At 54.1% G+C, this 60,948-nt stretch overlaps 3 protein-coding genes across 4 annotated transcripts; all 3 read left to right on the plus strand.

Annotated features, from left to right (window-relative positions):
- Positions 1-9,518: 9,518 nt before the first annotated feature.
- Positions 9,519-32,305, plus strand: LOC138813921 (small glutamine-rich tetratricopeptide repeat-containing protein alpha). Of its 2 annotated transcripts, none has more exons than XM_070002515.1 (12): positions 9,519-9,590; positions 21,249-21,384; positions 22,127-22,233; positions 22,466-22,550; positions 23,390-23,489; positions 25,831-25,935; positions 26,658-26,796; positions 27,257-27,319; positions 28,623-28,660; positions 29,291-29,380; positions 29,471-29,591; positions 31,279-32,305. In XM_070002515.1, exons 2-11 carry the CDS (start codon positions 21,285-21,287, stop codon positions 29,583-29,585), a joined length of 942 nt encoding a protein of 313 aa, XP_069858616.1. In that variant the 5' UTR covers positions 9,519-9,590; positions 21,249-21,284; the 3' UTR covers positions 29,586-29,591; positions 31,279-32,305. The 2 variants fall into 2 exon arrangements, with proteins under 2 accessions (XP_069858616.1, XP_069858617.1); XM_070002516.1 differs by lacking the exon at positions 9,519-9,590 and adding an exon at positions 9,680-9,717.
- Positions 32,306-38,563: 6,258 nt separating this feature from the next.
- On the plus strand, positions 38,564-47,510 carry LOC138813920 (zinc transporter ZIP3-like). The gene is made up of 3 exons (XM_070002514.1): positions 38,564-38,664; positions 40,219-40,554; positions 45,452-47,510. Exons 2-3 carry the CDS (start codon positions 40,345-40,347, stop codon positions 46,190-46,192), a joined length of 951 nt encoding a protein of 316 aa, XP_069858615.1. The 5' UTR covers positions 38,564-38,664; positions 40,219-40,344; the 3' UTR covers positions 46,193-47,510.
- Positions 47,511-53,809: 6,299 nt separating this feature from the next.
- On the plus strand, positions 53,810-59,931 carry LOC138813923 (GTP-binding protein Di-Ras1). Its single transcript, XM_070002518.1, has 2 exons — positions 53,810-53,899; positions 56,406-59,931. The coding sequence occupies exon 2, from the start codon at positions 56,474-56,476 to the stop codon at positions 57,068-57,070; it is 597 nt and encodes a 198-aa protein (XP_069858619.1). The 5' UTR covers positions 53,810-53,899; positions 56,406-56,473; the 3' UTR covers positions 57,071-59,931.
- The last annotated feature ends 1,017 nt before the right edge of the window (positions 59,932-60,948 follow it).

Raw genomic sequence — 60,948 nt, forward strand, 5'->3', positions numbered from 1 at the left:
TTCTGGAGATATACTCTGAATACACCATACATGAGGAAAAGTAGACAGAATCATCAAAAAATAAAGATTATAAATAAAAATTTAAAAGAAAAGAGATTTATTTCCATTTCTTGGAGTTCATTTACATATGTGCATTATTTTATATAAACATGATAAGGCACTTAGGCCTTGTGCCTTTCTGTTTCTCTCCTGAGTATCTTCTTTTGGTCTCATGACTTTTTAAAAAAAAAATCATATCCCAGTGTATTTTAGGTCTAATTTTTGCAAATCAGAAAAAAAAATGTGCCATTTATCTCTCTCAGCTTGGCTTACCTCACTTAATATGATTTGTTTTACTTCCATTCATTTCCCTGCAAATGACATTGTTTTTTTTTTTTTTCTAATGGCTGTGTAAAATTCCATTACGTAGGGCTGGGAAGGTGGCTCACTGGTAGAGCACTTGCCTTGCATGCATGAGGCCCTGGATTTGATTCCTCAACACCACATAAGCAAAAAGAAGAATCCAGAAGTGGTGCTGTGGCTCAAGTGGTAGAGCACTAGCCTTGAGCTAAAGACCTGAGGGACAGTGTCCAGGCCCAGAGTTCAGGCCCCACAACCCAACCCAAAAAACAAAACAAAACAAAAATCCATTATCTATAGTTACCACATTTTTTTTATCCACTCATCTATTGTAAGGCAACTTGACTTTCTATATCTTGCCTTCCTCCTTTCTTTTTTTTCTTTTTCTTTTGGTCCGGTTGTGGGGCCTGAACTCTGGGCCTGGGCACTGTCCCTCAGCTCTCCAGCTCAAGACTAGTGCTCTACCACTTGAGCCACAGCGCCACTTCCGGCCTTTTTGTTTTTCTGCTTATGTGGTGCTGAGGAATCAAACCCAGGGCCTCATGCATGCAAGGCAAGCGCTCTACCACTGAGCCACGTTCCCAGCCCTCCTCCTTTCTTATGAATATGCTTTGGGCTAATTTTTACAAGCCTTCAAGAGCTTCTGGGTTTTTCAGGGTTTTTTTTGTCAGTCTTAAGTCTTGAACTCAAAGTCTGGGCTCTGTCCCTTCTCTCTCTCTCTCTCTCTCTCTCTCTCTCTCTCTCTCTCTCTCTCTCTCTCTCTCTCTCTCTCTCTCTCTCTCTCTCTTTATCCATCATGGGACTAGAACTCTGGGCCTGGACACTGTCTGTCCCTCAGCTTTTCAGCTCAAGGTGAGTGCTCTACCACTTGAGCCACAGCACCACTTGAGGTTTTCTGGTGGTTAATTGGAGATAAGAATCTCAGAGACTTTCCTGCCTGGTCTGGTTTTGAACTGAGATTTTCAGATCTCAGCCTCCTGTGTAGCCAGGATTACTGGTGTGAACCACCAGTGCCTGGCCTTTGACTTTTTTTTTTTGTCAGTCATGGGGCTTGAACTATAGGCCTGGGCACTGTCCCTCAGCTTTTCAGCTCAAGGTTACCACTCTACCACTTGAACCTCAATGGCACTTCCGGATTTTTCTGTTTACATGGTGCTAAGGAATCAAACCCAGGGCCTCATGCATGCAAGACAAGCACTCTACCACTGAGCCACCTTCCCAGACTGGCCCTTGACCTCTTTTGTTTAATGCTAGCACTCTACTACTTGAGCATCAGAGCCACTTCCAGCTTTTTTTTTTTTTTTTTGGTGGGTGGGGGTTGGTTGTGGTAAACTCTGGACCCAGCACTGTCACTGAGCTCTTCAGCTTAAGGCAAGTACTCTAACACTAGAGCCACAGCACCACTTGGGTTTTCTGGTGGTTAGTTGCAGATTAGAATCTCACAGGGAGTTTCTTGCCTGACTTGGTTTTAAACCTCCATCCTCAGTTCTCAGCCTCCTGTATAGCTAGGATTAAAGGTGTGAGACACCAGCACCCAGTACTTCCAGCTTTTTCTGAGTAGTTGATTAGAAATAAAAGTCTTATAGACTTTTCTGCCTGGGCTGGATTTGAGCTGGGATCCTCAGAGCTCAGCCTCCTGAATATATAGGATTACAGGCATGAGCCACCGGCCCCCACCTGGCTTCAGGTTTTTGAACTTCTATTATATTCTAAAGCTTTTTTTTTTGGTAGGTTCCCCCCCCCCACCCCAACATCCAGCATCTTTTTTTAAAAAATTTTTTTTGATTGGTCGTGGGGCTTGAACTCTGGGCTTGGGCGCTGTCCTTGAGCTCTTCAGTTCAAGGCGAGTGCTCTACTGCTTGAGCCACAATGCCACTTCTGATTTTTTTTTCTAGTGGTTTATTGAAAATAAGAGTCTCATGGACTTTTCTGCTTAGGCTGGCTTTGAACTGCGATCCTCAGATCTCAGCTAGGATTACAGGCGTGAGCCACCAGCACCTAGCTAACATCCAGCATCTTAAGGAATAGAATGCCCAAGTATGTCAATCAAGTAAAAAATAACAAAACAAAACAGTTTTTAATTTAAAAAAAAGTCTGGGTGCCAGTGATTCACACTTGTAATCCTAGCTACTCAGAAGGCTATTCAGAGTTGGAAGCCAGCCCTGGCAGAAAGTGCTTAAGACTCTTCCATCTACAAAATAACCTGCCCCCCAAAAAGCAGTCTGGAGATGTGGCTCACATAATGGAACTTCATCAGAATGAAAGAGAGGCCAAGCTGCAGTACAACCAAAAAAGAAAACCAAAAGCTGGAGAAAAGCAAAGGAAGGAGTGATATTGTCCAAGAATATTTGTACACATTATCTCACTTATGAAATTGTAACCCCACTGTACAACTTCTTCATACTGATAAAATCATATTAAAAACACAGAAGAAGCCAGGAGCTAGTGGCCTCACATCTGTAATCCTAGCTACTGAGGAGGCAGAGATCTGTGGCTCAAGATTCAAAGCCAGCCCGGGCAGTAAAGTCGATGAAACTCATCTCCAATTAACCACCAGAAAACCAGAAGTGGTGCTGTGGCTCAAGTGGTAGAGTTCTAGCCTTGAGCTGAAGAGCTCAGGGTCAGCCAGGCCCAGAGTTCAAGCCCTACAACCAAGAACAACAACAGAAGAAGAACATAAGCAAGTAAGTATAATAAAAAAACAAAAGTTGGGTATATACATTTTTCTAATTTGGGGAGGGAAAGGGAAATAACAAAATGTTGAAACAAGGATACAGGTTGACCCATTGTAACAATGAGAGATGTACAAGACACTGTTGAAAATGAACTTTACATGTTTGGGCGGGGAGGGAGGAGTTGGGAAGGTTGGGAGGAAAGGGATGGTAGGGGAAAAACAAAGGAGGGGGTAACAATGCTCAATAGGAAATGTATTCATTACCTTACTCATGTAACCCTCTGTACAGTATCTTTACAATAAAAATATATATTAAGGGGGCTGGGAAGGTGGCTCAGTGGTAGAGCGCTTGCTTTGCATGCATGAGGCCCTGGGTTTGATTCCTCAGCGCCACATAAGCAAAAAGAAAAAAGCCAGAAGTGGCGCTGTGGCTCCAGTGGTAGAGCGCTGGCCTTGAGCTGAAGAGCTGAGGGACAGCGCCCAGGCCCTATGACTGGACCCTCCCCCCCCCCAAAAAAATATATATATATATAATAAATAATTGGTCTTATTATACACACACACACACACACACACAGGTAGGGGCTGGGAATGTGGCTTAGTGGCTCACCTAGATTGCATGAAGCCCTGGATTCAATTTCTTAGTACCACATCAACAGAAAAGGCCAGAAGTGGCACTGTTTCTCTAGTGGTAGAATGTTAACCTTGAGCAAAAGAAGCTCAGGGAACACTGGGCGCTGGTGGCTCACGCCTGTAATCCTAGCTACTCAGGAGGCTGAGATCTGAGGATTGTCGTTCAAAGCCAGCCCAGGCAGGAAAGTCTGTGAAACTCTATTTTCTTTTTTGTCAGTAGTGGGGCTTGAACTCTGGGCCTGGGTGCTGTGCCTCAGCTCTTCAGTTCAAGGCTAGCACTCTACCACTTGAGCCACAGTGCCACTCCCAGTTTTCTAGTGGTTTAATTGGAGATGAGAGTTTCACGGACTTTCTGCCTGGGCTGACTTTGAACTGTGATCTTCAGATCTCAGCCTCCTGAGTAGCTAGGATTACAGGAATGAGCCACTGGCGCTCGGCCAATGAAACTCTTATCTACAATAAACCACCAGAAAACCCGAAGTGGTGCTATAGCTCAAGTGGTAGCGTGATAGCCTTGAGCTAAAGAGCTGAGGGACAGCACCCAGACCCTGAGTTCAAGCCCCATGACCAGAAAAGAAAAAAGAAAAAGTAAATGATTCCTGACCTAATCACAGATGTTTTGGAACATTATATCTAGTGTTGTTAACAAAGAGAAAATTTGGAAGGTCAGAAGAAAGCCAACAACCTCAGGAAGGAATACTGAAAGAAGCTTAAGAAAAAATGCTTGGTACCTGCGTCTCATGCCTATAGTCCTAGCTGTTCAGGAGGCTGAGATCTGAAGGTTGTGTTTTGAAGCCACCTAGGCAGGAAAATTTGTGACTCATCTCCAATAAACTACCCAAAAAAGCCAGAAGTAGAGCTGTGACTCAATTGGTAGAGTGTTAACCAGAAGCAGACAGGGACAAAACAACGGGACCAGCACTAAGAAAAGAAAATAGTTTACATTAAGAAAAGAAACAAGCCGGGCGCTGGTGGCTCACGCCTGTAATCCTAGCTACTCAGGAGGCTGAGATCTGAGGATCGCGGTTCAAAGCCAGCCCGGGCAGGAGAGACCGTGAGACTCCTATCTCCAATAAACCACCAGAAAACCGGAAGTGGCGCTGTAGCTCAAGTAGTAGAGCGCTCGCCTTGAGCTGAAGAGCTGAGGGACAGCGCCCAGGCCCAGAGTTCAAGCCCCACGGCCGACAAAAAAAAAAAAAAAAAAAAAAAAAAAAAAGAAAAGAAACAAATCTTGCAAGGTGCTGATGGCTCACGCCTGTAATCCTAGCTACTAAGAAGGCTGAGATCTAAGGATCGTGCCAGCCTGGGCACGAAAGTCCGTGCGACTCTTTTTTTTTTTTTTTTAATTTTTTATTGTAAAGATACTATACAGAGGGTTACAGTTACATGAGTGAGGTAATGAGTACACTTCCTCTTGAACATTGTTACCCCCTCCATTGTTTTCCCCCTACCATCCCCTCCCTCCCTCCCTTCCCCAAGGTTCTTTTTTTTTTTTTTTTTGATTGTGATTAAGTGATTACTTAATTTCCGGTAATTCACAGTATTGTGGAATAATGATGCTCGTTTAAAGTCACAAGTTCATTCTAGCTTTCCTGGAGCAAATTGTCTATCACAGTCTGTAATATATAACGGTGCTCACATGTTATATACCATATATGTGATCAGCAGCATGGGGATATTTGGTAGTGGTTCAACCAGATGAGTGGGAGTTCTTTGTTTCTTAAGTCCTGTTAGTTTTGTCATATCACCTAACATTTTGGATTTATCATCCACTTATCAGGGAGACCATGTACTGTTTGTCTCTTCGTTCTTGGCTTACCTCACTCAACATGATTCCTTCTAGCTCCATCCATTTCCCTGCAAATGCCATTATTTTGTCATTTCTAATGGCTGCATAATATTCCATTGTGTATAGATACCACAATTTTTGGATCCATTCATCTGTGGTGGGGCATCTAGGTTGTTTCCATATCCTAGCTATTGCAAACAGTGCTGCAATAAACATGGAGGTGCACGTGTCCTTGTATATTGGTTCCTGTTGTTCAGGGTAGATGCCTAGGAGTGGTATGACTGGGTCGTAAGGGAGGTCAATCTTTAGCTTTCTAAGGACCCTCCAGACTGTGTTCCAAAGTGGTTGTATGAATGTACATTCCCACCAGCAGTGTAATAGCGTTCCTCGTTCTCCACATCCCCTCCAGCATTTGTCGTTGGCTGATTTGTGGATGTGGGACATTCTGACTGGGGTAAGGTGGTATCTCAGGGTTGTCTTTATTTGCATTTCCTTCACCACCAGGGATGATGAACATTTCCTCATGTGTTTCTTTGCCATTTTTATTTCTTCATTTGAGAAGTCCCTCTTTAGTTCCCTTGCCCATTTAGTAATTGGTTTGTTAGGTTTGGGAGGGATTAGTTTCTTGAGTTCCCTGTATATACAGGATGTTAACCCCTTGTCTGATATATTGCTGGTAAATATTTTTTCCCAATTAGTTGGTTGTCTTTCTAGCTTGGTTGCGATAGCTTTATCTGTGCAGAAGCTTTTTATTTTAAGGTAGTCCCATTTGTCCAGTCTCTCTCCAATTTGTTGTGACCCTGGGACTCTGTTCAGGAAATTCCTTCCTGTGCCTATTAGTTCAAGTGTCTCTCCTACTCTGTCCTGCAGTAGTTTCAGAGATTCAGGTTTAATGTTAAGGTCTTTAATCCATTTTGAGTTGATGTTGGTGCATGGTGATAGGCTGGGGTCCACTTTTAGTTTTCTGCATGTGGCTGCCCAGTTTTCCCAGCACCAGCGGTTGAAGAGGCTGTGTTTCTTCCATTGTATGTCTTTGGCTCCTTTGTCGAATATCAGCTGGCTGTAGGCCTGTGGATTTATTTCTGGATCTTCTATTCTGTTCCATTGGTCTTCGGGTCTGTTTTTGTGCCAGTACCATGCTGTCTTTGTTATTATAGCTCTGTAGTAGAGTTTGAAGTTCGGCATGGATAGCCCTCCCATATTGTCTTTATCCCCTAGAATTGTTTTGGCTATTCTAGGTCTTTTGTTGTTCCATATGAATTTTTGGACTGTTTTCTGTATTTCAGTGATGTATGTCATTGGGATTTTAATAGGAATTGCGTTGAATTTGTATATTAGTTTTGGAAGTATTACCATCTTTACTATATTAAGTCGGCCTATCCAAGAGCATGGGAGATCTTTCCATTTCCTAGTGTCTTCTGCAATTTCTTTCTTTAACTTTTTATAGTTCTCATTAAATAGTTCTTTTACATCTTTGGTTAGGTTAATTCCTAAATATTTTATTTTTCGGGAGGTTATTGTGAATGGGGTTGCTCCTTTTATTTCCCTCTCTTCCTGTATATTATCAGTGTATAGGAAGGCAACTGATTTTTGTGGGTTTATTTTGTATCCTGCTATTTTGCCGAAGTGATTTATGATCGTGAGACTCTTTTTTAATAAGCCACTCGAAAACTGGAAGTGGCACTGTGGCTCAAGTGGTAGAGCGCTCGCCTTGAGCTGAAGAGTGCAAGGACAGCGCCCAAGCCCAGTATTCAAGCCCCACGACTAACAAAAAATAAAAATAAAAATAAAAAAAGGAACAAAATCTTAGCTGGGTGCTGGTGGCTCCCACCTGTATTCTAGCTACTCAGGATAGCTGTTTGAAGCCAGCCTAGGAAAGAACCCCTCTGTGAGACTCTTCTTTCCAACTAACCACTACAAAGCTGAAAGTGGTGTCTAAAGTAGTAGAGCACTACCCTTGAGTGAAAAAGCTCAGGGATAGCATCCATACTCAATCCCTAGTTCAATCCCTAGTACACACACACACACACACACACACACACACACACACACACACACCTTGAACTGCTAGTGAAATGAGCTCCCTTTCCATAGCTTAGTATACTCTTTTCCATCTCCACAACTTAGCAAGCTCCCTTCCTAGGCAACACATTTAGTAAAGGCAATAAATAATCAGCCTCCAAACCCCTTTATCTTGTGATGGCACTTCTCTGGGGCAGCTACCACCATATAATGCAACAGGAGCCCCTTAGAGTGATATTCAGTTCTGGGCAGTTGCAGGACCCTTATCTACTATTTGGGTAGCAGCCATAAATCCTAGTCCGCCATGATGAAGCCCCTGGTCCTCACATTCACGCTAGGGTCTCTGCCTCCTAGCCCCTTTTAGCCCCTCCTGAACCTCCTAGATTATATAGGTCACCCCAGACATTAACTGGCACATCTCACTTCTCCCTTGTGAGAAGGGGTCTTGCTGGCCCCTTTCCTGGCAATAAACCTTTCTTTGTTCTCTGTATCTGGATGTCTGTGTGGTTTTCTGGCAAAATCCAAATAATCTAACAAAGACTCGCAGTGGATTTTCCTGCCTTGGCAGCTTTTTTTTTTTTTTTTTTGCCGGGCATGGGCATGGGGCTTGAACTCTGGGCCTGAGCACTGTCCCTCAGCTCTTTGGCTCAAGGCTAGCGCTCTAGTTGAGCTACAGCACCACTTCCAGTTTTCTGGTGGTTTATTGGAGATAAGAGTCTCATGGATTTTCGTACCCAGGCTTAGATCGCAGCCTCTTGAGTAGCTAGGATTACAGGTGTGCCACCGGCCCCTGGCTCTTGGGCTGGCCCTGAACCACAAATCTCCAGTCTCAGCCTCCTGAGTAGCCAGGATTATAGGTGTGAACCACTGGTACCCAAAGTCCTTTGTGTTTTTTCTTTCTTTTATTCCTCTTTCCAGGCTATTTAACCTCTCCTTTTCTTCTCCATATTGTATAACATTGAAATTTCTTTTACATTCTAATATTAAATCTTACTGTTTATCCCAGTATTAGGTAGAGTACTTTGTTGCTCTTTTTTTGTTGTTGTTGGTCGTGGGGCTGTCCATCAGCTCTTCAGCTCAAGGCTAGCGCTCTATCACTTGAGCCACAGCACCACTTTCGGTTTTCTGAGTGGTTTGTTGGAGATAAGAGTCTCACGGCCTTTCCTTCCTGGGCTGGCTTTGAACCACGGTCCTCAGATCTCAGCCTCCTGAGTAGCTAGGATGACAGGCATGAGCCACCGGTGCCCAGCGAATACAATGTGTCTTGACCAATGTCACCCCTTTGAATATTCTCACTCATCTGTCCCAACCCCATCCCTCACTCTTTCAATTTTGTAGTTATACATTGAATTCCTGACTGCCTTTTCCCACTTTGCTGCTGTTCACAGGTTGGCTTGCAATGAACGTTTATTTAATTTATTTTTTTGGTTGGTCGTGGGGCCTGAACTCTGGGCCTGGGCGCTGTCCCTCAGCTCTTCAGCTCAAGGCTAGCGCTCTACCACTTGAGCCACAGCGCCACTTCCGGCTTTTTTCTTTTTGTTTATGGGGTGCTGAGGAATCGAACCCAGGGCCTCAGGCATGCAAGGCGAGCGCTCTACCACTAACCACATTCCCAGCCCCAACAATAAACGTTTATTGAGTAAATGCCAGCCACCTGCTGTATACAACCATCCCTGACTTTAGATGCCACGATTGAAGGCACAAAATGATGCATTTGTGCAAGCGAGCGGAAAGCGTGGACAAAGAGAGCGGGAAACGCGCCCTCCATTCATCCAGCATCCGGGAAGGTGCCGGCGCCCGGCGCCCAAGCGCAGCTGCAGTCACGTGTCCAGCCGCGCACCACGTGGTCCGCTCCTCCGACCCTTCGGAGTCGACTACTCTCCCACCATGCACCGCTTCACACCCTAATTTCCGGCCTCATACGTCAGTTGCCCTAACGACCAGCTTGTTCCCGCCTCCAAATCGCGCCACTTCCGCCCAGACCCTCTTCGCACGAGAGTGCGCTTGCGCAGTCCCAAAACAAACTGGCACGGGGCTCCTACTGCGCAGGCGCCCCGGCAAGGGGGCGGGGCCGGACGGCGCCACGGTGCGCAGGCGCAGCCGTCGGTGGGTCGGGGTTCGGTCGCTTGTGAGGTGAGTTAGGGGCGCTCCGTGGTGAGTCGGGTGGGCCGGGTTATCTGCAGCTGGGGTCTTTCCGGGGTTCAGGAGCCCGTCAGGGGAGGAAGGTGTGAGGCCGACGTCTTTGCGTCGGGTCAATCCTGTGAGTGGGCGGCGCGGAATAGAAACTGAGGCAGGGCGGCGTCGAGGGCGGCCCCGAACGTGCCGCTGCGCGGGCTTGTGGAGAGGACCGCGCGGGGAGCGGCGGGGAGGGAGGCGCCCGCTGCTCGGGCCCTCAAGCTCGGGGGACCCCCGTTTGTTCCCGCCTGGAAACACGGGCCCTCAAGCTCGGGGGACCCGCGTTAGTCTCCGCGCTTCAACTTTCCACTGGGTTGACTTTTCAGAACCAGCCTGCTCAAAGCCTCCGTCTCTCCGTCTCTAAATTGGACCGAATCACAATCTCTGCCTGAGTGGATTTAACCCATTTAGCCCAGCACAAAAATGGGACTTCCACCCCCCCCCCCCAAAAAAAAAAGAAAAACAAAAAGAAAAGCCGTTTTTAGGCTTGGTTCACAGGTAGGGTCTTTTTGTGTATGTGGAAGTAAAGTGGAGACGTGTGGGATTGAGGACCATCCTGCCACTGCCTCTCACTGGCTGGCTGTTTGGCTTCGGGCAGATGGCTTTCCCTCTCTGAGCGGCGGTGGCCTCTGTAGGTTGATTACCTGTGAAAGTGTAAGCCTCTCAGAGTCATGTCGAGGTTGCATGGCCGTCGGGTGCCTGGCTGCGGGATGGGCGCTTACTAGAGGCTGGCAATATTTTTTTGTTAAGACCTGGGATGTCTGCCTCAGTGAGGTAGAATGCTTTTAACTGTTTTTGGTTGTTTGCTTCTCTTGATCTTATTTTGTCTATCTTCTCAACAGTGATTTTCTTTCTTTCCTTCTTTCTTTCTTTGTCATGGGGGCTGAACTCTGGGCCTGGGCACTGTCCCTCAGCTCTTCAGCTCAAGGCTAGCGCTCTACCACTTGAGCCACAGCGCCACTTCCAGCTTTTTTTCTGCTTATGTGGTGCCGAGGAATCGAACCCAGGGCCTCATGCATGCGAGGCAAGCACTCTACCGCTGAGCCACCTTCCCAGCCCTCTCACAGTGATTTTCAACAGGAGGAAGTTCTGTCCCCTAGGTACCTTAGGCTGTGTTTTGGGACATGTGGTTGTCATGGAATGACAGAGGCCAGGGACACTGCTCAGCAACATAGGAACACCCTGTAGAGAATGATTAGCCCTAAAAATGCTGCTGTAAATCCTACCTTTGGGCTGGGAATGTGGGAATGCTTGCCTAGCATGCATGAACCTCTGGGTTCGATTCCTCACACATAGAAAAAGCTAGAAGTGGTGCTGTGGCTCAAGTGGTAGTGTGCTAGCCTTGAGCACAGAGAAGCTCTGGGATAGTGCCCAGGACCTGAGTTCAAGCCCCAGAGCTGCCCCCCCTCCAAAAAATAAAAAAGTCCTACTCTTTCTAGGCTCCAATGCCTGTAATCCTAGGAACTTGGGAGGCTGAGATCTGAGGATCAAGGTTGGAAGCCTACCTGGACAGAAAAGTCTGTGTATGTGTGTGACCCTATGTGTGTGGTACTTGGGCTTAAACTTAGACCATGGGCATGTTCACTCAAGGCTGGCTCTGTATCACTTGAGCCATAGCTCCACTTGTGGCTTTTAGTTGATTAATAAATGAGAGTCTCTGCCAGGGCTGACTTAAAACTTTGATCCTCAGATCTCAGCCTCCTGAGTATCTAGAATTATTAGCATCAGCACCTCCCTCAGTGAGACTCTGATCTCCCACTAACTAGCAAAAAAGCCAGACTGGAGGTGTGGTTCAAGTGGTAGGGTGTCAGCCTTGAGTGGAAAAAAAGCCAAAAGGACTGTACTCAGGCCTTAAGTTCAAACCCTATTACTGGCACACACACAAAAAGCATCGTACCTTTGACTAGATAACTCATCATCACTGAGACGCCACAGAGATGTGTGGTCCCTGGAAATTGTGTGCAGTTTGGGGTGTGTCTATACCCAATTTGGTAGGGCATGTTGGAGTTCAGGCACAGGAGCCAGATGGCCTGGGTTCAGAGCTCCCGGTTTGTTATTCATTGCTGTGGCCTTTGGTTGCCCCAAGGATCTTTCTGGTTCTCAGTTTACCCTCCTGCAGAATGGGGAGTAGAATAGTAGCCATTTCAAGGTGTGAGCATGAAATGATCCTAGCTTGCAGATTGATCATAGAAGCATATGTGAGTGGGTTTAGGTCTGTCCCAGATTAGGGACAGCCTCAGATTGTGTGTGTGTTTGCGTGCGTGCGTGCATGCGCCAGTCCTGGGCATTGTCCCTGAGCTTCTTTGCTTAAGGCTAGCACCAGTTGAGTCATAGTGCCATTTCCTGCCTTTTCTGTGTATGTGTTACTGAGGAATTGAACCTGGGGCTTTGTGTATGCTAGGTAAGCACTTTACCACGAAGCCACATTCCCAGCCCAAGGACAGCCTCAGTGTAGTTGGCATGACTTAGTTGTACATGTTTGTGACAAGATCCTGCCTGGGTTGAAAGCTGAAGGAATGAAAAGAACTACAGGTAGACAATATTTATTACTTTTTTTTCTTTTTGCTAATACCAGGATTTGAACTCAGGGCCTTGTGTTTGCTAGGCAAGTGCTCTACCACTTGAACTATTTTTTTTGTTGTTGGTCGTAGAGCTTGAACTCTGGGCCTGAGTGCTGACCCTCAGCTCTTCAGCTCAAGGCGAGCGCTCTACTGCTTGAGCCACAGTGCCACTTCCAGTTTTCTAGTGATTTATTGGAGATAAGAGTCTCACAACTTTCCTGCCCAGGCTGACTTTGAACTGTGATCCTCAGATCTCAGCCTCTTGAGTAGCTAGGAATACAGGCGTGAGCCACCATTGCCCAGCTTGCACTACTTTCTTCAACCAAGTTTGCTTTCATTATTTTTCCAATAGGGTTTTACATTTGTGTCTGGGCTGCCTTGAAGTTCTCTCTTCCTAAGCTCTCCTAACCTCTGCCTTCCAAATAGTTGGGATTGCAGGCATGTAGCACCACCTTGACTTGATAGTTGAGATGGTGAGATGCCGGGGGGGGGGGGGTGAGGGGGTGATATCTCACTAACTTTTTGCCTGGGCTACCCTTGAACCATCGTTTCTTGATCTCTTCCTATCAAGTAGCTTGAAATACAGTTGTGAGCCACAACTAGCCATTTTATTATCTTGTATCGAGGAGGAAACGGGCCAAAGAGAAATGATCTCCCATTAGAACTTGATCACGTGGCTCTGAATTTGTCAGTGATCTGATGATGTCTGTGCAGGCCACTTGTTGCCAGGTACTTGTGCCCAGGGTCGGGGAACACAACTTAAGAAGAGTCAGGCCTTGCTGGAGATGCCAGTGAGCAGAGAAGCAGCCCTGGGGTGTGTGGGGGAGGGGGTGGCAGAAATCACAGTGTCTTCCCCCCAGTACAAGGGCCAGGTGATCCCCTACTTGTATGAAAAGCTAAAGCTGGGTGCGCAAGCCACTTTTGGGCACTGTCTGGGCCTCCCCACTGAGGGAGGGGCTGTGTTCCCACAGCTTCCCAGGCTGGAGTGCCACGGACAGCACTTACTCTGGGATCATGGGCATCTGCTACAGTGCTCTTCTAAGGCCCAGCATACTGAATGGCCATCTTCTGGAAACTTCCTTTTTTCTTTTTCTTTTTGTCCTCTGGGCCTGGGCACTGTCCCTGAGCTCTTCAGCTCAAGGAGAGCCCCCTACCACTTGAGCCACAGCACCACTTCTGGTTTTCTGGTGGTTCATTTGAGGTAAGAGTCTCCTGGACTAAAGTCCTGTCTGGGCTGGCTTTGAATCACAATCCTCAGATCTCAGCCTTCTGAGTATCTAGGATAACAGGTGTGAGCCACTGGTGCCTGGCTTCTTCTGGAAACTTCTATTCAGAAATTCCTGGGCCACAAGTTTGCCCCAGCCTCACCTGGAGCCCGTCTTTCCCCCACTCTTGAATTTGGACACTTGGATGATGTTTGGGGACACCTGGGGTTGTCACAGCTTAGGGAAGTCCTGTTGTGGAGTGCATAAAGCCCAGGGATGCTACTCAGCCCCTTACAGGGGCCAGGAGGGAGACTGAGGCAGTCCAAGATGCCTTTGGGCAAGGTGGAGACCTTGAGTTCATTATTTGTGACAAAACATTCAGCCTGTACCTCGCCTCTACCAGATACCAGGACACCTGGGCAAGGGGGTAGCCATGTGAGTTTGGGATCCCCAGCTTTGGGAACTCTTCTTTCTGCTCTGGGTGGTTTTCAGTGTGGGCAGTGTCCTGAGGCCCCAGCAGGACTGGGACCATGGATACAGTGTTGGGGGGGGTGTCTGTCGAGTCCCCTGGGGACCCTGGGTTGAGGCCAGGATAGCCATGTTCATCCAGAAGAAACTGCTCTCCAGATCTCACCATAGTTGTTGGCCAGGCTAGAGCCAGGTGCACAGTTTGCAAGGCAGGGAGTGCCAGCTGCAGAATGCAAGGCGTTACGATTGCAGGTTCCTGACCTCCCCTGTCCATCCTCCAGAATTGGGCCTGCTCCAGGTGGCCCTTCCCAGGTACCGTGCCCACCTGCCCCGGATGTTACAACCTCTGTGGCAGGGGCCCAGTAGCTCTGCTAATGGAGTTGCTCCTAGACAGGTGCTCCCCAGAGCACCCTCCTGGGCCTCAGGTCTTTATTTTTTTGGTTGGTCATGGGGCCTGAACTCTGGGTGCTGTCCCTGAGCTCTTCAGCTCAAGGCTAGCACTCTACCACTTGAGCCACAGCACCACTTCTGGCTTTTTCTGTTTATGTGGTGCTAAGGAATCGAACCCAGGGTCTCATGCATGCAAAGCAAGCACTCTACTGCTGAGCCACCTTCCCTGGGCCTGGGCCCTGGTCTTGACCTTCACCCCCACCCAGCTCTGCCACACATATGCAACAGCCAGAGGCAGCTTGTGTGTGCTCACAAAGCTTTCTTCACAAAAGCAAGCTGCCTTGGGGGAACAAGGCTGGGCCTGCGTGCCATGTGTGCAAGGGCGCCCAGGCGCTGGGGCAGGGAACTGAGGCCTGCCAACATTGTGTAGGACGCTCAGCCATCCGTGTCGCCCCGTTCCGTGCTCACAGCTCAAGCTCAGAGCCAGGCTAACATTCAGGATTCCTCCTTAGAGTTCTGTTAGTGCTTGGAGGGAATTCATGGCCCCTACTCTACACACTCAGGTTTTCACACTCCAGATTTTCCACAGAGGAAGGCCCTCCAAGTGGCCTGCATCTGGGACGGTCCCAGTGGATCGCCGCTGGGGGCAGAGCCTGTGACCCCTCTCCCCCAGCCTTCCAGGTCTTTACCTTTGCTCCAGATCTGAGGTAGGTAAGGCAGGTGCAGCCATCCTCCCAGCCAGTCTTTGTGAAATTTCTAGAAATGTGGAAACTACTTCCTCAAAACCTGTCCAGAGCTGGCCTTTGACCTAGATTTATTTGTGCATGTATTCATGTATTTGCTGTTGCTGAGGCTTGAACTCAGGGCCTGGACACTGTCTCTGAGCTTTTTCACTCAAGGCTGGTGCTCTGCCACTTTAGCCACAGCTCCAGCTCTGGCTTTCTGGTGGTTCATTAAGGTAAGAGTTTCACAGACTCTTTCTTGGACTGACTTCAATCTGTGATACTCAGATTTTAGCTTCCAGAATGACTAGGATTACAGGCATGAGCCACCGGTGCTTGGCCTTTGTCTTAGACAAAAGAAACCAGGTCTAGAGTCACAGGTTCCCAACCAAAGGAAGGGTTATAGACTTGGACACATATCTGGTGGTTGTACTTACTCTACAGGTGAGTCACCATTTTAACCATGTGAAGTGCATGTCATCAAGTACAGCCACACAGCCGGGTGGCTGTCCTCACCATCCATCTCCAGAATCTTCCATTCTCCCAAACTGAAACTCTGTCCCCATTCAAAACCAACTTCCCTCCCTCTAGTCCCTAGGAACCCTATCCTATTTTCTGTCTCTCTGGAGCTCCTGTGAATGGAGTCCTGCAGCAGGTATCCTGTATCTGCTGTGTGTGTCGCTGAGCACCGTGTCCTCACAGTCCTTCCATGTTGTAGACATGTGTCAGAGCCCCATTCCTTTTCATTGCTGCGTAATATTCCAGCATGCATGTAGACCACACTGTATGTTTCCATGCAGCCATTTGTCCATAGACACTAAATTTGTACCTCTTCACTATTGAGAATAATGCTGTCATTTGAAACAGTCCTTTTAAAAGAAAAAGCTCATGTAAGTCGAAACTATTTTGGCATTTTACATAGGCCTTTGGATTTGGAGGTGAGCAGGCTTTCTATTTTTTTTTTTTTCTGGTACTAGACTTGAACTCAGGTCCTGGGTGCTGAGTCTCTTTGTGCTCAAAGCTCGATCTCTACCACTTAAGCCACAGCTTTACTTCCAGCTTTTTCTGAGTAGTTTATTGGAGATAAGAGTCATGGCCTTACCTGTGCCCCTGTAGCTCACGCCTGTAATCCTAGCTGCTCAGGAGGCTAAGATCTGAGGATCATGGTTCAAAGCCAGCTGGGTCCGTGAGACTTTATCTCCAATTAACCACCAGAAAACAGGAAGTGGCGCTGTAGCTCAAGTGGTAGAGTGCTCACCTTGAGCTGAGGGACAGCGCTCAGGCCCAGAATTCAAGCCCCACAACTGACCCAAAAAAAAAAAAAAAAGAGTCATGGCCTTTTTTGCCTGGGCTGGCTTTGAACCATGATCCTTAGATCTCAGCCTCCTAAGTAGCTAGAATTACAGGTGTGAGTCACCAGTGCTTGGCTTCTAGGTTTCTTTTGTGGTATTTTTTTTTGGGGGGGGTCCGGTCATGGAGCCTGAACTCTGGGCCTGGGCGCTGTCCCTCAGCTCTTCAGCTCAAGACTAATGCTCTACCACTTGAGCCACAGCGCCACTTCCGGCTTTTTTCTTTTTGCTTATGTGGTGCTGAGGAATCGAACCCAGGGCCTCATGCATGTAAGGCAAGCGCTCTACCACTGAGCCACCTTCCCAGCCCTCTTTTGTGTTTTTTTAAAAAAAAAATTATTTAAATTTCATTTCACTTATTTATTTATGTAGCTAGTCCTGGGGCTTGAACTCCAGGGCCGAGCACTGTCCCTGAGCTTCTTTTTTTCTTTTTTTCTTTTTTGTTGGTCGTGGGGCTTGAACTCTGGGCCTGAGGGCTGTCCCTCAGCTCTTCAGCTCAAGGCGAGCGCTCTACTGTTTGGGCCACAGTGCCACTTCCAGTTTTCTCGTGGTTTATTGGAGATAAGAGTCTCATGGATGCCGGGCACCAGTGGCTCACGCCTGTAATCCTAGCTACTCTGGAGGCTGAGATCTGAGGATCGTGGTTCAAAGCCAGCCCGGGCAGGAGAGACCGTGAGACTCCTATCTCCAATAAACCACCAGAAAACCGGAAGTGGTGCTGTAGCTCAAGTGGTAGAGCACTCGCCTTGAGCTGAAGAGCTGAGGGAGAGCGCCCAGGCCCAGAGTTCAAGAGTCCCATGGAGTTTCCAGTCTGGGCTGGCTTTAAACTGTGATCCTCAGGTCTCAGCCTCCTGAGTAGGTAGGATGACAGGCGTGAGCCACCGGCACCCAGCTTGAATTTTCATTTTTAACATAGTGTCCAGTAAGCACCACTCTTGCATTTAGACTTGTCTAGTTTTCACGCAGCCCTGTTTGCTGAGGCAGATTGCTTTACCTCTGAGGGTTCGCTTAGCTCCTTGTGGATGAGCCTCATGAGCCTGGCTGTGTCCAAGTGGACCCTGGGTTCTGAGGCTGGTGGTTTGCACTCTGAGCCCTGGCCCTTCCTCATCCCTGGCCTCTAGAATTCTCTCCTCAGCTGCACAGTGAATAATTCTTTGGGGCTTTCCCCAAACTTTTTTAAAAATTGAGAGTTAATTAATGTATGCAATGCAAGGTTATGCAGAATCACTTCTTAATTCTAAAGCATTCCATTACCCTCAAGGAAATACCATCTCCACCTCCTTCTCAGGCCCTGGTTCACTTGTTGTAGATATTTCTTACCAGTGGGGTCATAAACAGGGTGATTTTGTGTGTATGTATGGGGCGTGTCTTGTCAGTTTCAGTATGGACCCCCACCTAGCCTGGAATTCACAATCCTGTCTCTGCTTTCTGGGTGCTGGTTCTGCAGGTGGCTACCACCTAGTGGCCTTTTTCTGGCTTCTCTCACCCCCATTTTTGTGGTGGTAATACTGCGATTTGAACCCTGTACTTGTTCAGCTTTATTCAAAGCTGGTGTTTAACCACTTAAGTCATGCCACCAGCCTGGCTTTTGTCTGGTAAGTTGAACTTTTCTACCTGAACTGGCTTCAAACCGGAGTCCTCTAGATCTCAACCTCCTAAGTGGCTAAGATTACAGATGTGAACCACAGTGTCCTGATCCCTTGTGCATTCTGAGATCCACAAAGTGTCTGCGTCCTTGACCTTGCTGTGTACCATCCATGTACTTTATTGCTGGCAACTTCCTGGATAGGCTGAGCGGTCCATTGGGCACTGCAGGCAGGAGGACTGATTGTTGCTTTCTGAGGGGACATAGGTCATTTGTCTTGCTGGGGACATTTTAAGGGCAAGACATAGACATAGCATGGGTGTCAGGGGAAGTGCAGCCAGGTCAGGCTGCTGTGGGTTTGATCCTGTCCTGCCTTTTGTGTCTCCCATCTGTGAAGTGCCAATGGCCAGTGCTGGGGGAGGGGCGGGGGGGAGGTGAGGGCAGGGTGGAGGGAGATGATGTAAGGTGTGGAGTGCCTTCTAGTGATTGGTCCCTGGAGTGGGTGTCCAGGGCAGCACCCTGGCCGCTGCCTCCTCCACGCCAGGAGCTCCCAGGTGTGACAACCACAGTATCTCCCAGTGTCCCTAGAACACTCACCACTATGCAAAAACATGGCACAAGGAGTAAAATGGTCTGAAAAGGGGTGCTGCACCCAGTTTGCTGAGCACAATGGGTGAGGTGGGTGAAGTGGGTGAGGAGAGCCACAAGGTGCCTATAGAAGTTGGCTCCTGTTAACTTGTCTGACAAGCTAGGCACTGTACCGTGCTGGTCATCCCAGTGCTCAAGAGGCCTAAGCCAGGCCCTGCCTCAAAACAAATGAACAAAATGGCTGGGCACTAGTAGCTCACATCTTGTTATCCCGGCTACTCAGGAGGCTGAGATCTGAGGATCATGGTTCAAAGCCAGCCTGGGCAGGAAATGCTGTGAGACTCTTATCTCGAGTTAACCACCAGTAAACCGGAAGTGGCGCTGTGGCTCAAGTGGTAGAGCGCTGGGTCCCTCATCCTGTGTGTGTGCCCTTCCTCACACGGAGCCTGCATGCATCAGTGTGCAGGTGTGCTTGCCTGGCCATTGGTGATTAAAGTGGACATTTAGTTTGTGGTATGCGCTTCCTTCTGTTAGGGAGGCCGAGTGGCTGGCTCCTGGTCCCTGGGGGTGCACAGCCAGTCATCCCACCTGTCCGTGGGCCACATCCTTCATGAGTGGACACGTGGTTGTATCTGTGTTCGTAGTCCATGCGTCCTTTCAGCCGACCCTGGGCACAGTCCCCAGGCCCTCTTCTAAAAATAGGGCCACCCTGCTGCTGAAAGCTGTCTGGGGACTGGGCCTTGCAGTGCCCATCCCAACGCTGCCAGCCTCGCTGGCCACCCCGGCACAGCGGCACACGCCCTGGAGCCTGAGGAGCAGAGCTGAGACCCGGGATCCAGGATGGCTCCCTCCAGGGCCTGTCCCGCATCCGGGTGGCGGATGAGCTTGTCCAAGTATTGCCCCATCTCTGCCTCTGTCCTAATGTGGTGTCTCCTCCTCTTCCTCCCCATGTTCTCTTGGGGCTTGAACTCAGGGCCTGGGTGCAGTCCCTGAGCTTTTTCCCTCAAGGCTGGTGTTCTACCACTTTGAGACACAGCTCCACTTCTGGTTTTCTGGTGGCTAATTGGAGCTGAGAGTCTCCTGGTCAGGTGCTGGTGGCTCAGGCCTGTCATCCTAGCTACTCAGGAGGCTGAGATTTGAGTGTTGCAGTTCGAAGTCAGCCCACTTCTCATGGAAGCCCCTCATTTATTCCCGAATCTCAGATCTGCCTGCTACTCCGCCTGCCTGGGCCACGCCAGTGCCCTGCGAGTGGACTGGAAGGGCCAGCCCTGTCCCTGCCTGCTGGGTCCAGCAAGGGAGATGAGACGCACAGGTGCAGATGGCCCAGGCTTCTGTCTTTTGCCAGGCCTCACAACACTCCAGGTGCCCCGTGCCTCCATCCCTAAGGAGCCCTTCTCGTTGCTGCTGTGATGTGCAGCATGGCCTGGACCTGTCCGGAGCCAGCTCCCACCCTGGGACCTGGATGCTTCAGCTGAACACTTGGGAGCCAGTGCTTGGGAGGAGCTGATCGCCACCAGGGACAGAGGCTCACACAACCTACACAGCTGTACCCCGAGCCCCGTTTGTGTTGGCGATGGGCTGCAAGATGCTGAGAACTTAGGGCCTGGGGACTTTGGTTAGTGTCCCCTGACATCACAGCAGCCATGATGGGGTTTCTCCATCCCATTACATATGTGGACTTAGGCTCCTCAGGCCCCAGGGTGCCAGCTCCTGAGCTCCTGGGCTCCTGGGCTCCATACCCAGCCCTGATTAGTGACCAGAGCTGGCCCAGCCCATTCTCTATGTCTAGGCTGGGATGGCCATCAGATGACCACGTACCATGGGGTCAATTCTCTGAGAATAAGGCCACAAGCCTGGAATCTGTTATGGGCAGGCCTCGCTCCCATGGAGCCCCCAGGAAGGCCTCAGCCTCTGCTGGCTGCTGGGACCCTCATGCACCGTGTCTGTCTCCACCACCCTCCTCCCGCTCTCTCTCTGCATGTCTATATATCCTTCTATGGTGTCACCAGGGCCACTTGTGCCACCGGCATAGTCCTTGTTTCCAAATGAGGTCCCTGTTTCGGGTTTGGGGCTGAGGCTTGGGATACCCCATCCAGGACAAGGCCACCCCAGCTGTTGTTGCTGCCCTTAGATGTTGGTTAGTCAGAATGCCCGTGTTGCCTACTGGCTTGGAAGCCGAGCCAGCCTGTGGTGGCACTGCCAGGCAGTGGGCAGTGAGTCCCAGGCCTGTGTGGCATTTCCTGCCTACACGGGGAGCACAGGCACCCATGGTCATTGTGTAAGGAAAGAGCCGTCCATGGGCTGCGTCTCTGCATTCCAGAACTCTCTTGATGTCACTCTAGCTTTGCTGGGAGAACTAGGAGGCTGTGGACCTGAGCAGGGAGTAAAGAAGCAGGGTGCATCTCAACCCTGGGGCCTGAAGGTCCCAGAGAGCAGCCACACACTTCTGGCTGTGCAAGGTGCTGGTTTATCATTTAGTGACATTTCACAGTGAGCTAAACTGAGGAAAGGGCTGTCTTGAGGCAGCAGGTTTGGCCATCGCAGCCACTGGAACCAGGTCATTCTGGGTATGTGGGCAGAACACCTCCCCCCCCCCCCCCCCCGCTGCCCCCTCTGTAACGTGGGCATGCGCCTACCTTGGTGGAGTGTGGTGTGGAATTGGCTGGCGATTTAGGGTGGCTCTCATGGTGGCAGGTTGGGCAGGGGCCCTGCAGGGAGGAGAGTTCATCATGCCTGCTTGTCCCGTAGATCCTGAACACCTGTGTTGCCTCTGCCTGTCTCAAGATGGACAACCGGAAGCGCCTGGCCTATGCCATCATCCGGTTCCTGCAGGACCAGCTCCGGCACGGAGGGCTCTCGTCCGATGCCCAGGAGAGCTTGGAAGGTAGGCACCCCAGATCATGGGACCCTCCACACAGTGCCATGCACTCGCTTCAGGCTGAGCTCTGGGGTTGGTAATCTTCACAGTGCTTCCAGAACAGTCTTCGAGTGGTGCTTCCTCAATGTTCTGCTTACCTCTCAGCCCATCGTGCCCATCATCCTGTCTGTCCGCTCGGTCCTCCCTGCAGTACTGGGTCTCAGTGCTGGGGACAGCCTTGGGCAGTAGGTTCTAGTTCAAGCCCTTCTTTCCTTTCTGGTCGGGTGGCGGTGGACATGGTTGCCCCCCAGTTTTACCTGGGGTTAGGGTGTGGCCTGCTCACTGAGGCCTTTCCTGACTTGTGTGGCTGAGGGGACAGGGCTCCTCGGATGTTTCCTGTCCTGCACGTGACAGTCCAGTGCAGGTGTTGAGGGACATCCAAGTGACCTCAGACTCCTGTCTCAGCCCAGGCTGCACCCCTACTGCCCTTCAGCAGGTGACATGTGACCGCTACAGGAGAATATGAGGTGCTCCCTGAGTCCCTGTGCATTGCTGCCTGCCCTGGTGTCAGCTTGTGCAGGCTCATCCAGCGGCCCTGGGTGATAGGAGGTTGGCAGGAGGAAGATGTCCAGGGCCAGGAGCTTGAGGGGCACCTGCTGCAGGTGTACTGGGGACCCTGGGGCACAGTGTTACCCCTGCATCGGGACTAGGAAGACTGTCATGCCCAGCCCACATGGGCACTGTGGAAGTACCCCATCTTCTCTTGCAGTCGCCATCCAGTGCCTGGAGACGGCCTTCGGGGTGACTGTGGAGGACACTGACCTGGCACTCCCCCAAACTCTTCCTGAACTATTTGAAGCAGCTGCCAGTGGCAAGGTGAGCCCCATCCCAAAGAGAAAAGCAGCGGTGGCTGTGTGTCACCTGCATCTCCCTGGAGATCGGGACCCGCGGGCTGAGAGGGATGCTGCCCTTCTCATCCTCGGGTAGGACTAGAAGTGCCCTAGTCCTGAGTCTCGGAGCCTGGCAGCTCCTGGTGGCACTTGGTGAGGGGTGAGGCTGAGGGGTGGGTTGGGCCAGGGGCACAGTGGGTCATCTCGCCTCTGTGCAGGAGAAGCCGCAGGATCAAAGGCCTTCTGAGCACACCCCGCCTTCTGATGAGGACTCAGCGGAGGCAGAGCGCCTCAAAACGGAAGGTATGGGAAAGTAGTTCCGTCCCGGCGCTGGACGGTGGTCAGTGGGCCCTCAGGGACGGGGATGGTGTTTAAGGTCCAGGGTGTGCAGAGGGGGCCCCGGTGTGACCGCCTGGGATTGGCCTTGGGCTTTTGTACACTTGTCTAAAGAAGAGGAAAGCAGCAGCCAGACTGCAGCGCCATAGCTCACTGCGGCCAGAGGCCACAGGAGGGGACACAGTTGATACCTCTGGGTACCCTAGGGCAGCACACAGCCAGGAACAGGGCGAGGCTGACCCACGCTACAGTGTGGGTCACCACACAGCAGCACATAGAGGTGGCAGCCATACAACAATGTATTGAAAGCTCCTGAAATCTACCTTAAAGTCTGATGGCATGTGAGGTCCAGATTATAGTAAAAATACGGAGATGCCCAGCCACAGCACAGAGGGAAGAGAGTGTGTGTGTTCTAGACGTAGGCACACTCGCTTCTGGTCACTGGGGGCCTTGGAAGATGCCCAGCCATAACATAGAGTGGGAAGAGTTTGTGTGTGTGTTTGCGGGCACATGCATGCATCCGCGCATGTACGCTTGCATACTAGACATATGCACACTCCCAGTCATCAGGGGCCCTGGACCATTGCTGAGGATCTGAGGGAGCACTGCATGGTGGAGGCTGGATGTCTGCTTGGGCTATTTCCAGAGAACAACACAAAAGAGGCTCTGGGCCAATCCTGTCTTGGGGATCACCTGTTGCTTGTGGGATCACATCCTACCCTAGAACAGTAATGACCAGGTCTTCAGTATGCTGTGGGTGAACTATGAAGGTTTCTCTTTCTGTACACCCATCTGTATGCTTGCAGGAAACGAGCAGATGAAGGTGGAGAACTTCGAAGCTGCTATCCACTTGTATGGAAAGGCCATTGAGCTCAATCCTGCCAACGCCGTGTACTTCTGCAACAGGTACAGGCCTTGGAGGCCAGGATGGAGGGGAGGAGCAATTGAGGAATGGGGGGCAGGGCATCAGGACAGTCACAGGACTTCAAGCTGTTTCCAGGGCATTCTGCATATTCATACAAAATAGGTTTGCTGCTATGGGTGAAAGTAGTGTGTTTGTCTTTCCTTTGGTGTTGAGCGTGGAACCCAGGCCCTCATGGCCGTGAGGAGCTCCCCAGCCTCACCCCAGCTCCTGACAAGCTCCCCTGTCCCAGACCTCTAATTTCATGGAGAAGTCCAGCAACCCAGAGCCCTGTCGCAGTCTGCCGAGTCTTTCTTGACCATGGGAATGAAGTGGGAAACAGATACAGAGTTGTCTGTCTGGTGCCAGGGCTGTGACCAAGAGCCTGTGGAAGAGGCCTCAGGATATTTGCAAAATTAACTGATCGCACCCTGGGACAGCCGCTTTTCGCTTTTTCTTTTTTTCCCGTGGTACTGTGATTTAAACTCAGAACTTTATGCCTGCTGGCCAGGTTCTCTACCACTTGTGCCACATTCCCAGCCCTTTCTTTGCTTTAGTTATTTTTCAGACAGGGTATTACATTTTTATCAGGAGATAGTCTTAGATTATGCCTGTGCCTCTGGGATTACAGGTACAAACTACAACGCTTGGCTTATTGGTTGAGATACTGGTCTTGCTAACTTTCTGGTCTTGAACCTGGCTCCTCCCAGTATCTGCCTCCTGAGTAGGTGGGATTATAGGCCAGAGGTACGGTGTTTGGCCTGCCCTTAGTGTTCTGCTGACACAAAGTGGCAGCTGTGCAGTTCCCTTTGTTCTGAGGCCTCTATTGTCACCAGTCACTTCTCTCCTTCTCTTGAGACCTTGTCCATCCTTGGCTTCTGGTGACAGGGGCAAAGGTTCCCAGGGTCTGAAATCACAGGAAGCCAGGTCTGGCAGCCACATGTGTGAGTAATCTAAGGCAGGAAGGAAGCAGGAGTTCTGGGCTAACCTGGCTGCCCAGTGACACTTTGTCACAACAACAAAGAAACTGAAATGACCAGTGCTGCAGCCTGGGTGCAGCTCGGATGTGGGCTAGCCAGGCAGGGATGCGTTTCAAGGTTCAGAGCTCTGTCAAGTGTCAGCCCGCTCTCTTCATCCGTGGACTTGTTCTCTACAGCCTCAGTGGACCACACCCCAAAATATTTCTATCAGCTTGGCTTCTAGAGAGAGGGGAGGCAAAGGCTGCATCTGCACCGCTTTTCTGTGGGTGTTGTGCTTCACTGTCCACCGTTAGATGCCTAGTTTATAATGTAGCCTTTATTCTTCTATCTACGTGGGAAAGAGCGTAAGGTTCACTGTTGTCCACAGGCTTGGCTTTCCCCAGGCGTCTAGGAGTGGATCCCCTTGACTGAAGAGAGATGACTGCTTTCTTTCCATTTCCTTTTTTCTTTTTCTTTCTTTCTTTCTTTTCTTTTTATTTCAAATTTTTTTTCTGGTTGGTCATGGGCTTTGAATCCAGACCCTGAGCAGTCCTGAGCTTTTTGCTCAAGGCTACTAGCACTCTCCTACTTTGAGCCACAGCAACACTTCTAGTTTTCTGGTGGTTCACTGGAGATAAGAGTCTCATGGACTTTCCTGCCCAGGCTGGCTTTGAACTGTGATCCTCAGATCTCAGTCTCCTGAGTAGCTAGGATTATAGGCATGAGCATCCAGCGCTCAGCGACTGTGCTTTCTTTGAGGTGCTGGGGACCAGCCCAGCGCCCCTGCTGGGCAATCACTAGACACTGAACAGCCCCCCCACCTCTGCCCCAACAGCTCATCCCCTCTGGGGCTGCTGGCTGCCGTGGAAGGTCGTGGCTGGGCCGTCCCACGGTCCTCCCCAAGTGCTCATTGTTTGGCTATGTACTCACGTGACTCTGGAGCAGCACAATCCTGCCAGGCCTTACCCTGGGAAGACTGATTAACTTGATTCCGTGAACTTGACCCATCCTCTTGGTGGGTGGTTTTCTAGATGCTCAGATGCAGAGGGGGATACTGAGGCATGGCTGGGCTCTTTACTCTCCACTCTACTACCCCCAAGCGTACATGTGTGGGGTGTAGTTGCAGTGCATGCTGGAATTAGCAGACTGGCTTTGGGGCCTCCCCAAAACCTGGTCCCCTGATGGGACCAGTGACTGGGGTGGGCTCTGGGCCCTGGGCCCTGGCCGCTTGCCTGGACGGCTTGGGTCTCCACGTCTACATAATGGTGTAAAGCCTGCTGGAGCCTCCGTCCTCAGCGCACCTGATGTCTGTGCCCCTCTCTATGGAAGCCCCCAAGCTCCATTTCACAGGTGGCCCCCACTCAGGCCTCTGCCTCTATGTCTCCAGAGCCGCAGCCTACAGCAAGCTGGGGAACTATGCAGGGGCCGTGCAGGACTGCGAGCGCGCCATCTGCATCGACCCTGCCTACAGCAAGGCCTACGGCCGCATGGGGTAAGCCGGGCGCCCCTTTCCCCGCACCTGCAGACACTGGCCTAACTGGCCCTGGGGGACACGGTCTCTGCAGCCCCTCTGGGACTCTGGTCATTTGGTGGCTTGGACCACGGAGCTCGGGGAGGCACTTGGTTGGGTCTGCATTCTTGGGTCACCGCGAGGTGCCTGCCACCCCCGAATCAGGTTGAGCCTCTCAGCTGCAAGTTCCATCCTGCTCATTGACTCTTTCTGAAGCCCATCCCCAGGCCAGGGGGGGATCTGACTGGGTCCACTGGAGACCCAGGGGTAGCCCAAGAGATCTTTAAAAAAAAAAAAAAACCGGGTGCCGGTGGCTCACGCCTGTCATCCTAGCTACTCAGGAGGCTGAGATCTGAGGATTGCGGTTCAAAGCCAGTCCGGGCAGCAAAGTCCTTGAGACTCTGAGTTATCTCCAATAAACTACCAGAAAACCGGAAGTGGTGCTTTGGCTCAAGTGGTAGAGTGCTCGCCTTGAGCTGAAGAGGTGAGGGATGCGCCCAGGCCCAGAGTTCAGGCCCCACAACTGACAAAACAACCTATTCCTCAGGATGGAGGGAACAAAGGCTTTTTCTAGCACTCCATCTGCTCCCACCTTTGCCTGGACCCTGCTTGCCGTGTCTTGGGGGCCACCAGGCTAAGGACTTGGGAAAGGCCATCTGTGGGTCCCTCACCATGCCTGCCCCACCCCCCACCCTACCCCCCAGCCTGGCGCTGTCCAGCCTGAACAAGCATGCCGAGGCTGTGGCCTACTACAAGAAGGCCTTGGAGCTGGACCCCGACAACGAGACGTACAAGTCCAACCTCAAGATCGCAGAGCTGAAGCTGAGGGAGGCGCCGAGTCCCGTAAGCCCCGCCATGGCACCCGTGGTGGGTCCCAGCTGGGTGGGTCTCTTGGTGCATGGGTCTCTGGATGCCCAGACACAGGCAGGGCACACGTGGGGCACCTGGGGAGCCCAGGTTGGTCAGGAGGTACAGGGAAGCAGGATGGAGGGCCGTGGCCCCATGGGTTTGCAGGCTGCCCTTTTGGGACTTGGGACAAGTTTGTGGAGTGACTTGGACGGGCTGTGGGTGTGGGGCTGGCAGTAGCCCTGCAGGATGTGGACTCGGAGGGGCTGGGCCGGCTGCTGCCCTGGTGTGCTTGCTTGTAGGTGGTTTGCCCTGCAGGACCAGGTGCTCTGCGAGGACCTGCACCCAGCCAGGCCCACGGGCTCTGCACCCTATGACTGCCAGGCCTGGCTGCTCACCCCAGGGCCTGCCCATGAGGGTCATGCATGTCATTAACCCCCCTTTCTCTTCTCCCCAGACTGGCGGTATGGGCACCTTTGACATCGCTGGCCTGCTCAACAACCCCAGCTTTATGAGCATGGTAATGTCCTGCCCCATCCTTGTCTTCCTGACAGTGCTCCCCGCCTTGGCACCCCACACCCAGTGCTAAACACACTTGTCCCCTCCTGAGGCACTGAGCACATAAGACAGGATCAGATGCTAGGGTGCAGGGACCACCCCAAGGTGACACGTAGGGTACCCTGGCCTGCACTGCCAGAGCTGTGGCTTGCAGAGGAAGAACCAGCCAGAGCTGCTCTTCTGTGAGGCTCCATGCTGTGGGGCGCTGGGGACACACCTAGCAGGTGTCTTTTCCATTGTGGGGTGCAGGAGCCAGCCCCCACCCTCCCGTGGGCATCCCATCCTCAGTGCTGCAGGGCCAGCAGCTTCTGTAAGCAAAAGCTTTACCGGCACGCAGCCTCACCACTCGTGCCTAGTGTCAGCCAGCAGATCACCCTGGGGCGGCCATGCGCAGTGCGGGGCTCACATGCCCTGTGGCTGGGGAGTCCAAGGATGTTCCTAGTTCCATCCCCCTGTGAGGGAGCTACCCCCGCCCCAGCCTGGGGATGGGAGGAAAAGGGGTGTTGGGCTGCGGGAGCTGGGGATCAAGACTCGCCTGTGATCCCAGCTACTTGGAGGTGCAGGTTGGGATTGCTTTTGGGGCCAGGCATAAAAATTCTCAAATCTCCCATCTCCATCAGTGGCTGGGTACTCCGCACCCACCCAGGGAATCAATGGTGGGAGGATGGCAGGCCAGCCTGGGCAGAAAGTGAGACCCTACCCCAAACAGAACCAGTTCAGGGAAGGGCCAAGGGGTGGCTCAAGCAACTTGGGGTCATGGCTCACGCGGAAGGGTGCCTGTCCAGGAAGTACAAGGCCAAGTCCAGACAACCCCAGTACCAGCACGGATAAGACTACAGCCAGGCATGGTGACCACCCCTGCCATCCTGGCACGCAGGATGAGGAGGTGGGAAGATGTCCTTGGGTCCTGAGTTTGAGACCAGCCCGGGTAACAAGCAGTGAGTGCCCGTTTCAAGGAGGAAATCAAAGTGCATTGGGAAGCCGGGCGCCGGTGGCTCACGCCTGTCATCCTAGCTTCTCAGGAGGCTGAGATCTGAGGATTGAGGTTCAAAGCCAGCTGGGCAGGAAAGTCCATGAAACTCTTATCTCCAATAAACCACTAGAAAACCGGAAGTGGTGCTGTAGCTCAAATGGTAGAGCACTTACCTTGAGCTGAAGAGCTGAGGGACAGCGCTCAGGCCCAGAGTTCAAGCCCCATGACCAACCCAAAAAAAAAAAAGCATGTTGGGAGCCCCTCATTTTAGACTCTCTGTTCACTTTTCCAGGCATCAAACCTGATGAACACCCCCCAACTCCAGCAGCTGTAAGTGCCGGCCACGGCCTCTCTCCTCCTGTCTTGTCTTTATTTTCTGTTGTGGTAAAATATGCAGCAGTTTGGTGGCACTTAGGCCACTCATAGTGGCATGCAACTGGGTTCCTAATTTTGTTCTAGAACATTCTTTGACCTCACCAAAAAAGTATCTGCACCACAAGCATCACCCTGTCCTTCCCTATCCCCCACGATTTCACTCTCTGTCTCTGGATTCCTCCTGTTCTGAAAATGGGGTGTCCTCAGTCCTGTGGGATTGGCCATGGCCGTGAGATTGCTGGTTGTTTCCTAGCCCCAGAACTGCTGGCGTGTGGGGCTGGGTCCTTTGTGGGGTGTTCTGGGCACTGAGGAGCTAGGCACCACCCTTCTCCCCACAGTTCCATGCCAGGGTCTGTACAGGCCACAACCAGTGTCCTCTGGTGTCCTCTGGAGACAACTGCTCTGCTGAGGCCCCTTGTCCTTGGGCCAAAAGTGGTCCTTTCTGGGAAAGCCACGGAACCCAGGGCCTGGGAAGTGGGGTGCGGGCCTTGAGGCTGCCAGATGGAGACTCCTGCCTGGGAGGGGCTGGGGTTCCCAGGCCCCCCCCTCTGGGCCTCACCTTCCCACCTGCCTGCTCTCCTGCAGCATGTCCGGGATGATTTCTGGCAGCCACAACCCCTTAGGAACTCCGGGCACCAGCCCTTCGCAGACGGACCTGGCCAGCTTGATCCAGGCGTGAGTGGGGCTGGCAGGGGCGGGGGCCGTGGGCGGGAAGAGGGGCACAGAAGAACGCATCCCCAGGCGCGCCGCGCCTCTGTCCTCCAGGGGCCAGCAGTTCGCCCAGCAAATGCAGCAGCAGAACCCGGAGCTGATTGAGCAGCTCAGGAGTCAGATCCGCAGCCGGACCCCCAGCGCCAGCAACGATGAGCAGCAGGAGTGACGGCAGGTGGGGGCCTGGGGCCTGTGTGGATGGGAAGCAGGGGGCCTTGGGCGAGGGCTGGCCACACTGGCTCACCCAGAACGGTTGGGGTCACAGGCGGCAGTCAGAGGGGTGTCCAGGCGCTCGTACTTCCTGCTCGCCCATACTGAGTGGGTGCACGCAGTCTCAGCTGGCATGCCCAGGGACCCAAGGCAGAGACCGAGGCTCGGATATGACCCCCCACCCCATACACACTATGCTTTATTTCATTTGCAGTCTGAGATTTGAGCTTGACTTGAACTTGTTAGGTTGGTGCTCTACCTCAGAGCCACATCCCCTGCCTTTCTTTTTTGTTGGTCATAGGGCTTGAACTCTGGTCCTACGTGCTGACCCTCAGCTCTTCAGCTGAAGGCTAGTGCTCTACCACTTAAGCCACAGCACTACTTCCAGCTTTTTCTACTTATGTGGTGCTGAGGAATCGAACCCAGGGCCTCTTGCATGCAAAGCAAGCACTCTACCACTGAGCCACCTTCCCAGTCCCTCCCCCAGTCTTTTTGATCTGGTTATTTTTAGATAAGGCCCAGACCTCTTTCCTTCTGACACTTTTCAGATGGGGTCTCATGTTTTTACCAGGGGCTGATTGGACCTTAATTGGCCTACGTCTCTTTTCTAGCTGGGATTATAGATGTCTACCACTATGTCTTGCTTTACTGATTGAAATAGAGTTTTGGTTACATTTTGCTGAACTAGCCACAGATTGAGTCTAATGATCTCTGCTTCCCAGGTAACTGAGATTATAGACATGAGCCACCATACCCAGCCCACACTTAATCTTTTAGCCATGATTACTTCAGAAGAATTTAGAAAACAAAATAAGAAGCTGCAAACATAGCCCTAATCTTTCCACCCAGAGTGAATGTCATTTATATATGTGTCTTGGATACTTTTCCTTCTAGGTGATTTTTCTCTTCCTTTTTTTTTTTTTTTTTTTTCTTTTTTAAAAATTCTTTTTGGTACTGGGGTTTGAATTCAGCTTCCTGCATGCTACACAGGTGCTCTGCCACTGAACCATGCTTCCAGCCTTCGTGGTGGCTGGTTTTTTTTTTTTTGGTTATGGGCCTGGGCGCTGTCCCTCAGCTCAAGGCTAGCACTCTACCACGTGAGCCACAGTGCCCCTTCTGGTTTTCTGGTGGTTTATTGGAGATAAGAGTCTCACAGACTTTCGTGCCTGGACTGGCTTTGAACCACAGTCCTCAGATCTCAGCCTCCTGAGTAGCTAGGATCACAGGCGTGAGCCACCAGCGCCCGGCTATGGAGGCTGTGTTTGAGGCGGAGTCTGCCGCTGGATCACAGTCTGCCCATTGTAAGGTTCCCATCGCTGGGATGAGAGGCGTGCACATCCATGCCAGGCTTCGCCTCTATATCTGGCCAGCCCTCCTCTTGTTCATTAGCTTTTGAATAAAGCACAGTTGTTCTCAGTCTGCCAAGCTGGTGCCTTGTGCCCTCAATGGCATCCATGCCTGCTTTGTTAGAACTTTCTGGATAATGTGCTGTGGGCCACACAGCAGCTGCCATCCACGTGACCATCAGTGTCTGTGACATTGTTTTGACTCGAGTTTTTGACAGTCCAGCCTGTACCCTGAGTGTCCCTTCTCAGGCGTGGTCTCCCAGCCCGCCACGGCTCTTAACAGCCTGTGTGTCCATCTTCCTGCAGCCATCCAGCCCGATCCTGTCCTTCCCGGCCTGCTGGCAGCCTTCTGGTGTTTTGCCATTTTCTCCCGTCGGACTGCCCAAGAGAGAAAAAGAAAGAAGTTGGACCTGCATGTTAAATGGCTCCCCCGTCCCCGGTTTTTGTTTTTTTTTTTTTCTTTGCCTTCCCTCCTCCCTTTTTGTACTCCTCTTCCCGCCCAGTCCCGCGTTGAGAACCGAGCCAGCAAGCTGAGTGTAGACCAGCGCTGGTTTCCCCCAGCCCCAGTTGTTCCAGAATTTTTCTAGAATCCCGGGAGTACTTCCTTTGGTGACTCGGGGAAGTGGCAGGTGTGACGAGGAGCCTCGTGGCACACACCTGTGGCCTCGGGGGCCAGGACTTGAGGAGTAGACCTCGGGCCCGGCCTGGGCCCCGCCTGGGCCCCAAGAGCGCTCACTGCCAGCCCGGCCTGGGCGCCAGCTTCCCAGGACCACGCGGGTGCTTGCTCGGCAAACGCGGCTTCTGCACATTGAGCCTCGTGGACACAGGACGGCTTCAGCAGCTCCTTCCTGCTGCGCATGTGCAGATAGCCATGCGGCCATTGTCCCACCTCCTGGTCCAGCCCTCACAGCCAATAGCGATGCGTGACCTTCTGTCCCCAGGGCACAGCGGACAGACCAGGACATCCTGGCTGCCTGCGTCCCCTCCCACAGCCCTAACCCTGCAGGTGTCCAGCAGGCCCAGGGACCTTCCGAGGGCTCCCCACTCCTGCACCACCCCTCAGCCCTGAGAAGGTCACCAGAGCTGTGTCCAGGGAGGAAAAGCCTGTCCAGGAAACGTGGCCACCATGATGTCCCTGCAGTCTTGTGGCGGTTCCATGGTGGCAGTCAGGGCCGTGTGTAGCCATTGCAAGGTAGAGGCAGAACTGTGTGTGTGTGTGCGTAGGTAGCCGGTAGGAAGGGGCCACGGCCGCTACCAAGCCCCACGGGGTGGGCTGGCCACACGCTCCACGCTGAGGCGATGGATGTGGAATAAAGCGACATCATGACCTCTTGCTCTTGCGTTGATCTTTGAGTGTCACTTGCCCTCCCCTCCCCCCCCCCCAGCACTGCTGGCCTGTGGCCACCTCGAGGCCTGGCCAGTCCTTCCCCATCTCGTACCAGAGTCCAGGTTTGAGCCGTAGTCTGCAGTGAGGCCCCCGTCATGTCCCCGTGGGCAACACTGGCACACAAGGGTTACGGGGTAAGCATGGGCATGCGTGGCACCCACGCTGCTCATGGACTCCGTACCTGTCACCAGGGATATGAGGGGTCCTGCTGGCCAGGCCCAAGGTGCCTACTGTCTAGCCAGAGTCCACCTGGCCGGGGAACAGCAGAGTTGGGTGCAGCTGGTATTGGTAGGCCCGCCCGCCCGCAGTCCTGGTCATGCCCAGACAGCTCAGGTGGGGTGGGATTTGGGGGTCAGCATTACCTGCTGTCAGCTCCCGCTGGTGACAGGGAAGGTCACCAGTGAGCTTCTGGCATGGGGTGGGGAGGCCATGGGTGCTGCTCAGCTGGCCCTGGCACCAGTAGCGCTGTGGTTCAAGTGGTAGAGTGCTAGCCTTGTGCAAAAGGAGCTCAGAGACAACACTCAGCCCAGGGCTGGCGAAAAGAAAGCCTACAAATGGAGCTGTGGCTTCAGCCTTGTTTTTTAGTTTCTGGTCAGTGGTGGGGCTTGAACTCTGGGCCTGGGTGCTGTCCCTCAGCTCTTCAGCTCAAGGCGAGCGCTCCAATCACTTGAGCCACAGCACCACTTCCAGCTTTTTCTGTTTATGTAGTGTTGAGGAATTGAACCTAGGGTTTCATGCATGAGAGGCAAGGAAGCACTCTACCACTGAGCCACCCCAGCCCAACCAGCCTTGAGTTTGAAGCCCAGTATTGGCACCAAAATACAAAGTCCTTATTCCATTCCCACCTGCCACCAGGATACACTGCCTGTGTATCCTGACATGTATGGCTCACATGAGCCAGGGGACCCCTTTCCTCACAGCTTGAGGCCTTCAGGGTGGGCAGTGACACCCAGCCAGCCAGGTGACCTTGCATACAAAGACCCTTAGCATCTAGAGCCCTCTGATGAGGGTGTGTGCAAAATCTGCCATACATCCTGGTGTTGCCAGGCACTAAATGGGCGTCCCCTAGGACACGGCAGGTGTGCATGCCGTGAGGCCTCAGGTCCCATCTGTGTGGCCCCCTTCTTGACCTCTTTCCACCCCTTGTTTGTTAAGCAGTCATATGGACTGGTGCACCTGGTGCACCTTGCGTGGAAAACTGCCCTGAATGGGTGCTCAAGAACACCAGCCAGCCAGGCGCCAGTGGCTCACGCCTGTAATCCTAGCTACCCAGGGGGCTGAGATCTGAGGATCAGAGTTCAAAGCCAGCCTAGGCACAAAAGGCTATAAGACCCTGATCTCTAATAAACAACCAGAAAACCAGAAGTGGCGCTGTGGCTTGAGTGCTATCCTTGAGCTGAAGAGCTGAGGGATAGCGCCCAGGCCCAGAGTTCAAGACTGACAAACACCAGCATATTTCCATTACTCTCCATCAGCTTGCATGTTTCAGGGCTTCCTGCTGTCTTCCGTCCACCTCCCATCCTGTTTCCCCCTCCCAGTCACCTCTTCCCCAACTCACCCCAGACTCAACACTCAGGGGGACACAGCAGGGAGAACACTGTGGAAGGAGACGCTGTTCTCCCCCACCAGCATCCAGGCCTCCTTCATGTAACTTGGCCACAGCAAGCCAGATCATGCTACGTGAGACCACATGTTGCCAATGGGGTTACATCAGAATATTTCTGCCATCAATGTACTGAACAGAGCCACCCCTCCCCCTGTCAATTAAACCTGTGCTCATGTAACTCATGATGAGCCCTGGGGTGGGGTCTGACAATGCTGTGGCTTGTTCATGACCTTGGAGCAAAATTGCTGATTGCTGATGCAAATTTCAGCAGCTGCTGGGCCACATCTGGGACACATGGCTGTTACAGCCTGGGGAGCTTCTGGCCTAGAATTGGGGCACACCCAAAAAAGGACCCACCTTGTATACCCAGGGCCCAGCGGGCAGAGACCCCGCCCTGCACCCCTGCCTGTGAACAGGAGGCCCTGGATAAACAGAACACACAAAATGTCCTGAAACATTTGGCCACCAGCAAAGGTAATTAGCTCATGAGGCTCTAGAATGTTTCTCTCTGCAGGAAAATGTCACCCCCAAACAGATCAGTTGATGCCTGGTGCCGGTAGCTCACACCTAGCTACTCAGGAAGTTGAGGTCTGAGGATGAAGGTTCAAAGCCAGCCAGGGCAGGAAAGGCCATGAGATCTATCTCCAATGAACCAGCAAAAGGCCAGAAATGGAGCCGTCTCAAGTGGTAGAGTGCCAGCCTTGAACAACAACAATAAAAGCTAAGGGACAGCACTCAGTTGAAACCCCAACCTCAAGTGGGCCTCCCCATCACACCCCTCAGCTTGCAAAATCGATGAGCATTTTAGAATTTGATAGCAAGTCCTCCCATTGTCCTCTGGGATGAGGGGCTGGGTAGTCTCATGCCTGGCCAGCAGGGGGCGCACACCACCTCAGTAATGTCTGCAGCACTGAATGACAGAGCCTGCCCTAATACTGATCCCAACCCAGCTGAAACCTGGCCTGGTGCTTGTAGAGAAGCCTCTTCTTCCAGAACCAAGAGAAAATGCCATTCTAGCCAGGGTCCTTCACGCTGCCTTGGCTCCAATGGGGATGTACACCAGGATGTACTCAGCACAGGGACCTCTAAGCTGCTCGATGGCGGTGGGGTGGGGCAGGGGGAGAGGGGGCAGCTTCCAGGGTGCAGACGGACCCACAAACCCCACCAGAAACGTGTGTTTCAGATCATGGATGTTTAAGTGCTCTGCAAGTTCTTCCTCTCGCCCTCCTCCATTCCTTTTCCTTTTCCCTTCTGCTCCCTGTCCTCCTCCCCTGCCCCCCTTCAACGTATGGACATGTTGACATAGAAAGAAGTATGGGAATTATGTGAGCAGATTTTCACAAAGAACCAGAACCCCACCAGCCCTCACACACACACACACACACACACACACACACACACACACACACACACACACACACACACACACACACACACTACATTCATCAGCTTTCTGTGACTGTTATAAGCACCTGAGATATGCTGCTTATAAAAGCAAAAGGCAGCTAGGCGCTGGTGGCTCACGCCCGTAATCCTAGCTACTCAGGAGACTGAGATCTGAGCATTGCAATTTGAAGCCAACCCAGGCAGACAAGTCTGTGACTCTTATTGCTAATAAACTACTCAGAAAAAAAAGCCAGAAGTCGCTCTGTGGTGCAAGTGGTAGAGTGTTACCCTTCAGCAAAAAGAAGCTCTGGAACAGTGCCCAGGCCCAAGTTCAAGCTCTAGGCCAGGTCTAGCTCAGTCTGGAGGCTTCCACCTATGGGCACTTGGTCCTGTTGCTACTTCCTGTGGCAAAGGGGTGAGGTGGGGTGGGGCAATGCTATTCTTCCCATGGCCTGAAGAGAAAGGGAGAGAAAGGAGCCAGGGTCCCACAATCCCCTTTGAGATCAGCCCCCCAGTGACCTAAGACCTGCCACCAACCTAGTTCTTTTTCTTTTTCTTTTCTTTTTCCAGTGCCAAAGTTTGAACTTGGGGCCTATATACTTGTTAGATAAATGCTCTAACCATGAGTCACACATCCAGCCCTTGTTTGCATTGGTTATTATTATTATTTGCCAGTTGTGGAGCTTGAACTCTGGGCTTGGGCGCTGTCTGTGTGCTCTTCAGCTCAAGGCAAGTACTCTACCACTTGAGCCACAGCACCACTTCTGGATTTCTAGTGGTTTATTGGAGATAAGAGTCTCACGGAGGGCTGGGAAGGTGGCTCAGTGGAAGAGCGCTTGCCTTGCATGCCTGAGGCCCTGGATTCGATTCCTCAGCACCACATAAGCAAAAAGAAAAAAGCCAGAAGTGGCGCTGTGGCTCAAGTGGTAGAGTGCTAGCCTTGAGCTGAAGAGCTGAGGGACAGCGCCCAGGCCCAGAGTTCAGGCCTCCCCCCCCAAAAAAAAAAGAGTCTCACGGAGTTTCCTGCCCAGGCTGGCTTTGAACTGTGATCCTTAGATCTCAGCCTCCTGAGTAGCTAGGATTACAGGCATGAGCTACTGGTGCCCAGCAGCATTGGTTATTTTTGAGATAGGGTCTCATTTCCTGTCCAAGTCTGGACCTCTATCTGCGTATTTTAGGTTTCCCATTATAGTTGAGATGACAGGCATGTACCACCACACCTGTCTTCTTTCATTGAGATGGGGTCTTGGCGACTTTTCTTCTCAGGCTGTCCTAGAACAGCGGTCCTCCTGGGAGGACTTACATAGCTGGGATGACAGCTTGTGCCCAGCTATGGATTGAAATGGAATTTTGTGAATGTTTCTGCCCAGGCTGGACTCAGAGCATCCCAATCTCAGTTTCCCAAATAGCTAGGATTATAGTGGGGCAGGCACTGGCCCCGGGGCAACTTCTTCACCCTTCATGTCTTCCTCCTCCTCCTCCTCCTCCTCCTCCTCTTCTCTTTATTTTGTGGTACAGGGTTTGAACTCAGGGCTTTAAGTCTGTTCATCTTTCTCGCTTACCACTGCCCTCTACCACTTGAACCATGCCTCCAATCTGGCATTTTGCTGCTCAATTAGAGATGCCATCTCCCAGATGCTTTTCCATAGGCTGGCTTTGAATAGAAATCCTCTAGATCTGTCTCTTGAAAAGCTGGGATTACAGGTGTGAGCCACAATGCACAAGTTTTTTTTAAGCTTATTTAAAATTAAATGTTTTTATTTTATTTATTATTATTATTATTATTATTATTATTATTATTATTATTATTATTATTGGGTCCATTCGTGGGCCTGAACTGTGGGCCTGGGCGCTGTCCCTCAGCTCTTCAGCTCAAGGCTAGCACTCTACCACTTGAGCCACAGCACCACTTCCAGCTTTTTCTGCTTATGTGGTGCTGAGGAATCGAACCCAGGGCCTCATGCATGCAAGGCAAGCACTCTGCCACTGAGCCACCTTCCCAGCCCTCAAAATTCTTGACTTGGTTGTAAAATAGTACTTTTTCAGTGTTTAAAATATAAATGTTTGGAGCTGGGAAGGTGGCTCAGTGGTACAGCTCTTGCATGCATGAGGCCCTGGGTTCAATTCCTCAGCACCACATAAGCAAAAAGAAAAAAAGCCGGAAGTGGCACTGTGGCTCAAGTGGTAGAGCGCTAGCCTTGAGCAGAAGAGCTGAGGGACAGCGCCCAGGCCCACAGTTCAGGCCCCACGTCCAGCAAAAAAAAAAAAAAAAAAGTTTTGAAAACCCATGAGAATAGCACAATAAATTCCCTTACAGTCCCAACCTACATTCACCAATTAACATTTTGCTGACTTTGCTTTATCTCGTGTGTGTGTGTGTGTGTGTGTGTGTGTGTGTGTGTGTGTGTGTGTGTGTGTGTGTGTGTACACCATGGTATTCTATTTCTCTGTGCAATGAAAATGTGTCTTCCAGGTGTCCTGCACTATGCACCTTCTAACATCAAGGGCATTTGATTACATAAACTCATTACAATTTGTAAACCTGGAAAATGAGATAAATTAAATGTAGATACATAGTCTTGTTAAATGTATAGTCCATATTCAGATTAGTTTAGTTTCTCTAAACATGTGCTGTAAAACATACTTTTTAGCCAGGATTTAATCCAAGATCACCCCCTGCGTTTAGTTACTGTAAGGTTTGGATGACCATTCCCTGGGGCTTGAACTTGGGGCCTGGGTGGTGTCTCTGGGCTTGAGGCACAGATCCACTTCCAGATTTTTGCTGCTTAATGAAAATAAGAGTCTAACGGACTTTCCTGTCCGAGATGGCTTCGAACTTCGATCCCCAGATCTCAGCCTCCTGAATAGCTGGGCTTACAGGTGTGCGCGAATTGCAGTTTCTTTCAGGAAATCCATTCCCTCCCGCCAACCCTCGGATCCGCCGGGATTCAGCACCAGACTCCCCTGGACAGCTCAAAAAGTCAAACCCTTCCGGAACCATTTCTCGGTGGTCCATGTTTCCCGTCGGAGACACTTGGTGGGTGAGTCCACCGCTCCGCGGGAGGAAACTACTTTCTCCCGATGGTGGGGGGGTGGGGTCGCAGGATGAATGTCAGCCAGAAAAGCCAATGAGACTTGGGTATCGGCCAGCGGTGCTCGGAGCAGCCAATGGGCGCGGTGGGGGGCGGGGCGCAGGCCGCGGCGCGCTGAGCCGGGGTCTCGCCCGGTCCGCGGCGGCGGCGGCGGCGGGGTCGGCACCGCGCGGGCGGTTGGCGGCGGGCGGCAGCTGCTGCGGGCCGGGGGCCTGGCTCAGGTTCGTGTGCGGTTGGGGGTGAGGACGGGGCGGCGGGGCGCAGCCTGGAGGAGGGGCCTGGCGGACTCTGCTGGCCGGTGAGGCGAGGCCCGGCGCCAGCGTCCGGCAGCGTGGGGTATCCAAAAGGCGCTCAATTAAGTGCCGAATGAATGAATGAATGAATGAATGAATGAGCGGGCCCGCCTCCTCCGCGGCCCGGGCCCACCAGCCCCCAGTGTGAGAGCGCCCAGACCGCCCTCAACACCGTCGTACGGGCTGGGGCGTCCAGACACCCCGTTGGTATTTATTGGGCGCCTACTGTGTGCCTCCATAGCCTGGAGGGAGGGGCGGCTGCAGACGGCTTTAGATCAGTAAATCCCCCTGCTCCTCCAGCCCGAACACAAAACAGAAGGAGAATACCGCTAGGACAGGGGCTGGAAGCGGCCAGGTCCTTCCCCCCCCTCCCCACACACACCCAGGAGGTCTGAGCTGAGACCCTAAGGCCTGAATTGAAGCCAGGAAGTGGTTGTTCGAAGGAGAGGAGGGCGGGCTTGGTTGGTAGGGAACCGTAGATAAGGAAGGAGCTGAGGTTCTTGCTATTAGCAGTGATGATTTTGGGATCCAGGGTAATGTTTCCGGTTGGGGCCGTTGAGTCTTGTATGACGAGGTTCACAGGCATCGCTGGCCCATTTGTTCTGTGCCAGGTCTTGGTATTGGTGGACAGGAAGGTGATGGTTTAGAGTGGAAGTTGGCCAGGGAAGGAGCTGGGGGCAGTGAAGTAAAGGTGAAGGACACATCCTTGGGGAGTCAGAGGAGAAGAGTGTTGTAGACAGCACCACCTGTGCATAGGGCTTGGGGTAGGAATAGGTTTGGCACTTTTGTGGTATGAGAAAGTTGAGTGTAGGCTAGGGTCAGGCAGAATTCAGCTATGCCAAGCCTGAGCCTTTCAATGAAGAGTTGGGATTCTCAGCTGGACTCTTATGGTTCACACTTGTGATACTAGCTACTCAGAAGGCTGAGATCTGAAGATCAAGGTTCAAAGCCAGTCCAGCACACAAAAAGAAAGAATTAGGATTCTATTTCAGGGGCATGAGAAACCATTTGCAACAATGGAGGGAGGGGGTCCTGCTCTGTGCCTGGGCAGGCCTAATATGTCTGCTACCAGGCTTACATTGCTACTGACCCTTTGAAAGATGGCCAGGAAGCAGAATTTCAAATTTCATTTAATTTGGATCACAGTTTAAACAGATAGGTATGGTCAATGGTTTTGTGTGTATCCACTGGTACTGGAACTTGAACTCAGGGCCTGGGCACTGTCTCTTAGCTTTTTTTCACACAAGGCAAGTGGTGACTTGAGCCACAACTCCACTTTCCATCTTTTTTGGTGATTCATTGGAGGTAAGAGTCTCATGGACTTTCCTGCCAGGGCTGGCTTCAAACAATGATCCTCCTATCTCCACTTCCTGAGTGGCTTGGATTACAGGTGTATGAATGGGGGATGGAGTCTAGTGCCCACTGCGATGGGACAGCTCCACCCCTAAAGCTGACAGCTAACACTCATCCTGGTATTCACAGTTGCGGCTTGCAAGCATGAGCTCCCAGCCTTGTGGCTGGAAGCGGTAGCACCTTCTGGCACCTACGTCTGCGTCTGTCTACACATGGTTTGGCATCTCAGTGACCGGCACATCCTAGGCCACCACCATGGTGAAGCTATTAGTAGCCAAAATCCTTTGCATGGTGGGCGTGTTTTTCTTCATGCTGCTGGGCGCCCTGGTCCCCGTGAAAGTCATCCAGATGGACTTTGAGAAGGCCCAGCGCTCCAAAAAGGTTCTGTCCCTCTGTAACACGTTCGGCGGTGGTGTCTTCCTGGCCACGTGCTTCAACGCCCTGCTGCCCGCCGTGCGGGAAAAGGTAAGGTCCTTGGCACCTTGGGGGTCCAGGGGTTCTGGTCTTTGACCCTGTTAACATGCTCAGAGTGATAGAAAGGACAGAGTGCCTTGCTGTGTGACTGCACGTTGGCTGCTGCCCCTCTCTGTGCCTCGCTGGGTAATCAGGCTGTGCATCGCACCTGGGTCAGGACCACTGAGGAGTCCAGTGGATGGTGATTGTCTAGACCAGTCTGTCCCCTTTCAGATACTGGATTGTCTTGAAAGCAGGCACCTGACGGTTGTGGTGTGTGTGTGTGTGTGTGTGATCCTGGCTACTCAAGAGACATAGGTTGGGGCTGGGAAGGTGGCTCTGTGGTAGAGTGCTTGCCTTGCATGCCTGAGGCCCTGGGTTCGATTCCTCAGCACCACATAAGCAAAAAGAAAAAAGCTGGAAGTGGTGCTGTGGCTCAAGTGGTAGAGCGCTAGCCTTGAGCTGAAGAGCTGAGGGACAGCGCCCAGGCCCAGAGTTCAGGCCCCATGACCGGACCCCAAAAAAAAAAAAAAAAAAAAGAGACACAGGTTGCAGTGACTGGGATCCAGGCTGGCCTAGGGAAGTTAGTGAGACCCCATCTCAACAAAACAAGCTAGTGTGGTGTCAAACACCTGTCATCAGAGCTATGTGAGAACACTTATGTAGAAGGAATTGCAGCCTTGAGGCAGTGTTCAAAATAGCTCGGGATGTTGGGGCCTCGCAAAGGAATAAGGACACCAGTGTGAACCAGCAAGGCACAGTCTCCTGCTGCGGAAGGGTGTGCATTTGCCAACAATCAGGCAAGCAAGCACTGGAAGCAGCCCGGCTGCTCCCTTCTTATCCCTCATCCACAGGCCCCGCCTCTCTGCTCCCATTGGCTGGGCTCAGGCTCAAACTCTGCAAAAGAATAAACAGGATATAGTTAAAAATCAGGAGCCTCGGGCTGGGAAGGTGGCTCAGTGGTAGAGTGCTTGAGGCCCTGAGTTTGATTCCTCAGCACCACATAAGCTGAAAAAGCCAGAAGTAATGCTGTGGCTCAAGTGGTAGAGCGCTAGCCTTGAGCTGAAGAACTGAGGACAGCGCCCAGGACTGACCAAAAAAAAAGGAGAAGGATGTATGTAACTAAAATAAAATTAACAAAGGGCCAAAGCAGGAACCCTTCAGAAAACAACATTCTCTCAAGATGAACAGAAAGGAAGCATACTTTGATAGAAAAGGTGCTTCTCCCAAAGCAGGGGCCGGGGCCTGCTGAGGGCCGCCTGACTCCTGGCTGATTGCGGACTTCAGCAGTGTCATCTTCATGGGGGCGGGACTCATCTTGCAGTCTGGATTTGAAGGAGCTCCCCACCTCTGGCCTTCCATCCTTCCATCCCTCCCTTTTCCCTCAGGCTCAGTGAGGAAGGAAGAGAAAGAGTTATCTGTGCTTTAAGGTCTGTGTTACGTTTAGGTTTGTATTGGAGGGGGTTGTTGGATAGCCCCAACATATAGCCCCTCCCCACTGCCACCCTAGCTTTTTTTTGGGGGGGGTCTGGTCGTGCGGCCTGAACTCTGGGCCTGGGCGCTGTCCCTCAGCTCTTCAGCTCAAGGCTAGCGCTCTACCACTTGAACCACAGCACCACTTCCGGCTTTTTTTCTTTTTTGCTTATGTGGTGCTGAGGAATGGAACCCAGGGCCTCAGGCATGCAAGGCAAGCGCTCTACCACTGAGCCACCTTCCCAGCCCCCTTTTTTTCTTATTGTTGGTCATGGGGCCTGAACTCTGGGCTTGGGCGCTGTCCCTGAGCTCCTCAGCTCAAGGCAAGTGCTCTACCACTTGAGCCGCAGCACCACTTCTGGTTTTCTGAGTGGTTTATTGGAGATCCGAGTCTCATGGACTTTCCTGCCCAGGCTGGCTTTGAACCACGATGCTCAGCAACTTCCTGAGTAGCTAGGATTTCAGGTGTGAGCCACCAGCACCCGGCTTGATAGGAGTGATTTTGTGTGAATGGAAGGCCCTGACTTAGCTGACCTTGGAGGTCATCAATGTGGAAATGACCTGGGTCTGCCTGGCCTAACAGGCAAGCTGCTGTCCTCCTCTTGGAGGACACTTGTGGGCCTCAATGACCCCAGTGGAGGCTGTGGGGGCCTCTGGTGGCTTCTCTACAGCCTTGTGCTGCGGCCAGGGTCTCATCTGCCCCTGGGACACAAACACCAGGAGATAGGAGGGGACATGCTGTCATGACTGGGGGTTTCTGCCTTGAAGAGGTTGAGGATGCTGTGCAGCACCCTGCAGGGCTCAGGATGCCCAGGTGTCATTGCTACCTGTCGTGAAAGCCACTGGGCACTGGTGGCTCACACCTGTAATCCCAGCTACTCAGGAGGCTGAGATCTGAAGCCCATAGTTCAAAGCCAGCCTGGGTAGCAAAGCCCATGAGACTCTTATCTCCAATTAGCCCCCCAAAAAGCTGGCAGTGGATCTGAGGCTCAAGTGGTAGAGCACTAGCCTTGAGCAGAAGAGCTCAGGGACAGCATCCAGGCCCTGAGTTCAAGTACTAAGACTGGCACGTGTGCACTTGTGTGTGTGTGTGTGTGCAAAATATCCTCAGACATTGACATGTGTCCCTTGGGACAGTCACACTATTTAGGACCACCACAAAAGTATTTGGGGATGAGAGTACATGTGTGACTCTGTGTGTGTGTGTGTGTGTGTGAACTGATGATGAGCCATAAGTGTTTCTCTAATATGGCAAGTCCCTGGGGGGCTGTGAGCTGGAATGCAGGCTCGGGTGCGGAAGGGACATGCAGAGAACAGCTCACAAAACATGGGGGACTAGAGCGGCCCGGTCCTCAGACCCCAGAGAGACCAGGGCCCACCTAGGCGGAAAGCCAGGGCCAGGGGCCCTCTGACACCAAAGCTGGAGCCCGTGCTCCCCAGTCCTACTGAGGCCAGGCCATGCCTGGTGATTCTGTTTTTAGATATTCTATCAATTTAATGCTGGTTCTGGCCTCAGTCATTGCCAGCCACATGCCCAGGACTGGCTGACAACATGAGGCCCATGTCTTCCAAACTTGCTCTGGGAAGTTCTCAGAGGGCTCTGGGGCCGGTCAGGAGACATGCCAACGCTACATAGTCACTTACACATGTCCCCAATAATGGCGAGGGGGAGAATTCTGGAAGCAGAGCCCTTCCCACATGGGCAGCAAGCAGGCTGTCACTGCCATCCTGAGGACCAGCCACCCAGGATGGGGGCCTGGGCTGGCGCACACGCGTGCACGTGCACGTGTGCATGCACACACACGCACTGCTCCAGAGGTTTGAACTCAGGGCCTGGGAGGTAAGAGTCTCACAGACAATCCTCCAATCTCAGCCTCCTGAGTAGCTGGGATTACAAGTGTGAGCCACTGGTGCCTGGCTGGCCTTTTTTATTTTTGTCAGTCGTGGGGCTTGAACTCTGGGCCTGAGCGCTGTCCCTCAGCTCTTCATCTCAAGGCTAGCGCTCTACCACTTGAGCTACAGCGCCACTTCTGGCTTTCTGGTGGTTTATTGGAGACAAGAGTCTCATGGACTTTCCTGCCCGGGCTGGCTTTGAACTGTGATCCTCAGATCTCAGCCTCCTGAGTAGCTACGATTACAGGCGTGAGCCACCGGCGCCCAGCAGCCTTTTTTATTTTTTTATGTTTCCTTTTTCTTTTGTCAGTCATGTGGCTTGAACTGTAGGCCTGGGTATTTTCCCTGCGCTCTTCAGCTCAAGGCAAGCACTCTACCGCTTTAGCCACAGCACCACTTCTGGTTTTCTAGTGGTTTATTGCAGATAAGAATCTGATGGAGTTTCCTGCCTGGGCTGGCTTTGAACCATGATCCTCAGATCTCAGCCTCCTGAGTAGCTAGGATCACAGGCGTGAGCCACCGGCACTCGGCATTTTTTTTTTTTTTCGGTCATGGGGCTTGAACTCTGGGCCTGGCTGTGTCCTTGAGCTCTTCAGATCAAGGCTAGCGCTCTATCACTTGACCACTTGAGCCACAGCACCACCTCCAGTTTTCTGGTGATTAATTGGACGTTCCTGCCTGGGCTGGCTTTGAACCGCGATCCTCAGATCTCAGCCTCCTGAGTAGCTGGGATTTATATGTTTTTATTTTGTGATTTTGAGATGGGTCTTCCATGCAGCCAGACTGGCCTGGAACTCTTGCTCCTCGTGCCTCAGTCTCCCAGGTGCCAGGGTGCCAGGTGTGGCCACTGCCTGCTCTTGGGTGCTGCTGAGGCCTGGCCTCCCTGCCTCTCTGCGTGTCTTCTGGGCAGGCCCTTCATTGTTCAAGCCGGCAGTCCTTTACAGACCCCTCTGTAAAGGCCCTCGCTGCAGCTGTGTCCGCATTGACATGCTAGGAGATAGGACCTGCAATGTATGATCTGGGGGTGGGGGATGGACGACAATTACTATATCTGAGCCCTTTCAAATGATGCCGTGTTCTGTAGTTCCAGGTGGCCTTACCTCGTGGGGGCCTTTTGATGTCCCAGCAATGGGATCTTTGGTTTGGTATCCATCTTGGTTTTGGGCAGTACTTGGGCTTGAACTCAGGGCCTTGCATTTGCTAGGGAGCCCCACACCCCCTCCAACCCTTTTGCTTTACTTTTCAGGTAGGGTCTTTTTTGCTTGGACCAGGCTGGGTCTACCATCCTCCTCCCTATGCCTCCAGCATAACTGGGATCATGGACACAAGCTATCACACCCGACTTAGTGGTTGAGATGGGGTCTCTCACCTTTGGCTCTGGGCTGGCTTTGGACAGTGATCCTCCTGATAGCCAGCCTCCCAAGTAACTGGGATTACAGGCCTGGTGGCCCATACTGGGCCCTCAACTTGCGGCCTTGGGCCGGTGTGCAGATGCGCCTCACCGGCCCTGCTGATGGCCTGTCCCCCGCCTGTTCCCCTGCAGCTCCGGCAGGTGCTGAGTCTGGGCCACATCAGCACCGATTACCCGCTGGCCGAGACGCTCATGCTTCTGGGCTTCTTCCTGACGGTCTTCGTGGAGCAGCTGGTGCTGACCTTCCGCCGGGAGCGGCCGTCCTTCATCGACCTGGAGACCTTCAACGCGGGCTCCGACGCGGGCAGCGACTCTGAGTACGAGGGCGCGGGCGCGGGGGGGCGGGCGCTCTTCGCGGAGCCGCGCGGGCACGCGCACGCGCACGCGCACGGCGGCCTGCGGCTGCAGGAGCTGGCGCGGCCCGGCCCGCTGCGGCTGCTGGGCCTGGTGTTCGCCCTGGCGGCGCACTCGGTGTTCGAGGGCCTGACGCTGGGCCTGCAGGAGGAGGGCGAGCGCGTGGTGGGCCTGTTCGTCGGCGTGGCCGTCCACGAGACGCTGGTGGCGGTGGCCCTGGGCATCAGCATGGCCCGCAGCGCCGTGCCCCTGCGGGACGCGGCCAAGCTGGCGGCCGCCGTGAGCGCCACCATCCCGCTGGGCATCGCGCTGGGCCTGGGCATCGAGAGCGCGCGCGGCGTGCCGGGCAGCGTGGCGTCCGCGCTGCTGCAGGGCCTGGCGGGCGGCACCTTCCTCTTCGTCACCTTCCTGGAGATCCTGGCCAAGGAGCTGGAGGACAAGAACGACCGGCTGCTCAAGGTGCTCTTCCTGGTGCTGGGCTACGCCGTGCTGGCGGGCATGGTCTTCCTCAAGTGGTGACGCCGCCGTCGTGCGCGCCCCGCCCGGCCCGTGACGTCATCGAGCGGCGACGCCGCGGCGCCTGCGGCACGTGGTGCCGGCCCCTCCCCCCCCATCCTCGGGCCCCGCTGGACCGGGGGCTCCCAGGACCCCGGGCCTCGGCCTGGCCCTGCGCCCCGAGCTCGCCTCGGAGCGCTGACGCCGCCTCCAAAAGAAATTTACCAAAGCCATAGGGCCGTGGCAGCCGCTCACCAAGGCGGGGGGCGGGCGGCCAGGTACCATCCACCCAGGACCCCCCTCCCCCAGCCACGGACAAGGACAGGAGCAGCAGGCCCAGCGTGCGCCCCGAGCCCCAGCGGCCACCGTCAGAACCTCAGGAGGCCGCTGGGCCCCCACGCACCCCCCCCAGGCCTGTGTCCTCCAGCCCTGTGTTGCTGAGACCCTGCCCACCTCCAGCACTCTAGACCCGGGGGGTCGCGGGAGGTTTGTGCCACCGCAGCGCAGCCCCAATATGGGGCATCCATTCCGTAATTAGAGGGCTCTGAGCCTCCCGCCTCGGGAGGGTCGTGAACCCCACCCCCCACTCGGGGCATGCGTGTTCCCTGAGCCCTCCGTAGAGTCCCTCTTCTGCCCCCTCCCCCCACTTCTTCTGAGGCTGTGGGGCTGCTGGGCCCAAGGATGGGCCCCGGGGCCTGGCCTGGGGTCCACACCCTTGTAGTTCTCAGCACTGCCTCCCAGGGCCTCCTCATGCAGGACTTGGAGCAGGCCAGGGGGCGGCCCCTCGGCACCCAGAGACTGCCTCACCCCGGGGTGCAGCCCAGCGGGAGGCGGAGGCCCCAGTGGGCCTGGAGGACCAGCCTGGTGCCACAGCAACCCTGCCACCCGACCTGTCGCTGAGCAACCCCAGCCAGCCTCTGGAACCCAGAGGCCACGAAGCTGTGTCGCCCTGGGAATTTGCTGCGCCCAGCTCCGATCCACCATAGCCTCGGCAGGTTCTTACGGCCTTTACTGCCCCGCTGTCACCTGGAGCCCAGGCCTGGACTGCAGTCCTGGCCACTGAGGCCACCTTGTCTCTCAGGTGTCCACGCTGCCTCCCCCCTCCACACAGGACTTCTTTCCTGTGCCTGGCACTGGGCCACCCACTGCCCTGTCCACCAGGGGCTGACCCTATCTGCCTGGGGCCCTGGGCCTGGCCTCTGCACTCTGTCCAAGGCCAGGTGGGCCGCCAAGCTTCGGGACACATGAACTTGGAAATGACCTCAGCTCTCCCTTTGGTCCCCCCCGGAATCTTCCGGAAGCCAGGGTGAGTGCCTGGACGCTTGTAAATAAAGGAGATTTCAACCCCACCTCTGGGCACTGGGGGTGTGTTACCGCCCTTCCCCCAGGAGGGCCCCTACCTGTTGCCATGGGAGCCTCCTCCCATCCTGGTTCAGGTCATCCGCCCTGGAGAGCTGCTGCCCGCACAGGGGAGGCATCCAGGGAGGACTGGGCTGCTGGGTGTGGGAAGGCATCTCCCTCTACTGCTGAAATGCCAAAAGCACAATGTAACTGGCCATCTGCCAGCCCTTTGGCACGGTCCTGGAAACACCAGAAAGCTTGTAGACCTGGCTGCAAGAGCTTGCTGCCCCCCCCCACGTGGTGCAGAGGTACCCCAAGTCCCGTCACACTGGCCACCTGTGCACCCTTGGGCCCACCGCCTCCTCAGGGCCCCGGCACAGCTGCGAAAGGGTTCCACAGCCCACCTGCCGCCACTTTGCCTCAGGTCTCTCTGCCTTAAAGCCTAACAAGGCTGCTCAGGTTTGGGCAAAGCCCAGGCCATGACTATGCGACCTGCCTGCTCACCTGCCACCCTCTGCCCTGGCCAGCAAGGTCCTGTCCCTGGGCCGACCCCTCCTGTGGGCTGTGGTCAGCCCTGGGCTCTGTGCCCCTGGGGGCCTTGGGGAGATGGCGATGGGTCTCTCAGCTCCTGCACTTTGATAAAGGGACGCACACGTTGCTGTGTTGGGGGTGACAAGTGAAATGGAGGCAGGAAGAGCAAAGCTTGATCCCTGACAGGTCCACATCCGGGCTTTCAATTCAGAGCCTCCTTGAACTTCTTAGCCAGATGCTGTGCCAGCTGATCCATGCTACCAGCCTTTTGGGCTTATTTTTCATTTAGGGCCAAACGTTTGTCTATGTCAGCCTGGACCACAATCTTCTTACCTAGGCCTGCATATCTGGGATGACAGCTGTGGATCAGTGAACCCAGCTTTTACTGTTTGAGATGGGGGGAGGGTGTCTTTCAAACTTTTTGCCCAGCCTAGCCTCCAATTATAATCCTCCTGCCCTCCTCCTCCTAAGTAGCTGGGGTTGCAAGCTGGGAGATCCTTAGGCCAGGGTCTCCTCGAGGTCTTAGCACCCCCTCTAATAGCATGTACCTGGTGACTAACTTGGATAACACTGAAATCACAAGCTAGGTGCTGGTGGCTCATGTCTGTTACCCTAACTACTCAGGAGGCTGAGATATGAGGATCAAAGTTCGAGGCTAGCTGGACGGGAAAGTCCCTGAGACTCTTAATTCTAATATAAACTACTTAGAAAAAAGCCAGAGGGGCTGGGAAGGTGGCTTAGTGGTAGAGTGCCTGCCTTGCATTGCATGAGGACCTGGGTTCAATTCCTTAGCACGACAAGCAGAAAAAGCCAGAAGTAGTGCTGTGGCTTAAGTGGTAGAGCGCTAGTCTTGAGCTGAAGAGCTGAGGGACAGTGCCCAGACCCAGAGTTGAGGCCCCACGACCAGCAAAAAAAAAAAAAAAAAGGCTCAGAGACAGAGCGCAAGCTGAGTTCAAGCCCTAGGACCAGCAACAAACAAACAAAAAACTGGGATCACGCTGCAATCGGCCATGGAAGGCAGCTACATCTGTGCAGTTTCAAAACCTGGAAAATTAGGTGGCTCCTTTGCGGAGGTCCTTTATTGACTGTGACTCTCAGTTGAGGTAACTGCCTCTGCCACCCCCGCCCCCACCCGGAGCCCTGAACCCTGTCTAGGCTTCTGTGACTGAGGGAGCCCCCTGGGGCGCATACTGCGCCTGGTGGGAATTACTGTGGGGGGCGGGGCCAGTGGGGCGGGTGAGGGGAGATAATGATGGCGTGTCTGGCTTGTGTTGTGCCATGTTTGTGCACAAGTTATTAGCGTGGGTGGGTAGGGATGGCACAAGGCAGCTCCTGCTCCCAGCTCCCTGCAGACTGAGCCTCTTGGGGCCCAGAGAAGCGGGCGGGGGGGGGGGGGGGGGAGGATGGGTGGCCCTCCCCTCCCTCTGCCCTGCCTTCCTGGGGGCCCTCACCGGGGCTTTCCTGTTCATACTTCTCAGCCATTCTGGTCCCTCTGAGCCAGGCTGCAGGCAGTCCTGGGGGTGGTTGCTGCAAGCCAGACGCTGGTCTCTGAAGACTCAGAGCACACGAGGATCACGTGCCAAGAGGCTAGATCGCCAAGGGGGAAGAAAGGGTCCCTGTCACCCAGTCAGACCAGGTGGCCTTCAGACACATGACCTGTCACCTCAGTGCTGTGAACATAGCAGCCCAAGCAGCTTCCTTGTTCTAGGCAGTGGTCTAGAGTTCAGATCTCTCCAGGCTCCCAGGAAGTGCCAGCTCCATTGGGCTGGGGAGTGTGACCTTCTCACCGCCTTCACTTCAGGGCCTCTGCTGGCCACGGGGCATGGCAGCAGGCACTGTGGGCATCGTGGTCCTGCCGGGTGCCGAGCAGGGTCTCCGGCCGCCACCCAGTCCAAGGCAGGAACAGCACCATCGTAACGGTCGCTCATGTCCAGACCTTTCCTTGTGATAGTCAAAATGGCTGGGTTCTCTGTAAGGAGACGCAAGTATCAGAGTTAATTGTTAGCCTGCCAGTGGTAGGAGCTTCGGTCATTGCCCGCACCCCTTGTGTGTACTGAGGTGTGGGGGGGAGGGGGATGAAGGACATGTCTTTCTTGCTGTCCTGCCAGCTCCTGGAGATGCCAGGGGGGGTCGGAGATGCTATTTGGTGGGTTGTTTTGATGCCAGTCCTGAGTCTTGAACTTAGGGGCTAGGCACTGTCCCTAATTTTTCACTTAAGATTGGTGCTCTACCACTTGAACTGCAGCTCCACTTCTGGCTTTTTGGTGGTTAATTGGAGATAAGATTCTCATAGACTTTTCTGTCTGACCTCGCTTTGAACTGCAATTCTTGAGTCTCAGCCTCTTGAGTAGCTAGGATTACAGGACTGAGCCACTGGCACCCAATTCTATTCGGTGCTTTTTTTGTGTGGGGGGGTGGGGGGGGTGGGCGTTGGTACTGGGGCTTGAACTCTGATCCTGGGCGCTGTCCCTCAGCTCTTTAGCTCAAGGCTAGCGCTCTACCACTTGAGCCACAGCGCCACTTCCAGCTTTTTCTGTTTATGTGGTGGTGAGGAATCAAACCCAGGGCCTCATGCATGCAAGGCAAGCGCTCTACCACTGAGCCACCTTCCCAGCCTATTTGATGTTTTGGAATGGGGTTTCACTGTATGACCCAGGCCAGCCTCAAACTCACAGTCTTCCTGCTCCCACTTCCAAGAGCTGGGAATACAGTTGTGTACCACAACATCTGATTAAGCCTTTGTTTTGTTTTGTTTTTTGTTAGTTGTGGGGTTTGAACTCAGGGCCTGCGTGCTGTCCCTGACCAATTTTCCTGAGCACCACTTCTGACTTTTTGGTGGTTGATTAGAGATGAATCTCATGGACTTTCTTGCCCAGGCTGGCTTTGAACTGAGATCCTCAGATCTCAGGCTCCTGAGTAGCTAGGATGACAGGTGTGAGCCACCAGCGCTTGACCCTATTTTTGTGCTTGTTGTTTTTGTTGTTTGTATTAATGTATATTAAGAACTCTGGGCCTGCCACTTGAGCCACAGCGCCACTTCTGGTTTTCTGGTGGTTTATTGGAGATAAGACTCACGGACTTTCCTGCCTGGGCTGGCTTTGAACCACGATCCTCAGATCTCCTGATCTCCTGAGTAGCTAGGATGACAGGCCCCAGCCACCGGCACCCAGCGAACCTAGTCAGTTTGAAAGGCAAGTTGGATGTTGACAAATGATCTCCTTATTTTAAAATATCGATGCCAAACTTCAAAAAGCATCGGCAATCTTTGCGGGCCAAACAGGCCTGTGATGGCCTCTCCCAAAGTCACAGGAAGCCTCTGCCCACACGGCTGCGTTAATCCAAGGAACCCAGAAAGGAATGGAGTATGAGGGGTGCCCCTTCCCGCCCTGTGGGCGGTACTGGGGGTGAGGAGGTCCCACAGGGCTGCGGGGCCAGAAGAAGAGCCTTGGGGTGAATAGCTGTAGGAGGGGCTGTAATATAAGACCCCTGGGAGGGGGCCTCTAGCCGTGACAGGAAGGAGGGGTTTCTAGTTGAGGCCCTGCCTCTTCTTCACTGTGCCACCTTGAGCAAGTCACTTACCCTCTCTGGCCTTCAGTTTTGATGAAAGAAGAAGCAGTGGCCCCTCAGTGGTCCTCCGTGTGTGCAGGAGCTCTCGTGGGGTTCACTGTGAGGAGTTAGCATGGATGCTGAGCATGTCGGGATACTGGAGGGGCTGGGGAGACCAAAGGGGGTTTCTCTCCCTGCCCAGAGTTCTCAGAGACTCCCCCAAAGGGAGAGTAGGGTGTGAGGGCTTCTGTGGGGGAGTCTCGGAGGGACCCCCAGATTCCAGTGCTGGCTGCTCAGCCTCCCCAATGTCTTGAGTCACACCATCCCTGTGTCCGGGTGGCTGTGTCCACCAGCCAGCCGTGGACTGAGCCTGTGTCCACCCTGGTTTGGGAGGCAGAGCGAGGAGGGGCAGAGGCCTGTACCCCGCTGGCTCGGAGGCTGGAGCCTGGCCTGGCAAACTATAAATAGCAAGGAGGAGCTCGGAGCTGCTGCTCTGCCCACTCTTCCTACGCATGAGTCAGCCTGCCCGGCCTGGGTGGCACCCGAGGAAGCAGAGCCCAACCCAGGGCCCGCGGTGCACAGGAGACGAGCCAGCGCCCAGCGCCCTGTGCCCTGTGCACAGCAGCCCCGTGCAGGTGGGCATCGGGCACACGACACAAGAAACCACAAGGTGCAACCCGAGCCTCTTACAGGCGGGGAAACTGAGGCTCCGTGGTGTGCTTCTCTGGCACAGCATTGGGCCAAAGGAGCTCTGTGTGCCTACGTGGCTCCTGTGGCTGAGAGATGAAGGCTGGGTCACCATCTGGGACCCCAGGCAGCAGTGGAAGCCATGGAGAGCGTTAGAGCACAAAAGGTCGTGGTCAAGAGTGAGCGTTGGATGCCAGGAGGCCGGGCTGGGCTGAGTCAGGGAGACAGAGACACAGTGGCACGTCTGGGTCCCAGGGCCCCAGCAGGAGGGAAGATGGTACACTTGGGGGGCACGGCCAGGTCTCTAAGCAAGCAGGAATGGTACCCCCCCATACACATCTCAGCCAAAGCCATAGAAGCTGGACAGTGGGAATCAAGGAGCTGAGAGCCGGGGTTCCCACACCCCACAATGGGAGCTCACCACCTCCCTCGCGAGCTTCTGGCCACCCAAGGCTCTGAAAAGCCCCTCTTGTGGCTCCTGAGGGGCCTCAAGATTTCCTAGGAAAGTATAATTCACAGTAGCTGTGGACTGCCTCACTCCCCCCTGCAGTGGCCTGCTGGACCTCCACGGCCAGTCTTTCCTGTGACTCTGCCTAGACGAAGTCAAGATAGGCCATCCACCTCCTGGTCTTCAGGAGAGAGGCGAGGGGCCTGGCTTCTTGTCATTTTTACCTCTGACACACAGAGTCACACAAGCAGGTGCATCCCAAAGAGAAATGTTTATTCCAAACCAGGCATCGTAGCACCCGCCTGTAATCCCCACCATCAGGAGGACCGTGGGTGTGAGGCCAGCCTGGGCTATCTAAAGAGACTCTCAAAACGAGAAGCCAGGCTCCAGGGGCTCACACCTGTAATCCTGGCTACCCCGGAGGCTGAGATCTGAGGACTGAGAGCCAAAGCCAGCCCAGGCAGGGAAATCCGTGCGACGTTTATCTCCAATTAACCAACAAAAAGCTGGTGTGGAGCTGTGGCTCAAGTGGTAAAGCGCTAGCCTTGGGCAGAAGATCTCAGGGACAGGACCCGAGTGCAAGCCCCAGGACCGGGGTGGCCCGTGCGTGTACACACACACACACACACACACACACACACACCTGACACAAGAAGATAAAGCCCTCTTCTTTGAAGCTGTGTCCGCCCGGGTTCCCACTAGTCCCGGCTTGGAGCAGGACCCCTCAGCCGCCCCGCTGCCCTGACCTCTCCCCTGCCCCCGGGGGTGTGGGCGGGGCTCGAGGCCCCGCCCCCGGCCATTGATTGACGGACGGATGGATCCCCCACATTGGGATGTCCCGGGGCGCTGCCCAGGGACCCCCGCGTCTCAGAGGAGGAGGCAGGAGGTGAGGAGGTGAGGTTTTGCGGGGAGGGGGGGGGGGTCTGGGGCCGTCCCCCTCCCCCCATTCCCGCAGTCGGGGGTCGGTGACCTTGGGCGGGGCGGGGCGGGGCGCGGCGGGGGCGGGGCTGCGCGGGGGCGTGGTCGGCGCGGGGGCGGGGCCTGCGCGGGCGTGACGGCGGCGGCGGCGGCGGCGGCGGGCGGGGGGCGCCGCGGAGCCGAGCGGACACCGAACGCATCCGAAGAAGAGGAGGAGGAGGAGGAGGAGAAGGAGGAGGAGCAGCGGCGGCGGCGGCCAGGTAGGCGGCGGGGTCGGTGCTGGGCCCGCGCCCGGCCTCGCGGGCCTGCCCGGGCGCCCCTTCCCCCCCACCCCGGCCGACCCCCGCTGCGGGCCCGCCCCCCCCGGGGCTGACCCGGGCTGTCCCCTCGGGGGGCTCCCTCCGCGCGCCATCTGCGGTGCCCACCCTCCCGACCCCGGGCCGATGGAGCCCCTCGCCCCGCTCAGGACCCCCCCCTCCGCCAAGGCCCTCCCTGAACCCCGGGAGGCCCGGCCGCGCCCCCTGCCCTCCCCCTGCCCCCCAGCCTTGCCGGGAGCACGCCCGTCCTGCGGGACCCCTCGCCGGTCAGGGACCCCCGCGGACGCCGCCCCCAGCGCCCCGGGCTCGGGCTTCCGTGCCCTGGCTGAGGTTGCTCCCACCTCCCGGGGCCCAGCCTGGCGCTCACTGGCCGGCGGACTCGGGGTCCCCGAGGCCTTCCGGGCCCGGGCTCTCAGGGTGCGCTGCCTGGCAGGGCCAGAGCCCCGGGGCCCTGCAGGCGCACAGGGTGGGATTCGAACCCTGCCCTGCCTTGTCACCTCCTCGCTCTATGACCTTGAGCCAACTCCTCCCACCCCCCAAAAAAAATTCAAGTTCAACGCCCAGGACCACTCCACCCCAGCGGGGCCAGAGGCCCATGACGGGGGCCACTGCGCCTGCGCTAGCTTACAAACTGAAGGTCCTCACGGTGGCTCCCAGGCCCCCGGGGGGGCCCCTCCCGGAGGACACCCCAGGGAGTGGAGGCTGTGGCTCACAGCACCCCCAGGGAGCCTGAATCCCCCCTTCAGCGACCTCGATCCCCAGGCTAGTGGTGACAGTTTCGATCTGCACACTGGTGTGCCCACTTTTGGGGTGACCCCCTGGGAAGTGCAGTGTTTGCAGAACTAGATGACTCCCCCCAGTACCCTCCAGCCGCCTTCTGGGGTGCAGAGCATGCAGCCGCACACCTTCCTGCCAGTCACAGAGTTAGTGCTCAGCTCCTACAACTTTGCCTGTCTCTGGAGCGTGGGTGTCCGCTTGTCCCTTTCAACCCTTTTCTTTTATGCCAGTCCTGAGTTTTGAACTCAGGGCCTGGGTGCTATCCCTTAGCTTTGTTGCTCAAGGCTGGCGCTCTACCACTTGAGCCACAGCGCCACACCTGTTTTTTTTTTGGTAGTTCATTGGAGATAAGTTTCTCAGACTTTTCTGCCCAGGCTGGCTTTGAACCACAATCCTCAGTTTTCAGCCTCTTTCCTGAGTAGTTGGGATTACAGGCGTGAGCCACTGGTGCCAGCCTCTCCCCCGGCCTTTGATCATGGTTGCCTTTGATCATCCATCCTTACCCCCCATCCCCCAACGGAGCCCTAGGGGTTGTAATAATAACTGTTCCTCGCTATCTACCGGGCTCCTCCGTGCCAGGCCCTGTCTACGGTGCGTATCACAGCTTCCAGCTTCCTCACAAGCTGGGCGTGTGAACAAAACTGACTTGAATCTGCTTATTCCGGTTCCTACTGCAGTTTCACACGGCAGGGTCCTGCCCGCTTCTGAGGTCACCTTTCCCCCCTGTGACCCAGGGTCAGGACTTGCCCATAGTGCCTGGGAGGGAGGCAGGGAAAGCTTAGAAACAGATTCCTTGTCTCCACCTCTGCCTAGATGTATTTGCCTTCCTATGCCCCTTCCCTACAGTTCTTCCCCTCCCATTTCCAGCCCTTCAGGAATCTGTGTGCTGTGTGACCTTCTGAGATTGCTAGACCTCTCTGAGCACAAAAGAGAAGAGGACTCTCTCCTTCTCATAAAGCATGTCCAGAGAGCAGGTGGCCAGAATGGGCCTCACCGTGCAATGAGGAGCTTTATCTTTAGCTTCAAGCTTTTGGGTTTTGTTTGTTTGTTTGTTGTTGTTCTTGTGCTTGGTCTACGAGTTCCTGTCTCCCTCAGGGATGGGGGGAGCGGGTGGGGAGATGACACTCTAGGAGATGAAGGACGTGGTTGGCAGCCATGCAGTGTAGATGCCAAGGGCTGGGGCTCCTGTTCCATGCCGTTAGGGGAGCTGGAACCCTGAAGTCTGCATTTGAAACCCTCTTCCTCCCTCTCCTGTACTGCCAGGGTTCAGATGCTCAGGCCATCAAGGTGATTTGCTGAGCTGGTCACACTACACAGGTGCCGAGCAGTGCCTGGTTCTCATAAACCAGATAGGGACGAGGGGAAGGGGGGGGGGGAGAAATGGCCCAGCTGGTATGGGAGGGGGCGGGGAGGGCTCAGGTACTCAAGCACCCCTCCCAAGCCTCTTCCCACTCCCAGTACCCTTGGGGAAGAAGGCCCCAGATTTTGTTAGAAGCTAAGCCAAAAGGGGCTGGCACCCAGCCCGCCTGTGAGACAGAAGTGCTAAGTCAGCCCGGCCTTCCAGAAGGGCCTTCTAGGACACCTCCTCCTAGGAGCCCCCCCCCCCCCGCCCCATTTCTGCATCCCAGTCCCCTGGCAAGCTAGGCGGCCTCTGACCATTGTCTCTGCACAGGGTTCACCTGGGGTTCTTAGCAGCTAGCCCCCCCAACCCCCTCGCGGTGCCCACTCGGCCTCAGGAAGATGCCGGAGCAGAGCAACGATTACCGCGTGGTGGTGTTCGGCGCGGGCGGCGTCGGGAAGAGCTCACTGGTCCTGCGCTTTGTGAAGGGCACGTTCCGGGACACGTACATCCCCACGATCGAGGACACCTACCGGCAGGTGATCAGCTGCGACAAGAGCGTGTGCACGCTCCAGATCACAGACACCACGGGCAGCCACCAGTTCCCCGCCATGCAGCGGCTGTCCATCTCCAAGGGCCACGCCTTCATCCTGGTCTTTTCCGTGACCAGCAAGCAGTCGCTGGAGGAGCTGAGCCCCATCTACCAGCTCATCGTGCAGATCAAGGGCAGCGTGGAGGACATCCCCGTGATGCTGGTGGGCAACAAGTGTGACGAGACGCAGAGGGAGGTGGATACCCGCGAGGCTCAGGCCCTGGCGCAGCAGTGGAAGTGCGCCTTCATGGAGACGTCGGCCAAGATGAACTACAACGTGAAGGAGCTCTTTCAGGAGCTGCTCACGCTCGAGACCCGTCGCAGCATGAGCCTCAACATCGACGGCAAGCGCTCCAGCAAGCAGAAGAGGGCCGATCGCATCCGGGGCAAGTGCAGCCTCATGTGAGCCCCGAGGCCCGCCCACCGCCGCCGCCGTCATCATTGTCATCGACATCTCCTCGGCCTCCGCTGCCTCCTCTTCCTCTTTCTGAGTCCTCCCTAATCCATGTCTTCCTCCATGTTTCCCTCCTCCCCCCCACGGGCTTCCTCCCTCTTCCTCTTTCTTCCAGGTCTTCTTCATCTTCCTCTTTCTTTCCTTTTCCTTTTTCTTTTTTTTTGTTGGTCATGGGGCTTGAACTCTGGGCCTGAGCGCTGTCCCTCAGCTCTTCAGTTTAAGGTGAAAGCTCTGCCCCTTGAGCCACAGCGCCACTTCTGGTTTTCTGGTGTTTGTTTGTTTGTTTAATTGGAGATAAGAGTTTCACAGCCTTTCCTGCCTGGACTGGCTTTGAACTGCAATCCTCAGATCTCAGCCTCCTGAGTAGCTAGGATTATAGGTATGAGCCACCATACCTGGCTTTTCTTTTCTTTTCTCTCCTTTCCTGTCTCCCTCCCTCCTACCTTCCCTCCCTCCTTTCTTTCCCTCTCTCCTTCCTTCCTTTTTTCCTTCTCTCCCTCCTCTCCTTCCTTCTTTCTTTTCTTTTTGTTGGTGTGCTGGTCCTGGGGTTTGAACTCAGGGCCTGGGCCCTGTCCCTGAGTTAGTGCTCTACCACTTTGAGCCACAGCTCTATTTCTGCTTTTTGGTGGTTCATTGGGCTCACAGACTTTTCCTGCCCAGATCCTCAGCTCTCAGCCTCCCGAGTAGCTAGGATTACAGGCGTGAGCCACTATTGCCTGGCTTTTTCATCTTCCTCCTTGATCTACATCCTCCTCCTCCTCTTCCTCTCTCCTTCCTATTTCTCTTCCTTCCCTCCTTCCTTGTCCCACACCCTAGCTGGCCTGGGGCAGGGATGGGGCCCCCATCTGCCTCCTCCTCACTAGGACACCCATCTGTTCCCTCCCACACCTTTCTGTCACCCCCTGTTCTGTCTGTACCCCACCCCTGAGTGCTGGAGGTAGGCCTAGGCCCCTTTGCCTGCAGATAGGAAATGAAATGGGGAGCCATCCAAAGGAGCTGGAACTGGGACTAGACAGGCAGGCCTTCCTTCAGCTCAGCCCCTGTCCCCCCCCCCCCCGCCATCCATCTGCCCCTCCACCACATTGGATCACTGTGACCTTGGGGGGCTGGGGGAGGTGAAATGCACAGCGACCTCAAAGTCTCTTCTTCCTGTCTTCTCTTCACTCTGGGACACACGTCCACCCATCCCTCATCCTTTGTGACCTCTGACCTGTGCTCCCCCCACCCCAGGTCCCAGAGCACCCCTTTCACCCCATCTGCACACTCGGGGTGGAGGAGCCCCATGGGATGGGCCTCAGGCCACCAGGCAATCACCAAGGGCCTGCAGCAGCCTGGGCCAGCCATCCGTCCCAGCCCCGGCCAGCGCACAGCCACCACAGGAGCCTGGGACTGGCCGGGTTGGCTCCTCCGAGGAGGCAAGAGTGGGGGGCAACCCTCCACGGACCCCCGGCACCCTTTCCACCCAGGATCGCCCCTCTGTGGAGACAGAGACACTGGCCTGACAGCAAGTCATCGCCAAACCCCTCGGTGGGGACCTCAGGGTGCTTGGTCAGGGGGGCGGGGTGCAGGGCCTGGCCATACGTAAAGCAAACATGCATTGGGGGGGCAGGGATGGGAGTGGGCACTAGCAGGCCCCGGAGACAGACTGTCCCAGGCTTGAGTACCTGTAGCAGTGAAATTTGGGGGACCGGGCACACCCATGAACCCAAGGGTGTGCGAAGGTGGGTGTGAGCGTGGCATGACTTGGTGTGCGTGGGTGCGTGTGTCTATCTGTCTGTCCACAGATGTTAGGCTTTTATGCCAGTCTGGACAGAAGGAGGACGTAGGGCATTGTCCTGGTGGGGAGTGTGGCGGCATGTATTGCTGGCTATCAGCAGGGCCAGGTGTGTCTGAACTGTAGCTCTGTGCCCATTCCAGGCTGTGGCCCGCTAACTCATGGCTCAAAATCTGTATCAGTCAGCTAGTGCTGCGTAAGGAGTGATTGCCAATGTAGCACTGGTATGACACCCTGTAGGTGTATTATCTTGGAGGTTCTGGGGAGGCCAGAGGCCGAGGTGGGCCCTGATCTGGACTCTTGTAGGCTGTGATCACAGTGCTGGCTGGGCTGGGGTCTTCCCCTGGAGAAGCAACAGTGGAGAACCTGCTTCCAGCTCCAGCTACTGTGCCTTGTGGATGCCACACGGAAGACCTGAGCCCCTTACCGGCTGGCTGTGGCCTTGGGGCCTCCTGTGGTTTCTGGCCATGGGGACTTCTCCATAGTGGGGCTGGAAACATGGCAAGAGAGAGAGAAAGGACCCTTATAAGGGCGAATGTACTTGTTCTGGAGGGTGAAGAGGCTGTGTGTGCGCATGCCTGTGTGCACTTGTGTGCATGCCCTGGTCTCATGGAGGTGGGGCACTGTCTCTGAGTGTAGCTGACCCCCTTGTCTTTTAGCCAATCTGGAGGACCCAGCAGCTGGTGACCCCTCCCCCCCCACAAACCCACTGCCCCCAAGTGGCTCCTGGCTGGACAGGGGCTGCAGCCCTTACTCAGGGACACACCCTGATAGCACAATCTCCCGGGGGAGGGGGAACCCCTGGCCTCCCCAGGGTCTCCCCTGTTCCAGCCTGCCCGACCTGGTGGGGGCAGGGAGGGCGGTGTGAGGAGGGCCCGGAGCCTGCCCCGGCTGCTGGCCGTGACACCTGGACATCCCTGGTGCTGGGGACCCTGCCAGGCCACACTTGTGGTGACCCCTGTCCCACTTTTCCCCACCCCGCATGTGGGAGCCCCCCAACCCTGCTGTGGGGTCCATGTAGCATTCGCTCTAGACATAGTCTTCCTGCAATAAAGATGTGGATCCTGCCTTCCCCAGCAGTGTCCCAATCCTTCTTTGGGGAGAGGGTGGTGCTAGTCCTGCAAAGGATGGCGGGAGGTGAGGGGGGAGGGGAGTGGATGTGGAGCAGGGGGAGGGAGGGGAAGAAAAGGAGGGGGGAGGAGGGAGGAAGAGAGTGGAGTAGAAGGCAGGTGCTCCACTGAATTTAAGGGGCAAGGGATGCTGACCACCAGTGGCTCCCACCTGTCATCCTAGCTACTCAGGAGGCTGAGATCTGAGGATCGTGGTTCAAAGTTAGCCTGGGCAGGAAAGGCCGTGAGACGCTTAACCTCCAACCAACACAGTGGCGCTGTGGTTCATGTGGTAGAGCACTAGCCTTGAGCAAAAGGAGCCCAGGGACAGCATCCGGGCCAGAGTTTAAGCCCTAGGACTAGGAGAAAAAAATGAAGTGAGTCAGGCATGATAGTACACACACCTGTAATCCTGGCTATTTGGGAGCTGGAGATAACAATGTAGTTAAAGCCATCCCAGGCAAAAGTTAGTAAACATCTGTAGTATAAACAGGCTGGGCATGGTGACACCACGGTGTGGTGGTCTCAGTCATGTGGGAGGTGGAGGATCACTGTCCAAAGCCAGAGCAACAAAGGCTTTGGTTCACACAGATTTGATTGTAAAAGCCCAAACTGGAAACAACAAAGTTGGTCTTCATTACATAGGTGGATGTTTAAACAAACTGGTCTATTCACATCATGGAATTGAGGCAATCAAAAGGAGAAGTCTGAGCCGGGCGCCGGTGGCTCACGCCTGTCATCCTAGCTACTCAGGAGGCTGAGATGTGAGGATCACAGTTCAAAGCCAGCCCAAGCAGGAAAGTCCGTGAGACTCTTTTTTTTTTTTTTTGGTCAGTCGTGGGGCCTGAACTCTGGGCCTGGTCCTGTCCCTCAGCTCTTCAGCTCAAGGCTGTCACTCTACCACTTGAGCCACAGTGCCACTTCCGGCTTTCTTTCTTTTTGCTTAT

The sequence above is a fragment of the Dipodomys merriami genome, unplaced genomic scaffold (genome assembly GCF_024711535.1).
Source record: "Dipodomys merriami isolate MVZ:Mamm:240054 unplaced genomic scaffold, mDipMer1.0.p SCAF_6, whole genome shotgun sequence".
Taxonomy (NCBI): Eukaryota; Metazoa; Chordata; class Mammalia; order Rodentia; family Heteromyidae; genus Dipodomys; species Dipodomys merriami.

Excerpts from the sequence above, each read along its gene's own strand:
- LOC138813923 (XM_070002518.1), top strand. The coding sequence starts at position 56,474 with ATGCCGGAGCAGAGCAACGATTACCGCGTGGTGGTGTTCGGCGCGGGC.
- LOC138813920 (XM_070002514.1), top strand. The coding sequence starts at position 40,345 with ATGGTGAAGCTATTAGTAGCCAAAATCCTTTGCATGGTGGGCGTGTTT. Across the intron at positions 40,555-45,451 it reads TGCCCGCCGTGCGGGAAAAG|CTCCGGCAGGTGCTGAGTCT; the intron begins GTAAGGTCCTTG and ends GTTCCCCTGCAG.
- LOC138813921 (XM_070002515.1), top strand. The coding sequence starts at position 21,285 with ATGGACAACCGGAAGCGCCTGGCCTATGCCATCATCCGGTTCCTGCAG. Across the intron at positions 21,385-22,126 it reads TGCCCAGGAGAGCTTGGAAG|TCGCCATCCAGTGCCTGGAG; the intron begins GTAGGCACCCCA and ends CTTCTCTTGCAG. Across the intron at positions 26,797-27,256 it reads TGAGGGAGGCGCCGAGTCCC|ACTGGCGGTATGGGCACCTT; the intron begins GTAAGCCCCGCC and ends TCTTCTCCCCAG.